This window comes from Brachypodium distachyon, chromosome 1 (assembly GCF_000005505.3).
Source record: "Brachypodium distachyon strain Bd21 chromosome 1, Brachypodium_distachyon_v3.0, whole genome shotgun sequence".
Taxonomy (NCBI): Eukaryota; Viridiplantae; Streptophyta; class Magnoliopsida; order Poales; family Poaceae; genus Brachypodium; species Brachypodium distachyon.
This window is the reverse complement of record NC_016131.3, coordinates 23,654,309-23,724,613: the sequence shown is the minus strand read 5'-3', so window position 1 is coordinate 23,724,613 and position 70,305 is coordinate 23,654,309. Positions and strand designations below refer to the sequence as shown.

Here is a 70,305-nt window from a genome sequence, read left to right as displayed (position 1 = left end):
CACCTGAGGGACCCGCACTCTCACCTACACAACTACCTCAGTACAATCCCTCGGATCTGGGTAAACATTTCTTACTCTATCCAGGCAGAGCCCATATTACCATGTGGTTGTACGGGAAGCTACTAAATAGGAAACTAGTCCAGTCTCTGGTTATCCCAAGTGGCATCCCACATTGTGACGAAGGCGCTCCCCGAATCCACAGGAGAGACGTCCATGGACGATCCATTCCTGAATCCACAAGAACTCGACTCAGATGGACCCATAGAAATGGACCTAACGTCACGACATCCGAAAACTCAAAGCAGCCCACCCAGGACGGTTCATTGAATTACTTGTTTTGCCATACACTAGGAAAACTATATTTGTAATTCAATAGTATCACATTGTAATAATAGCACCCTCGTTTATTATCATAGCATAGCAATTTACTACTACGATGGCAATTGGTGGTTACGAAATGGCAAGGGTATCCTATACTACTAGGAGAGATCATAGCTAGCATAAATACAATAATAACCCTAACAATGCAACTAATAAAATCTAGTGCATAATAAAATAATGGGTAAATGATCAAAGTGAACTTGCCTTGATAGTAGTTGGAGTTCAAACACTCGTCACAATTGCAAGGTTCGCTCTCCGAGAATACTATACAATCAACAAACATACACATACATAAACACACCATACAAGCAAAAGAATATGTATGTCATGATGCAATGCAAAACATGTGACACGAGTTTGGTTTATTTTATTTGGGTGATCTACTAACCCAAGGCATTGATAATTAAGCACATGCAATTAGGGTTTTTAAATAAATTGCAATGGCTAGGGTTTAAACCCTAAAATGAGGTTTTATTGGCATCAGCCAAATAGATTAATTTAAAATATTTATTTCTCTCTACCATTGGACAGAGGACAATAAAAAAAAATTTTGGGCACTGGTTTCATTCAAAAAGGACTTCTAAATAATTAGTTATGATTTAAATGGCATAAAACCCTAATCTGTAATTTGAATGTGATTCAAATAATCAAATTTGAAATTGGACAGTGCCAAAAGATTCTAAACTTCCTAAGGATTCCAAAAAGGTGTGGATCACTAAATTTGGCTAAACAGATTTAAAGTTATGATCATTTGAAGTTGCAGGGGCTTTTCTGCAAAAGTGCCTTTTATTAGTTTCGGGGGACTAAAAAATTACATTTTCACTTTATAATTCTAGGTGCCACGTGTCAGCATCTAATTGGTGCGTACCGGTTCGGTTAAAAATTAAAACGGGATCTAATTTTAGCCCTCGGATCCGGATCGGACGGACGAGGGGAGTTCTAGGGTTTACCGCGGCGGCGGCAGTCACCGGAGACGGAGGGGATCGCGGCGCGGGCACAGGCGCGGCGGTGTGGGGTCCTGCGGCGAAGCTGACATCACGGGGGTGGCCAGGGACGGCGCGGCGCGGCACGGCGGAGACGGGGGCGCGGTCGGTGTGGGCTCGGGCGGCGCGGGTCGTCGCCTAGGTCGAAGAAGACGCGGCGGCGCGGGTGCGGCTCCGGCGAAGCTTCGGGAGGTGGTGCGGGCGGCGCTGCAGGGCATAAAGATGGAGAAGAAGCGCGTCAAACGAACCGCGAGGAGGAGAGAAAGAAGATGGGGGAGGTCCGGTCGTGCTTGGCGTACCGTGCAGGTGGCAGCGAGCTCAGGACGGCGGCGGGCGCGGAGCTTCTCCGGCGAGCGATTCCGGCGGCCTGGCGGCGTGATAGCGAGGGCGAGCAGAGGGGAAGAGGAGAGGGGCGCGCTGGCTTTAAAAGGACGCGAGCGGCTCGGTTCGGGAAGCTCGGGAGGGGCGGATCCCGGTGATGGCGCGCGGCACGGGATTTCCGGCCGCCTTCCTTGCGGGGAAGAAGACCCCAACAGCTGGGGCCCACCTGTCGGTGGCTCACGCGGCACGGGCGAGCGGCTGGGCCGGCTGGGCTACGGCGCGCGCGAGGGAGTTGGGCCGGTTCGGCCAAATTCGGCCGGGCCGGTCCGTTTGCTCCCCTTTTTTTTTCTTTTACCCTTTTCTTTTTCTGTTTTTCTTATTCCTTTGATATCTTTTGATTTTGAATTCCAAATTGGTCCAAACAAGTCCCAGAAAATTTGTAAAATCATGTTCTACCATGATACAACTTTTGGAAGTAGTTTCTCTTCAAACTAAAATATGTAAAAATACATTTGCCCTATAAATGCCTTTAGGGCCATATATCTATTTAAATAAAATACTTTTTCAACTTCAAATAATTATCCAAAAATTATGGGATAGCTTATATATGCACTAAACCCCTTTTTTACATAAAACCTATTGGTTTGAAAATCCAAAACTCAAATGGGTGTATACCCTAAGGTTCAAGTTGAAATTAAAACTTTTAAAGCCTTTTTGAGATTCAAATTTGAATTCAAATATGCAATTGTGGCATGATGCTCATGGGTGCAATGCACATGTAAAAGTTTGAAATTTTGGGATGTTACAATACGATACCTTCGGCGGAATTGCTTGTCCGTGTAAACTGGGTTGTCGTCGAAGTAGTCAGCCATCAAGCGGAAGTGTCCAGCTTCACGGTTTCTTTCTATGTGCCGTTGAGATTGGGCTGCAGCTTCATTTTGTTGTGCCTCAGCCTGAGCTAAAATCTCAGCCTCTATCTCAGCCTCAACTAGGTCATTGATGAAGTCCCAAACAATCTCATCGACATATGCTGCAATGGTGCTATCTTCTGAGTTCTGAGACTCAGAATCTGTATGTGTAGTATCTGAATGTGTAGACATTTTTTGTGTGAAAGCTAAGTACAAATATGTATGAAAGGACTATAGGTCTTGAATGAGGAGAAGAGAGGAGTGGACTTCTGGATGAAACAGGAGCAGAGTTGTGAATGAAGGAGGAGAAGAGAGGAGTGGAGTTCTGAATGAAGGAGGAGAAGAGAGTAGTAGAGTTCTGAATGAAAGAGTTGTGCATATATACATGCAAGTTTCAACAGCTAGTTTCTTTTTTTATTGTTCTTTTTCAACGGCTAGTTTCTTTTCTTATTGCAAAACTCCAACGGCTAGTTTCTTTACTGAATTGTGCTTAATATTTCTGAACATTATATCCAACAAGTTCAGCAGCTGCCATTATATCTAACAAGTATTTATTTTCTTAAATAACAGGAAAGATGACATAACGATTCATTGACGGATTGAAGATACATGATGAAGGATTACATCAGTAGGTAAGAACTCAACTAGTTGCTACATGATGAAGGATTACATAGTGAGCTAAAATAACACAATATTGCTAAATCTGAATCTATCCTTGGAAATCAATCTAACTTGTTGCACAAATTCTCAACCATCTTTTCATGTCGCTGCATTTGCGCATCGTTGAATCCTGAAGTGTCAACTTTCAGCAGCTCCATATATGTGTTGAATATATCAACCTTTGTTCTTTCTTTTCTTGCTTTAGCCATTTCTTTTTCTACTTCAGCCATTTCTTTGTCTGCCCCTGCCTTCGCCGTTGTTGCTTCAGCCCATTTTTCTAGTGCAGCTGCTTTACAACCATGCCCTTCACGCAATAACTCAGAGCTCTCTTCTGATATATGAAATGGCACAAAATCTGAAATGTCTTTTGCTTTTGCTTTAACTTTTCCTTTCAATTTTCTCGCCTCCTTTGCAGCTTTTGTTCCTTGAGGACGTGGTTCACGGACTCTGTCTGTTCCTTCACTGTCAGCCGCTGAGGATGACGTGTAAGCACCACTTGCATCCAATTTGTGTCTCTTCCCTCCCAGATCCTCTTCCATGTAAAGATTACGCCATTTGGCCTCTTCCTTCACTACCCTCTACCAATACTCTAAAGCAAAGGGTCTCTTCACTTTTGCTGCATTTAAATACATGGCACGTGTTTTCTCCATTAGTCCCTCCTTTGATTGACCACTAGCATACACATTTTTGGTCTTGATGTAGCATGCATGGAAGAGAGAAACCAAAGGGGTAGTCTTGCTCCAATGGCCCTTGCATTGGGAAACAGATCTTATTTCATTTGCAGGACTATTCTTGTTGTACTCCTCTGCTACTTGCTTTCAATAATAATCTCCTCTTTTTCCATTGCCTTCAATTGAGTCAACCGAATTTTTAATCCAAGAGCTAATCAATCCCTCATTCTCCTTTTTTTGTCCAATTAGTGCGACCCTTTCTTATTTCTTCATCTGGACTGCTATCTTTGCTTTCTTCATGCTCAACTTCATGCATATTCCTTTGTGCTGCAGACATTGGAGATGCGGAGTCGACCGGCGACGATGAAAAGCCTGCTCCGTAGGCCCCAACGAAGGTGCCGGATTCGACCAGCGATGCTGAAACGCCTACTCCGTAAGCTCCAAAGAAGCCGCTGGACTCGATCGGCGACGATGAATGCCCAGCTTGACTTCCGTAGGTAGGTGTGGGTGGCCTGGAACTGGATTGGTATGGAACTTGCATGTTTCTTAGGGTGTATGGAGGAGGCTGGTGGTGCTGACCAAATGGATTTATGCTTGGATGGTGTGGATGCAGATTGGAGGGATATTGAGAGTATGCAAGCAGGTTCCTGGCAGCAGCTTGAAGGTGTTGTTGGTATAGGCTATTTTGATTTTTTGGATCTGCACTTGTCATTGCAGAGCTTAACATGGCTGTGAAATTTGGTGGGAGATTGGGCTCCATTTTTTCTTTGTGTTGTTTGTGATCTCTGTTTGTGTGTATATATATCTCAAAGTTTGCCAACGGCTAGCAGCTGAAGCAGCAACGAAGCAATGGGTGTTTGAAAGCGGGAAGAAGGAAAGGAGCAGGCGAAGGAAACCGTTGGCTAGGTGCTGGCCAGCTTTGGTTGGGGCCCACCAAAGTCAACTATAGTTTTATATGGTCTTGGAGCCGTGGCAAGTGGTTGCGTCAGGTCCAAAGGATTTTTCTTAGCTTAGCTTGCTGCAATGGTTAGACCCAGTGCTAAGACTTCTTAGCACCAGGTTTTGACCAACGTTGGGGTTGCTCTTAAGAGCCTTCGCTCCAACAAAAAACCTAAAAACCGTCAATGTAGGTATTTTGCCAAAAAAAATGCCTCCAAAAGCATACCCATAATTGTTGGATAGCTACCCATAACCATATATGGGTATTCTAAGCTAGAGTACCCAAAAGACCCAAATCTGTGGACCCCCCCCCCACACACACACACACCCCATTGCCCCAGCCGGCCCTGTGACGGTATGGCTCTGCCGCCGGCCGGCACGGCCCCTCTTCCACGCCTCCAGCACCCTTGGACAGAGACCACTGCCCCCCTCGTCGACGAGCATGACCTCCCGCCGGCCGGCTCCCAACCCGCCACCCCGACGAAGCCTCCTGCCGCCACCCATCCCCAAGTCCCTCCCCCCATCTCTCTTCGCAGCCCGAGCTCCGCCTCGACCTACCAAATCCGGCCACCGGCGCCGCCATCCGGGCCTCCCAAGCCCGACGTGGTGGCCTGCCAACCCTCGCGCCGCCTCCTACACTGCTGCCACGCGCCGCCGATGGGGGTCGAGGAGGGCCGCCGTCGATGGCGATTGGAGATGCGGTAGGGGAGAAAACGAGAATATTCTCTTTTGGGTATTTTGGGTATCTAGTATTAGGTATGCTGGAAAAGTGGAACATATTTTGGATACCCAGATTTTCTCTCTCCTCTACCCATAATAGATTTGGGTATCCAAAATATGATATGCTGTTGGAGATGCCGTAAGCAGCTAGGCCCTGGCCCTTTGGCCGGTACGTGGGCTAGGTGCGCTAGTCCCGTGACTTTCCCCAGGGTGGCTTCCCCTTCTCAACGCGGTCCGCTGGCGTTGTGCCATGTGTCCTCGAGGCCTGAGTGTCAGCGAGCTGGCCTTTGGTGCTTTGGGTATCATGAGCCTCTCCCTGGGCATTCCTATCCCTGGTTCTCTTTGGTCTCCCATCTTTTCCTGCTTGCGGAGGACTACTCCATTAGCCACCTTTTCTCCGCCCTCCAGCACTTTGTTCGTTGCTTCCTCCGTCGACTCTCCACCGGAATCAGCGATGGCAAACTTTGTTTTTGATCCTTCTAGCTGAGTGCCAGCAGGCCTGCAGTGGTTGGATGGAGGCGAAGAGAAGAATCCCAAGGACTGCCTCTTCATCGGCGGTGCGCCTCCTCATCGCCATGAAGACCATGTGCCATGGCCATTGTGGAACCGCCTCCACCGACCACGGAGGGGGAGTTCGTCCTGCAGCAGATCTACAACATCATCACGGCGCCTCCGTTCAACCTGCTTGTCCGCTCAGCTTGTGTCCATCCTTTTGGAGCAGGCTGTGCTTTCTCGGGATCAGCTGGTCGGCCCGCCGATGATCGACATGGGCGGCGGACGCGAGCTCTACTTCATCCAACATGACGAGACTTCCAACGCCCGGCGCACGGAGGAGTCCAAGGTCTACTACATCATGTACCTGGGCTGGCCTCTTGACTACATCGACGACGTCTACTTCCGCCGCGCGGTCTCCAGGTTCGGTGTCCCTTTGAACTGGGTGGATAGGCGCAACAAAAAGTCCTATAATCTACTAGGTGCCTCGTGAAGGATAATCTTATGGTGCCGCGTCGTACAATTCTTGAGCAGCTCAATGAGTTGGGTGATAGACGACGTTCATGGACCATGCCTACTCTTGTTCTCGTTGGTGATTTTGATGGCATGTTGCCATTTGAAGAGGATCTGCCGCTCACTCACAATCGTCATGCTCCCCTTCCGCCGCCTTCCCCTGAAAATCTTGGTTGGGACATCTGGGGACAGCCGCAAGAAGAAGAGCAGCAGAACAATGCGGGCTGGCCAAGTCAGCAAGAGATTCCCGTTGCGTCGATCTTGCCCGGTTCACCAAGGGATCGTCGCGCACCTCGTCGTCCCATTGGCCGTGATATCATTCGAGGTCCCGCTCGGTCTGATAGCTTCAATTATGCTTCCTCCTTGACCCAACCTTCAGTTGGTAATGGCGCAAGGGCCAGGCTCCCTTCACGTGGAATCTGCATTCGAGAGGGTCAGAGCACTCAGGTTGCTGATTCGGAGGATGACACCGTGCCGAGGCTTGGTATGGCGCAGGGTCAGTATGAATCTCAGTTTGGAGATGACATTCAGTTGCAGATGGCTCTTTTGGAACAACATGAGCTTGATCATCAGCTTCAGCTTTCACTGGCACCACCTGACTTAGATGATCGTAAGGGGAAGAAGCTCAAGTTTCTGCGTCCTTTTGGGGAATGTTCTTCTGCTATGGGGGCCGCCATGGGTCCAACGGTGGCATGATGCTCTTCAACTCGCTAATCCACACATCCCTGGTCTTTCTCCCACTCCGGTTGTCTCCTCCGATGTCGGCTTTCATCCTGTGATCTCTCAACAGCGGGCTGCTCCGACGCTGGCCTTGGATGCCAGACCTGCTGGAGGTTGTAGCAATGCTGGAGCTGCTGTTGTTGATCTCATCCTTCAAGGCAAGGAGACAGTACAGAACATTACCATCACAAGTGCTAAGAAGAGGCTCTATCAGCGCTATCTGACTGAACTGTTGGAGAACACTAATCCTGAAATGGCTCAGCCACAAGCACCTGCACATTTGATCCAGGAACATTCCCCAATTCGCAAGTGCAACCTTCTAGCTCTCTGTGAAGAAGCAACACAGTAGTCCTCGGTTCTAGCCTGCACTAGCATTCAATCTCCTCCAATTAGGCGGACAACGAGTGTTAGTATTACTTATTCATGCAGGCATGCAAAGCAGAACTCTCCAGTTGCGTCTCAGGAGGATGTTTCATCCCGCGCTCCAGGATTTTAATATGTGGGCCGCCCTTCTTCTGGGCGCAGATCAAGGCCCACGCCTAGAGTGGTCTCGAAGGTGCGCTGCAGCCCAAGGCTTCAGGAGTTGGCTAAGGGCTTCAATCGTGATTATGCTGCCATGGCTAAGGGGCGCTCACCTTCTCCCAAGGTGCCTTTCAACGTTATAGCTTCAAGTTTGCATATGTCTGATTTCCATGATGATCTTCAGTCTCACCTACAGCAACAGTCAGTGCCGGCGCCAATTCCACTGGATCTTGCTACTGTTGTTGCTACTGAATTCTGTGGCCTTGCTCCTGAGGTTGCGAAGGCTCTTGATCGTTCATCGCCCAATGGTTCAAATGATGATGCTGCCAAGGACAACTGAAGAGGAGCCTCTCAGGTGTTGGAGAGGAATATTTTGGCTTTTGTGGGGACATACTTTGGTTATGCTGGACCTTATTTTGTCGCATGTACGCACTTTGTTGTGCCGGTGTTGAGGCTGGACCTCCACCTTTGTCGCTCCTTTTACTTTCTAGTTGTTATGGATAGATTTGCCACTTCTAAATCTCGGTTGTGGGACTTTCTTTGTTGGAATATTAGGGGGGTTATTGCCACTAACAAACGTGATGTTGTTAAGGCGCGTGCTGAGCAGATTAGGGCGTCTGTTACTTGCTTACAGGAGACCAAGCGTGTTGTGATTGATTCCTTTTTTCTCTGTTCAATTGCTCCTCGTAATATCATGGAGTTTGCTTTCGTTCCGGCTTTGGGATCGATGGGTAACTTCGGCAGCTTGCTTACTGCCTGGGATGGGCTTCTTTTTCACGGGACTGTGATGGAGCACCATCCCTTTGGGCTTTATGTGAAGCTCGATTCAAAATTGTCGCCGGATTGCTTTCATGTTGTCAATGTTTATGGGCCGTGTGTCGAGCCCACCAGATCCGAGTTTCTGGATTGGCTTGTTGGCTTGGAAATCGAGGATTCTGATAATTGAATCTTCCTGGGCGATTTCAACTTCTATAGATCTCTTTGCAATCGAAACAAGCCGAGAGGTAATATTCAGGATATTTTCAGATTCAACAATGTGATTTCTCCCCAGGACCTGGCCGAATTACCTATCTCTGGTCAGGCTTTTACTTGGAGTAACATGCAATGTGCCCCTCTTCTGGAACAAGTGGACTGGGTTTGTACTTCTAATCTTGGACTGTTAACTTGCCTGGTTCCAAGGCTTGGCCGCTCGTTCGCTCAGTTTCGGATCATGTGCCGTATGTGGTTTCTATTTCCTCTTATGTTCCAATGGCTACCATTTTCAGATTTGAAAACTCTGGGTCAATCTCCCGGGCTTTCTTCAAACTGTGGAGTACTATTGGAACCTACCGGTCAGGCGTTCCTCTTCTGCTGGTATTATTAGTTCTAGATTGAAGGCGGTGAGACGTGGCCTCAAAATTTGGAGCAAAAGAAATTCCCAATTTGATGTCTGGATTCGGAACAGTGAAGCTATGATTGTTATTTTGGATCTCATTGAGGAATTAAGATCATTGTCCTTGGTGGAATAGAATCTCCGGCGACTCCTAAAGGATCACATCCCACGGCTCCGATCAAATCAGAGAATCTACTGGAAGAACAGATGCACTATTCAATGTACTAAATTTGGTGATGAAAACTCCAAGTTTTTTCATTCCATAGCAACTAAAGCGCTAAGGTGCAATGCTATTCCTCAACTTCGTCGCCCGAATGGCTCCATTGCTAATCTTCATCATGAGAAAGCTGAGGTTCTTTGGTCCACATTCAGTGACAGAATGGGCCAGGCTTCTAACTGCCACATGCATTTCAATTTATCTGAGCTTATTCATGTGGAGGGAGTTGATCTTCAACAGCTTTCAAGCCCTTTTTCTCTCGAGGAAATTGAGCTTGTGATCAAGATCATGCATGTGGATCGATCTCCTAGTCCGGATGGCTTTAATGGATTGTTCTTCAAGCGGTGTTGGAACATCATCAAGCTGTGTCTCAACTCCTCATTCATTTCTCTTATCCCGAAGGTGCATTCGTCGGAGTCTGTCAATGCCTTTCGACTGATCTCGCTCCTTAATTCGTGCCTTAAATTGATTACCAAGATCTTGGCTACCCGTCTCCAGTGCGTTATCCTGAAGTTAATTCACAAGAACTAATACGGTTTCCTCAAGTCTCGCTCTATCCAGGATTGTCTTGCTTGGACCCTTGAGTACATTCATCAATGCAAGCAATCCCGATGAGAGGTGGTGGTCATCAAGTTGGATTTTGAGAAAGCCTTTAACATGGTTGATCACTCAGCTATCCTTCAGGTTCTTCACCACTTAGGCTTTGACGATCGGTGGATTGGTTGGATCAGAAACATACTTTCCTCTGGTACCTCTGTTGTTCTCCTCAATGGCATCCTAGGCAAATTCTTCCATTGTCGAAGGGGAGTTAGGCAAGGCGATCCCCTGTCCCCACTTCTCTTCGTTCTCGCAGCTGACCTCATTCAAGCAATTATTAACAGAGCTTTCCGGATGAACCTTTTTTGGTTACCCATACCTAATGGTGATGAAGACTTTCCAATTGTCCAATATGCAGATGACACATTGTTCCTCATGCAAGCCTCAAGTCAGCAACTCCAGCCTTTGCCTTAAGGCTCTCTTGGAATCCTTTGCACAAACCACGGGTCTTAGAGTGAATTTCACCGAATCTTGTATTAGTCCCATCAACGTGCCTCCTCACAGAACAGAGCTCTTGGCTGGTATCTTGGGATGTAAAATTGGTTCCTTTCCCTTTACTTACTTGGGTCTTCCGGTGGGGACAACTAGGTCAAAAATACAGGACCTCATGCCTGTGATTGACCGCATTGATCGCCGCCTTACAGTTTGCTCGTCCTTTCTCTCTTTTGGGGGTCGGTTGCAGGTGGTTAAATATGTGTTGTCCACTTTGCCTTCTTATACCCTAAGCATACTTAAAGTTCAGGAGGGATTCATTGAGGCTATTGATAAAAGACGGAGGGTGGCACTTTGGAATAAGTCTGAAAAGGCTTTGGTCACTTGGGAACATGTCTGCAAGCTCAGGAGGCAAGGTGGGCTGGGCATTTTGAATCTTCACCTCTATAACAAGGCTCAGTTGATGAAGTTTCTCTTCAAGTTCTTTAATAAAGATGATGCTCCTTGGGTCAGCCTCATTTGGAACTCTCACTATGTCTCTTCGCTGCCTCGACCATCTCATACCAAATTAAGGATCCTTCTGGTGGAGGGACTTACTCAATCTTCTTCCTGACTTCAAAGACATCTCTCGCTGCCTCCCAGGATGTGGCACTACAAAAATTTCCCTTTGGAATGATGATTGGGAAGGAGGATGCCTGAGCACAAGATTTCCTAGAATTTTTTCTTTTGCCACAGATATGAATGCACGTCTTCAGAGACTTTTCGAGGTGGCGGATCCTATGGAAATGTTCTCCCTCCCTTTAACCACTTAAGCTTTGGAGGAATTTCATTTCATTTGGGAGCTCTTCAATTCTGTGGCAATTGATCCTAAGGACAAAGACACTTGGTTAAGCATCTGGGGGAATGGCTCCTTTAAACCCAGTCACTACTATAAACATTGCCTGTCCACCAGCCGAAATTCTGGGCTCTTCGGTAGAATCTGGAAAAATAAATGTGTCCCCAAGCTGAAAGGTTTCTGCTGACTTCTCTCGCAGGACCGTCTGAATACTAGAGATCTCTTAGACCGCAAGAACTGCAATAAGGATGGTGTGGTCTCCAACGTGCTTTGTTCCTTGGGCTCTAGAGAAACCAGTGACCACTTGTTTTTCAGATGCAATTTTAGCATCTCTTGCTGGGCCTCCATTGGTTTTGATCCCTTGCCGCAAGGGTCTTTCTCGAACATCATTAAAGGAGCACGATCCTCGGTTCCTGCTACCTTTTTCAAGGAAGTCTTTATCACGGCATGCTGGCACATTTGGAAGCAAAGGAATGGGCTTATCTTCAATCAAATAGGTCTCTCTAGAGCCTCATGGTTTCATGTAACATCCAAAAATTCAAAACCTTTCATATGCATTGCATCCATGAGCATCATGCCACAATTGCATATTTGAATTTAAATTTGAATCTCAAAAGGCTTTAAAAGACTTTGTTTCAATTTAAACCCTAGGGTTTACACCCGTTTGAACTTTGGATCTTCAAACCAATAGGGTTTATATATAAAAGGGGTTTATTGCATATATATATAAGCTATCCCATAATTTTTGGATAATTATTTGGAGTTGAAAAACTATTTTCTTTAAATAGTTATATAGCCCTAAAGGCATTTATAGGGCAAATGTATTTTTATATATTTTATTTTGAGGGGAAATTTCTCCTAAAAGTTGTATCATGATAGAACATGATTTTACAAATTTTCTAGAATTTATTTGGACCAATTTGGAGTTCAAAATCAAAAGATATCAAAGAAATAAGAAAAACAGAAAAAGAAAAGGCTAAAGAAAAAAAAAGGGGAAAACAGACCGGCCCGGCCGAATTGGGCTGAACCGGCCCAACTTCCCGCGCGCGCCTGAGCCAGCCCAGCCAGCCCAACAAGCGCCCGCACCCGTGAGTCACTGACAGGTGGGGCCCACCTGCCAGTCTTCGTCTTCCCCGGAATCACGCCCGCGACGCGCGCGCGCTTTCCTTCTTCGCCGCCGCGCGCTCACCGCCAGATTTCCCTCGCTCCGTCCTTTAATCCTCGAGCCCGTCCGCGTCCTTATAAAGCCCTCTTCCTCCTCTTCTTTTCCCCTCTGTTTGCCCGCACCCGCACGCGCCCACGCTGCCGGAATCCCTCGCCGGAGTAGCTCGTCGTCGCCGTCGTTCCCGAGCTCGAAGCCAAGCCACCGGTGAGCCAAGCTCCATCCCCCTTGCCGTTTCCTTACCCCCGAAGCCTCGCGCATCCCGTGACGCGCCCGATTTTTCCTTTAGGTCACCGGAGAAGCCGCGTCGCCGCTCGCCCGAAGCTCCGCCGCTCGCCGTCGTCTTCGCGTCGTCCTAGGAAAGGCGTCCGACCGCCCCGAGGAGCGCCAACCCCATCATCGTCTTCGCCGTGCCACGCCGCCTCATCTCCACGCTTCCCCGACCCAAATCCCCACCGGAACCGCCCGCCGCCGCGTCCCCGCGCTCGCCGGAGCTCCGCCGGAACCCTAGCGCCGCCGGTAATCTCCCATGTTCCATCTCAACCGTCCATTTCATCCCAACGGTCCAGATTAGATCCTGGATTTTAATTTAATCGAACCGGTACGCACCTATTAGAACGTGACACGTGGCCCTGCGTAATAAAAATAAAAATGTAATTTAAATCCCCGGAATAATTAAATGGCACTTTTGCAGAAAAGCCCATGTAACTTGAAATGATCATAACTTTTAAACCCTTTGGCCAAATTTGACAAACTTTACCTTTTTGGAAAGCTCTCAACCTGTAGAATCTTTTGGCACTGTTTAAATTTGAATTTCAATAATTTAATTACATTCAAATTACAGAATGGATTTTAATGCCTTTTAATTCATAAATAATTATTTAGAAGTCCTTTTTTAATGAAACCAGTGCCCAAAAATTTGTTTTATTGTCCTCTGTCCAATGGGACAGAGAAATAAATATTTTAAATTAATTTATTTGGCTGATGCCAATAAAACCTTATTTTAGGGTTTAAACCCTAGCCTTTGCTATTTGTTTAAAACTCTAATTACATGTGCTTAATTATTAATGCCTTGGACCAGTAGATCACCCGAATAAAATCAACCCACTCATGTCACATGTTTTGCATTACATCATGGCATACATATATTCTTTTGTTTGTATGGTGTGTTTATGTATGCAATGTTTATATTGTTTAGTTTTCTCGGAGAGCGAACTGTGTGATTGTGAAGAGTGCTTGAATACCAACTGCTATCAAGGCAAGTCCACTTTGACCATCAACCTATTATTTTATTATGCACTAGATTTTATTAGTTGCATTGTTAGGATTATTATTGTATCTATGCTATGCTATGATTCTCCTAGTAGTATAGGATACCCTTGCCATGACCTCACCACCAATTGCCATCGCAGTAGTAAAATGCTATGCTATGATAATATATGAGGGTGGTATTATTACAATGTGATACTATTGAATTACAATATGGTTTTCCTAGTGTATGGCAAAACAAGTAATTCAATGAACCGTCCTGGGTGGGCTGCTTTGAGGAAGTGGAGATGTATGCGACGTCAGATCCATTTCTATGAGTCGTCTCGCCATTTCTATGGGAGCGCCTACGTTGCAACTGAGGAATGCCACCCGGGGTAACCAGAGACTGGACTAGCTTCCTGTTTAGTAGCTTCCAGTACAACCACATGGTATTATGGGCTCTGCCACGATGGATGTAAAAAATATGAACCCGGATCCGAGGTGACATCGGTATGTAGCAGTGTAGGTGGGGGCACGTCCCTCAGGTGGTCTGGGGGATTATGTTCTGAAAATTCCTGTAATCGATGCCGTTGCTACTCCACCTGGAGGACAGTAAGGGATTAACACGTCGATTTCTTGTGGGTAAAGTGTACCACCTCTCGACAGTGTCAAACTAAGTACTTAGCCGTGTCCCCGATTATGGACAATTATGAGCAATTAGATATTGGGGCTGTAAGGAAGGTCTCACTCATTCCAATTTCATAATAAAACGAATGGATTGAACCGGGTATGAGCATTGATGTTTCTACTCAATGTGCCTAGGTTAATAGGAGCATGGGTGTTTCTACCCCGTGTCCAACAGAATTCAAAACTATTTGTTTAAAAATGATAGGATTGAACAATGATGCTTTTATGCAAACAGCCAAACTCCACATAGCCAAATTATGCATGTACTTGGTAGGTCCTTTATAACTCTGCTGAACTTGCCAATACATTCAAATGCATTGACCATGTAGTGGCTGCAATTAACAATGCAGGTGGATCCGACGATGAGTGAGGTTCGTCGTTATGTTGCGGGTCATTTGCCTACATATTAACATGCTCTCACCTTGGAGTAGTTGAGGCCCTTATGTTCTACTCTTTTCCACTGCAGTATTTTGAAACATCGTTTTATGATGATGAAACAGTATTTGTTTTATGCTGGCAAGGGGTCATGCGAGGTTGTAAGTACTATTTAAATTCTGGATGATGCAATGTAATAAAGTACGTTTGACATTTGTTTCTGTATATTTCATCATGAAACTGTGTGTGCTAGTGAGTCGATCTAGGGGACAGGACTAGCGGGCGGCCGTTGGCTGGTTAAGCCCAACCAGCCAACGGCCCTAATATAGAAACTTACCGTTTCCTTAATCCAGTCAATCCTAATTAGGAAATCCTGATCTGAATCACGCGCTCACCAAACCATCATGCGTCGCGCGCACTAAAAACCCATGACCCCTGCACGACCCCACCGCTGTCCGGAGAACAAGCGCGCACCGAGTAGTGCAATTAGGTAGTTCCTGATTAGCTTGGCTTAATTAGGCATGAGGAAAAGTCATGAACGTCCAATTCACATGCTACTAGACGTCTCACGTGCATGCATGTTCATTTAATTCGGTTTAACTTTTCAAAACGTCATAACTTCCAAAACAAGCATCAGAATTATGATCTGTTTTCACTACTGGCTCTATCACGGCGAGATCTTCAATGCTAGATCCCATTTTGGTATATTTTGACAAATATTTTTGAAAAGCAACTGTTGTGCTAAATTATGCAACTTTTCATCCTTGTTTTGCAACTTTATCTGCAGTGCCACATTGAAGCAAAAGTTGATATAACGAACACAACATTGCAAACAAAATGAGTCAAAGTTGCTTGCAATACACTCAAAAATTGACAACAGAAATCAACATTGGAACGATAGTTACTTGTTAAGGAGTCAACATTGTGAACACCATGGCAAAGTCGTTTATAAAGAATCCAAAGTTGTTACGCTTTCATAGTAGCAACTTCTATTAATCCGTCGCCAACTTTATCATTTACGCTAGCACTTTGTCTTCTGTGTTGACAACTTTTCACATACTAGCAACCTTGGGTGCTATACTATCAACTTTGATCACATAGTTCTGATTTTGGTTTGTATATCGGCAACTTTGACGATCATACTAGCAATTTTGTCTACTCTATCTGCAATTTTGACTAACAAACTATCAACTTTTCCTTTTATACTGACAACTTTGACTCGGATACTAGTAACTTTGACCACTATATCAACAACTTTCCCTCAGATAGTAGCAATTTTGGTTACCAGTTACAATTTTGACTATCATACTAGCAAATTTGGCTGCTATACCAGCAACTGTCTTTTATACTGACAAATTTGGCTTCTATACCGGCAACTTTGACTCACATCGTAGCAACTTTGGTTAACAGTGACAACTTTGACTCACACACTAGCAACTTTGGGTCCTTTACCAGCAACGTTCACACACATATTAGCAACTTTGGTTCACTATCAAAGTATCAACTTTGACTGCGATACCGGCAACTTTCACACACATATTAGTAACTTTGGTTCACTACAAATTATCAGTTTTGGCTACTATATTGGTAAGTTTTAATCACATAGTAGCAATTTTGGTTGACTATCATATTAGCAACTTTTCTGCTATACCGACAACTTTGACTACCAGATTATAACCTTTGACTACTTTGACTCACATATTAGCAATTTTGACTTACATATTAGCCACTTTGACATATATACTAGCAACTTTTGTTTCTATATCAGCAACTTTGAATATCAGGTTATCAACTTTGGTTTTTATACTGACAACTTTAATTCACATACTAACAACTATGGTGGACTATCATACTATGAAATTTGGCTACTATACTAGCAATTTTTCACATACTAGCAACTTTGTCGCTATATTCGCAACTTTTTAGTATTAGCAATTTTGGCTACTATACCGGAAATTTTAACTCAAATATTAGCAATTTGGGTTTCTATATCGGCAACTTTGACTCACATACTAGCAACTTTGGCTTTTATATCGGCAACTTTGACTCACATACTAGCAACTTTGGCTTCTATATCGGCAACTTTGACTCACATACTAGCAACTTCGTCTTCTGTATCGACAACTTTGACAATCATACTAGCAACTTTGTCTTCTATACTAACAATTTTGACTCACATACTAGCAACTTTGGCTGCTATAACGACAATTTTCATTCACATACTAGCAACTCTGTTGTTGAATGTAGCAACTCTATGATTCTTCTAAGAAACTATTTCTCAACTGTTTAGCATCTAAAACAGGCAAACCTAGTGCCAACAGTGTATCATAGGCATGGCACACTATATGGTTGATTTCTCAACATCGGATCATAGGACAATACCAACAGGCCCACGGGGAGAGCGACTGATGCATGAACTTTGATGTTTATTACCTTGTTTTTCCATGAAATTTGTGTCACTTTAGATGTTAGAAACGATCTCATACTGGAAACTTAGTTCTCATACTAGCATATTTTGCTCATATACCGGTGGTATTTTTTGTTTCTCTCTTAAACATTGGCTCCTACACTAACAATTTTTTTGTGTGTGCGATAGCAACTTTCACTAATGTGTTGGCAACTTTGGCTTGTGTGCTGGCATTTTTGCACGCACATTGACAACTTTAACCTCTATACTAGCAATTTTCGTTCACATAATAGAAAACTCTAACTCTTATACCGGCAACTTTAGTCCTCATGTAAGCAACTTTGGCTCGTATACTGACAACTTTGAATCTCATACTAGTAATGTGTGACAATTTTGTCTTTTATGCTCGCAACTTTCCTAATAAAACGGTCAACTTTGTCTTTTGTTCTCGCAATCTTCGATGGGTACAAAAATTGGGCAAAAAATATGGCTAAAAGCAACTATTTTGGGTATTTTAGCAAGTAATTTTTTGAGCGAATTTTAGCAACTAATTATTCAGATTTAGCAACTAACTACATGTCTTCGGCAACTTTACATTCAAAAATCAGCTTGTGTCGTCCTGCTGTCACTTTTTTCCATGGGCCACAGCCCACCTTTCTCTTCCTTCTTCATTTTCCTTCTTGGGCCGCACCTACTCCTCTTGGCCCATGTTGTGGCCGACCGCATCTACTGGCCCATTTGATCTACGGAGTCGTCTTCCTCCTGGCGTTCAACCTCGAGAAGCAATTCCAGTGGATGCTCTTGAATTGGTCCTACAATTCTCTCTCCCCATAACGATTTCTCCTCAAACTAATACATGGGAATTATTTGCCTTCACCCCACGAATCCATTATGCCCTTTAGCTCCCTGTTTCATCTCCTTTATCTTCTCCAATTTGAAGATTGTTTTTCTGTTGCTATTGAGCAGTCATAGGCACCGGCACCACCAAATCACTAACCTAACAGGCGAATCACATCCGGTCAGCACGAAGACACATGCCAGCCCCTTCCCATCCCGCCGGAATCCATCACTGTGCCGTGGCGGCACCGCACGGCCAGCCCCGTCCCCGCCGCGCCGGATGTAGGGAGGAGGGGAAGAGGAGGGAGGAGAAGGAGAGGGAGGGAGCAGGCGGGAGGTGGGGGCAACAGGAAGCAGCAGAGGGAGATGGGGGTGTCGGGAGGCATGAGGGAGACTGGAGGATGGGGAAGGGCCAAGGGATGGTCAGAACTCAAAACGGATTGCGTGCACATGTGCTCGTTGCGTGCAGAAACTGCCAGAAAGTAGAAACCCACCTGGTCGGGGCGTGACCTGGCGGTTCGATCGTGCCGGCTCGATCGAACGACACGCGCGTGCGTGCGCTCGGACGCCAAAAAAAAAGTGCACCTGCACGTTCTAGCCATTGGGTTAATATATATAATGTCAGAATCTTTCCTACAATTTCCAGTAAAAAAAAGAACCGACTGACCATCCGGGGTAGGAATAGCATTAGCTCACCTACTTGTATCAATTAATAACTGTATGGTCCTGTTAACTAATACATGAAAGCTTTTTGTTGAGAATCCTGAATGGTATGACATGTTTACTCATGCAAATTTTAAAAATTTACCTTGGAGACTTTCAGGAAACTGTTATTCAAGCCTGGAGAAATTCTCATAATCGTTTCTCAACCGAGCTACAAAATGAGCTCATACTCAGCCCGTTTTGATCTCGAGTCGAGCTAAAATACGATTCTATCTCGGGCAACCCACAGTCTGTGGCCATAGACTAAACATGTTTGTTTCATCATTTGGAAGAAGTGGCATAGTAAATAGAGGTGCATTTTCAAAATTTAGAAACTAACTTGGCACCTTTAAAATAGAATTAGGACCGCAGGTGCATTTTATTCTTTAGTCAAACATCTTTGTAAAGCCAGAGATAACGACTTGAAAGAATTTTGTATCTCTTTACATTTCATCACGAGTTCATGAAGTCACGTACTCCCTCCGTTCCAAAATAAGTGTCGTGGATTTTATGTATAAAAAGAAAGTCATCTACCTTTCAACCTTTCGTCTCATATCAAGTGCCAAATATTACATTTACGTAGACGCTTTGTATGTATAAATAAAATTATATTTGGATAAATTTGACTGACTTGATTTGGAACCGAGGGAGTATTAAGTTGTTTGAAGTTAAGAAAGAAAGGAGGAGTTCCTGAAACTGAAATCATCGGTCGTCTTCCTCGGCAGTGTCCAACTGTGCAGCAACCTGACGGTAGTACCAATTCCATCCCCCTTCACGTCCTCAACTCAACCACCGCGCGAGAGCCCGTAGAGGCAACCGAACGAAATATGGCGCCGCCGCAGCCGGAGGAGCTGCGGAAGCCTTCACCGGCAGAGTCCCGGGAGTGGACGCTGCGGTTCCTCCAAGCCCTGGGCGTGGACGAGTCCCTCCCGGCCTCGGCGGAGCGCCCCGACGCCTACTCCGCCCTCATCCGTGCGCTCCTGTCCTCCGCCACCGTCTCCTCCTCCCCCGCGCCGCGCGTCTCCTGCACTCTCCTCGTCTCCTCCGCCGTGACGGTGAGCACCGGGCGCGCGTCTGTCGGCTTCCCCGTTTAGGAAACCGTGTGCCTAGTGACGCTGCTGCTCTGACCGGTGGCGTTGATCGGTTTCGGCTATATGTGCAGAACTCTTACAACACGCTCCACGGCGGCGCGGTGGCGGCCGTCGCGGAGGCCGTCGGGATGGCGTGCGCGCGCGCCGCCGCAGGGGATAAGGAGATGTTCCTCGGCGAGCTCAGCACCGCGTACCTCGCCGCCGCCCGCCTTGATGTGAGATCTACCGTCTACTTCCCCTCCTCAATTTTGCCAAACCGTAGTTTGTTTGTGTTTGTTGTCTCTTCGAACTTTTTAAACAATTTCTGACCCTAATTCAATACTTTCTGCGTGGGAATTGGGGGCAAGTTACTGCAGTGAGCTATTTGTGATTGAGAATTATAGTATGAGGTTCTATCTAATTCTATCGTTATGGTGAAGATTCTATCTAATACTGGTTCTGAGATTATATCAGGATTGCAAGACCCTATTTGCTAGACCTAGAAACAGTACATATGAACTTAGGCTATATAAATTCCAGGTGTTTTTTATTTTTATTGTACGTTTGCGACAACTAGGAAAGTGAGGGATCAAACATATGGAAGCTGTTTGGTCGGAACCACTGGGAAATCACAGTGGTACCTAGTAAGCTGTGAAGTGCATACACCACACACCCTGACGCCCTGATTGTGGCATCAGACGAGAACACCCTTTTCAAAGAAAAATGGGGACGGTTTGGTTTAGAGATTTCCCTCACACATAGCTACAATTTCATGTCAAGAATCCAAAGTTGCTACAACTGTGCAAGTCTAGCATGAATGACAACATAAATAACAAATGGAAGTATGGGAGTTTAATATTTGTATGCTTATATACTAGTACTATGTCATGGCCCTTGGTCATGGCATGGCTAAAAACTAGCATGGTAGATTTATAATTGGGGCCATGACAAGGTTTGTTCTGAAATATATAGTAGGACTTATGCTGCAGTTAGTTAATCTGCATCGGAGATGAAAAAAATGATTTAATTGCTGAGAACTGATACCAAATATTCACGAAATGCACATCATATAGTGATGTTTCATCATCTTATTAAAGATGTTTGAAGGACAATTAGTAGCATATTTCTTTAACCAGTCATGCATGTCTAAGAAATATTTTCAACCACGTTTGCCACTTCCTCATGTAACAGCTCACTAGATATTTCGTATCTGCATAAGCTCCCATCAAGTGTATGTTTCCCAGCAGAAGCTTTGTATCTTCCTTCCCAAAGGTTGAGTCCTTTTGTTCTTTACCTACATCAGAATTTGTTCTGCCATCCACTTTTTTCTTTTTGAATGTTAAAACATAAGCACTATTTATATTTGGGTCATCTTTATTGTTTAGTAGGAAATTATTTTTCATGTATTGCTGAGTGGCAACCAATGGTTTACTGAAAATTGAGAAGTGTTTTTTTTTCCGAAAGGAAAATTTAGAAGTGTTGCTAAAGAATAATAACTGTCAAGAATTATGGTTATGCATTATGATAGTGCTCGACAGGCTTTCATCCGCAAACAAGAGAATGGATTTCTGATTTCAAATATGATTCATTCAGATTTTGACTGCTGGAACATTTATATATAATCTGAGAAAAAGGCAGTGTGGGAGCTCGAGATATCTTGCAGACCAGTTTTTAGTAGTAATAAATTCACCCCTGGATATTGTGATGTGCAACTGAAGGGAGTTTTTGCCACCCCGTATTGGTTGTGGTTATGGAAAAGCTGGAAAGGGAGGTGACACACTTATTTTTACAAAGTTGGCAACAATCAGCACGCCATGTTAACACATGGTTTTTAAGTGGGCTTAGCTTGGACATGCGCTTTAGTGACCCAAATGTGTACTCCCTCCGTTCCAAAATATAGGGGGTATAACTTTTCTTGACGGTCAAACTTTATAAACTTTGACCAACCATAAAACAAAAAATCTAGTGTCAAATGTGTATCATTAGATACATTGTGAAATATATCTTCATATTATCTTGGTTTGACGTTGTAGATGTTGATATATTTAATTATATCGTTGGTCAAAGTATAGAAAATTTGACAGTGAACAAAAGTTATACACCATACATTTTGTAACGGAGGGAGTACTTGGTATGTACCATGAACCAAACAAACTGCCTGCACTGCACAAGTTAATTTGCTTGCTCTGTATTCACACATAACAAGCTAAGAGCGGAAATTTCCCATTTTCAAAACATTTCAATCCTGTAGGAGTAGAAGTACATTTGTATGTACCTTGATCCTTATCTGTTGATGCAGTCTGAAGTTGAAGTGGAAGGCCAGATACTGAGGAAGGGTAGGTCTGTCGTGGTTACTACAGTTGAATTTAGGCTCAAGGACACCAAGAAGCTCTGCTACACATCTCGAGCCACCTTCTACATCATGCCGGTGGCGAGCCTATGAATGAGTACACGAACAGTGTATTTACACGAACAGAGCTGTACATGAGCATATGTACTTCACTGAAAAATAAAGCAAACACCAAATTGCAATTTATCACTGTCAACTTTGTGAATTCTCCTCCACTTCAGTCGTTCTGGACCTATGTTGCGAAGTACTCGTCTGTTCCTTAATACTCCTCCGTGCCGAATTAACTGATGTGGATTTTACAGATTTTTATACAAATCAACGTCCATTAATTCAGAAATGGAAGGAGTATAACAAGTCTTAACTTTGTTTTAAGTCAACTTAAGTTCGACCAAGTTTTTAAGTCAACTTCTTAAGTTCGACCAAGTTTATAGTGACTTGAACAAAGTCAGGACTTCCTCAGAACAGAAAGGAATTAGTATTTGTTTATTGGCGTTTTATCGGTTGGTTGCTTTCCATCGATTTGTAGATTTGTAGATTGGGCGGTTCTCTGATTGCACTGCTTATGTTTTGGTAAAGAAGGATGTCTCAATTTTGACTAAATTTGAATGCATGTATACGCTAAGTTATGTCTAGATACATCCAAATTTTGACAAACTTGAGACATCTTTTGTTAGACGGTGAGAGTACTACTTTTGTTTTGACAGGCAATCATTCTCTCGTGTTAGCCTACATCGTCAAATAGACAGCGGAAGGAAAGAAAGAAAGATATGTTCTGGACTTCTGGTTTTCATTCAGAAGACATGAATTGCATCTCTCTAATAAGTACTCCCTTCAATTCTAAATTCTTGTTGTGGTTTTAGTTCAAATTTGAATCATGGTAACCTAATATTAAGGTTTGGTTTCTTTTTGGGAGGTTCCCTTTTGTTTCTACAGTTCTCTTAACCTGCTCCTGCTCAATGTCATTAGATTTTACCTGAGATTACTTGGGATTTAGATTTGAGTATTACTATAAGTTTTGTCCCATCGGAAAGGCTTTGCGAACGATCAAACGTGTACGAACTGCAATGTGCATCAAGATCATACAACAAATGCCATCGATGGTGCACATGCACTGTCGTACAAAAAGATCGCACGTTGTCTATAGCAGCTCTCGTGTCCCATTTGTTTCGGATTTCGAAGTGCTCTGTGTACGATTGTTTTGGTACGACAAGATTACGGTGCTTTTTCTTCACTCTATATTCCCAGCCCAAAACCCAGGCCCCACATTACGTTGTTGCGTAATGTTTACTTTCATGTGTTACATACGGTCAGATCTTCCTAAAGAAAATTAAACAAAAACAGCTAATCTATTTCTTGTCTCAAATTTGTCCAAATATGGATGTATCTACTCTTAAAAGACGTCTAGATACATGTAATATTTCGACAACAATTTAGGATCAGACGGAGTATCTAACTAATAGGATGAGAGCATGACACAGCCAGCAGAATGACATTTGTGAGCATTTCCAGCAGCCCAACAAAGTGATTGTATCCCGAAAACAAGATCCTGTTTTTGTATGTACATGTCACTACTCCCCAGTTCATCAAACATTGCACAAATGACTGTTTCAACACTATCTACAGAACGCAAATGAGAAACCTCAATAGTAACTGATTAAGCTGAGAAAAGAATGTACAACACACATTTTTCCTTACTAGTACGGATGCAAGAACTCCCAAAAGCATTTCACTAGAGATACCATCTGTGCAACACCTATACCCTTTAATTTCACCAGCCATACGTAATCAAAACTCCCTCGGTATGCAGTACAAACTGACAAATGAAACTGGAAGGTTTCAAGAGGCCTTGCTCTGTCGTGCTGCCTACACCTCTTCACTCCCAAGGTTGCCCTTGACGATGTTGAACTTGCACAGTGGACATGTCGCATTTATGTGAAGCCACTTGTCTATGCAGGTGCAGTGGAAATGATGATTGCAGGGGAGTTCTCGCAGCTCTGTACCATCTTCATACGGGCATAGGCATATGCAGCACTCCTGTATTCAGACAAGCATTATAGTTGATTAGAACCTAAAATAATTTCATATTTGATCGCCTTTGATTTTTCTTCTTTGCAGTTCCTCCCTTTTTATTTAAAGTTTTTGTGGTATCCCAGTATTTGATGAAAAATATCGCTCAATGCAATTCGCAGTTTTTATTTCTTAAGCTCATTTGCAATGTTGATAAGTAATTACACAATGTTGCTACAGTATCTACCCCAGATTTCAACAGCAGCAAAGTTAAGCAATCGGTGTGCAATACATCTTCAGAGTTCTACATAGATTCAATTCCACAAGCTAGCAAAGCTTGAAATCTTTGAGTCCACAAGATAGCATAGATACCAAAATTAGTAATGTCTCCCTATACAATAGTCTACACAGAAGGACCTGTGGCTTGATGGTGGGAGTGAAGTTGTCCATTCCAACCCACCCAGGTTCAACACACCTGTGCATGAAGTGGGACAGGGTGTGCCCCTGTTAAGTAGCACCGTGGAACCACCAATATTTTCCTAGTGTCTATAGGAGACAGGCACACACAACACGTGTGTGCGTGTGCGCGCTGGTGGAGTGTGCGGGCTCTGTCTGTTCACCTTATACAGTTGTACTCATACCGCCTCAAAAAGCCTATAGTCTATCATGTACCGTACTACTGGAAAAACTAGCTATAGTGTCAGCATAGCCTCAGGGTGATTAGTTCCATTGGATGGACATTCAGCTGAACTATATATGAAGACTACAAATTTGATATCTTTCAAGCCAATAGTTCAGCATAGGTTCGCTCCTAAACATTGTTAGCTCCTAAACAGAGTACAAAAGGGGTTACAGGTGAAATAGTTCTATCTCCCCATGGCCTGTTGCTAGGTTCGCCCATAACTCCATATATGGGCATACTCAGTAGTGGATGCAGGAAGAAAGTTTCGGTGTGGTGGAGTTTATACAAGGAGAAAACTATGTACAGTCTAACCTCACTAGATACAAGATACATGTTGCTTTGGGTTCTACATACAGTAAAAATTCAAAAGTTAAAGTATTGGGATAAATTATATGGATCATATACTACATATATTAACTTTTAGCAGATTTTTAGGTGTGGCACACTAAGCGCTATTAAAGACTATTCTGAAAAGACTAAACTGAATCAGCCTGAACTCATTTGGAGGATAAGAATATTCCTAGACTTCTATAATTTGGGAGAAATCGCGTAATGTGATAAAAAAAAAAGTGGGCTTTCGACGTGGATGTTATAAACGGCAATAACAGAATTTCTAATCCAAAAACTATGCACCTTCTAAAACATGTCATAGTCGCACGAATAGCCTCTAGCGTGAGATTAGCATCTAATTAAGGTTACCTTGAGATGATAAAACTAAAACTCACTCCAGAAACCCACATAAAAGGACACATATGTAGGAGTTCTTAAGTATCTAACAGTTGTAGACTAACAGTACAAGAGTATATGACAGAATAATAAAGGTTCCGGTGAACACATCTATTTTCTGAAGATAACTGCGAACTGAGCTGGACCAAAATAGGCTCTGATGAGGAGTGGTCTAAGTGTGCCAGTGAAAAGCATGCATACAGTAGTGCCAACTAGGCTGGGATAATGCTCTACCAACGGCGTTAGCCAGTGCAGCATTTGCTCTATGCCACCAACCAATAATAAAAATAAAACTATACAAACCACCTAACTTGGTAGGATTTTGGTATTTTGTAACAAAATATGTTTACCAAGGATGCCAGGTTATCTGTGTCAGCTAGATTGGTAAACTGGACTTTGGACTTCTTATGATTTCTCGATCCATTCTACTCCCTCCGTCCCAAAATAAGTGACTTGTATTTGTATAGATTCTTATACAAATTCACGTCACTTATTTTGGGACGGAGGGAGTATTATATATAGTGAGGTTATCTGCATCAACTGATTCCAAGGATGCGAATTAATATACATTCCACTTTAAAGTTTAACACCATATCATATGCCTCAAAAGATATAAATAAGCCACAAATAGAAATTGAATTACTATATAAGAAAGAATGAACCAATTTCTAAAATAAATCTTGCAAGGCAAGTCCTAATCATTTGCAAACGATAATTTGGAACCAAAGTCCGTCAGTCAAAAGACAGTGAACTCTAGGAGGCTAGGATAGTAGGACGCATACAGTCAAACAATAACTTGGAACCAAAGATGTCTATCAAAAACTATTTCCACAATAGCAACAATTTTAAAGCTTCTTCTGGATATGTAGTGATAAAATTTAGTGAAAAATTAGCAATTGTTGACTCCTGATTTGTTTTAGTCGCTTTTTAGTGACGTGGGAATACATAATTAGTTGACTGAAAATATCACAAAATCTTTAACCAATTTAATTCTAGAAGACAATTTCTGATGCATTCTGAAGATGCAATCATGAATACCTTGGGACGAGATAATAATAGAATTATAACATTAAAATTCTGATCTATTAACAAACTTACTGCATCCTCAGCTGAAAGAATGTGTTCAACAGGAGGGTTGGTGCCACACTCAGTCATTACTCCACCCACAGGTGCTGCAATTCCAGCAACAAGCTTGTCTGCCTCACCCATTGTCCGAAATTTATATTTGGATAGGTTATTAATGTCCTCCTCAGATGCTCCTTCCTGATTAAAGCAAAACAAGTCACAGTTTCAGTACGAGAGAGCTAGTTCACTTTCCTTGCCCCTTAATAAGAATGGGATCCCTAGTAAAATACCTCGCCCCATCTCCTTTAACATCAACCATTCATCAACAATGGGTAACAACTAGAGAATTAAAGCTACTAGAAAGAGTTGAAAACAACAGTAGCTGATGGAGAACATATCATTTAACAATTACTCTTACAGGAAAGATGTTGTTTCCTTATGAAATATGACATGGGTTAACTCAATTGGAGTCTAAGGAAAAGAATTAAGACAGTCAAGATATTGTACTATTGTATGTTTGTATTATCGACACATGACATTAGTCATAGCATTCGGGAGAAACTAAAAGTCTAGAATGCATCTATTAGACAAAGCACTCTAAACCACCAAACACTCTCTGAAATCTTGTTTGCAACACTTTCTCGATAATATATTCCTCGAGCCACGAGAACTGGCATACCTGATCAGTTACAGCATATAAGATGGCAATAATGCAAGGTAGGCAGCAACAGACAGCAATGCCAATCACACAAGCCAGTGCAACACAAAAGACCACAAAGAAAACATCAAATGCCAGAAAAACAATGGAGAGCCTGCAAGAACAAAGCTATTTTAGACAAAAAGCACTAATGTTACGCATAGCATCATTCACACGCCAATGTACTTGGGACATACCAGTAAAGTTGAGGAGCATCTTGTGATAAAGTTTGACCACCTGCAGATACCCAATAGAACCCAATAATCCACCATATGAAGGAAAACATCGTGTTTCCAGACTCCAAGTGCTTGACAATACTGAAAAAACCCACATAAAACTATAGCTAAAATGGTAAAACCAAGTAACTTTTAAGGATTTAAGAGACTGGCTCTTAGTGAAGAATTAGGGGAAATGAATAAATGACCATGTGAAGAACGTGGAAAAAAAATAAAGATGACAGTAAAATGAATTCAGACATGATGAATTCAGTAATGCTCAAAATGGAAATGATACACATTTTAGCATCTACCCTTTACTGATTTACTCTTATAAAGATATCATCTGGTGGTGGTGGTCCATTCACCATCTGATCAAACCATCTGTTAGATCTGGCACATATGATTGGGATAAAAGAAACTATGGATGATCTGATCTGGCATAGAAAGTAATGTAACCTTCTTAAATATACTTCATTTTAATCTGAAGCAACACACAGACATCATGCCAGTAATTGCATTTAAAAACTTTGTTGGAATAGTGAATAGCCACCCATTTAGATCACAGCCCTAATGGACAAAAAGCAATAATACCTACAGGTCTATTCAGTTGAAAATTCGTTGTCTAGTTTGGGAAAATGCAGTGGCATCAATGCACACGCTCAAAGCTTGCACTAGGAACACTACTAAAACCTACGATTGAATTTATGACGAATTTAATCGTTTAGTAGAACTGTTGTCACAATTCTGAAAAGAGGATAAGCAAGTACCATTTCGCAAAAAATGGTATTCCCAATGTGCTTATTGAAAAAACATAAAGCACTAAGAGCACATAATGATTAAAAGAAACAAAACCAGAGCTGGTGATAATTGATGTGGCAATATGACCACTGTAACAATAAATTAAGTCCACCCCTAAAATTAGCAACCGGAACTCCAGAAGTACACAAACAGAATGTAAAATCGTTTCGACCAAAGGTGCAGTACAAGATAGTTATATTAACTTATATACTAAATTCACTAAGTATTTGGATTGACCTGAGAAAAAAACCTCACCTGATCTTCAAATCCCCATCTCCCGCATCATCCTGATCCACCCCAGCCCCACCAGAGCGGGCCTCCCTGCAGCGGCGCTTGTACTCGACGGCGACGCAGAGTACATGGAGGAGGCACTGGAGCACGTACCCAGCGAGCCAGAAGCGGAGCGGAACAGCTGGGCGCTCGGTGAGCGATGCGGCCAGAACGGCGGCGGCGACGGCGACGAAGGCAAGGTTCCAGAGCACGTCGAGCACGACAACGGGCTTGGAGTAGGCCCAGTCGGTCTGGCGCTCCTCTAGGTGCTCTGCCGCCGTCTCCCGCACCGCCACCGACGGCTCGCGCATCATGCGGCGGCTGCCCGTGCGGCGGAGGAAGCGCGCCGCGCCGCGGAGGCTAGGCAGCCTCCCGCCGCCGTTGGCCGCGCCCCGGGAGGTCGGGGAGGTGGGTGAGGGGAGGAGGGGCGAGGACGGCGAGGAGTCGCCGGAGCGACGCGGGGAGTTGGACGCCATGGCGGATGCGGAACCCTAGTCTGGTCCTCTCTATCTACCTGTGTTTCAGACTTTCAGTTTGTTTGGTTTTCCTCCTCTCCTGGTAGAAAGTTCTGGGAGTCGGAATGCGGCTCCTGGCCGATCCTAGCGCCGCTATTGTTTTTTCGTTTTAGGCCTATCGTGCATTTATTTATTTTTTGAGGAATATCGTGCATTTATTTAGGACTTATTTAAGCTGCCAAATTGCCAATCCTTAATTTTGTATAGCTACCAGTCCTTAACGTTGTACCAGGAAATGATCAAATTAGAAGACCAGAAACAGCATGTTTGGATGCTGGCCTGAGGTCATCACGCCTGGCCGGAGACTTCCCTGGGAGCAGCTTGAAGGATGTTTAGTTGGTGCATGTGAAAGAAAATGCTAGCCTGGCCTGGCCATCTCCATGACGTGATTAGCCTGCCGGGCACCATCCAGGCCTCCGATTTTGAGCGCCTAGACATGCCACAGCACTTGCCTGGCAATAATTGCAGCTATATTGTATATATTTTAGAATAAAAACAACAACGCATGTGCTACTATTACTGCTTAACACTTTACCAGGCCAGGGTGCCAACCAAACAACTCTAACCCAGGGCAGCCTGACCAAGCAAGAAAAATCAACTTCTAAAGTTCCATTCAGGCTCAATTTTTTCTCAGGCATGATGCTCACGCCCCCAACCAAACAGTCAAGTGTATGTTTTGCTTGGAGCCTAAGTTAGCCTTACGAAAAAATTGACACGCAAGTTTGGCTGCTGGATCGGGCTCCCCCTTTGGATGGGCACCAACATATTGGCAAGCCCAGCCCCATCTATGTGCGACCATTCTTTTTTGCGTCAATAGGGGCACTGGAATCCTCTCCAGCGTGCCAAATCTGCGAGTCAAAGCACAGAAGAAAAAAGTAGCGTCTTTAACTAAATGCATGCCATCTAATTTTGATCTAATCTAACCACTTGAAATTGATGTGGCCACGAGGCGATCGACCATCAGGTGAGTCCAACCAACCATCAGCGGTCGTGACCACCACGCATACCATGCATGTCCTAGACGGTTTATAATTAATCTACATGGACAACTTGACAAACACAAGCTCCCCAATCAAATGATTTCACGGGTTACGCGACAGCTCACGTCTGAAAGTCGACTAAAAGCTATTGCAAGTCACCGGTGTGATTTGACACGGCTGCATTGCTGGTTCGGTTTTGACCAAACCTTGGCACACAACATACACTCGTATCGTGACAAATATGCAGGGATATAGTATGATCTTAATCTCAGACTCCAGAACTCCACGTCGATATATTTCAGAGTTTACATGTTTTTGGAAGGAATATGGCAGATTTTATTCAAGAGAAAGTATTGTTTGTTGTCCCTTGGCGGCTTTGAAACTCTAGTTTTTTGACAACTCTGAAACGAGGAAACTTTTAGTCCCTCAATTTTCAATATCGATAGTCTTCATTTATTTTCCTCCAAACTTAATTATGCGATTTTGGCCAAACTCGCTACTGTGCAAAAATGTTGACCATTGACCAATGCCACGTCATCTTCCCAGTAAGTCTCAGACTTATAATCCTACACTCTTTCACTTGCTTGTGCACTGTAATGATCAAATTAGATCAAAACAAACAAAATCATATTTCCTATTTTTATTGGGATTTTGAAGTCTTAAGTTGACAAGATAGATGATGTGGCATTTGTCAATGTTCAACATGTTGCCATGGCGGCAACTTTTTTTTCAAATTTTTATATTGGCAAAACTATATAATAATTCATAATATTTATATGGTGAAATTATCCTTATCTTGAATTCATCAAAGTTTATAGTTGGGGTTATTTTATCCCCATATACCCAAATATCAATTTCATAAGTTCCTAAAGTATATTTCACCTTTCTACAGTTCAAGCCCCCAAAATTGGGGCATAATTGAATTTGGATATATAAAACGGCCGAATACACATTAAATTAAAGAAAACACATGTTTGTAATAAAAAAGTATATAATCCCAACACATGTTTGTAATAAAAAAGTATATAATCCCTCTGTGAAATTTTCTTGAGGGAAAACAATACTCCCTCCATTTCACAAGGAATGGCACGCATGCATTTCAAGATTTTGGTTTGATCAATAATTAGATTAATAATTTAAGACTTATGTGTTACAAAAATTATATCATTGGATTCATATTTCCAAAACCTTTCCAGCGATATAAAATTTGTAACATATAATCTATATACAATTGGTCTAATCGTTGGTCAAAATTCGATCTCGAAAAGCGTGGGCGCCATTCTTTGTGAAATGGAGAGAGTAGATCATAGATTTACTGCAAATTATATATATAAATAAAAAGGTTAATTACGAAGATAACAAAATGTTATCAGTAACTATCTAAAAGAAATAATCTTAGCTTAGCTTTGTAATTTTAACACTGTACATATTTTTGATTAATGAAAACGACTTACTGTCGGGGCCTCCCCTACAGTTTTCGGTCAAAAAAAATCTAAAAGAAATAATCCAGTCCTCAGGTTAGCATAAGTTTTCTCTTAGTAACTATCATAGCCTGTGTGAAATTTTCATCAAACTTTTAGAGACGGAGTTTCATGCACAACACAAAACAACAACGGTAAAGTTTTTTTTCAAAAAGAAAGATAACCTCCGGCCTCTGCATCGACTGATGCACACATCCAACGACTCTTCTTATCCTCCTCTTTTTCTCTCCATGTCAGCGATGGCCACCTGAAAGCTACTCCCAGTTTATTTCCTTTTCCTTTCCTTCCTAGCTCCTAGAGGGCATCCTGAAGAATTGTGTGTTAACTTATGAGTTACAATGTCCGTGTCATCAACCATATATATGTTTGCTCTCTCATCCTGCTTTGGGCTTGTATATGGGTTACTCGTTTAATATGTTAATCTACCTACAACATTGTTTTATCTCTTCATTTAATATTGTTCACATTGTCAAAAACTTCTGCATGGAAAAATTACTAACAAGTAATATCTTATAATTATGTGTGTATGGATATATCTCAGTCCCTGATTTTTAAGATAAAGTCTGAAATTACCGCTCATATTGTATCTAAGCGTCATACCCACTCCTCTCTCTCCATCATTCGTTGGAACCGTAAAGCACAAACAAGATCCGACGGCTAAACAATCGACTTATTTCTAACTAAAATCTGACGATTTAAATATAGCAAAACCATATAACTATCAGACATGCCCTCAAGCAAGCACTCTCTCGATCTCTAAAACCCTATCGCTACCTCCTTTTTACATGGAGATTCAAAATTTAAAAACCCTGACCAGATGCGTATTCAAGAGACATGTTTTCGACGTGGAGATGACACGTAGGTCTGACATATAGGACCACTATGATTGAAACTTTAAAACATAATGATCTAATTTTTTTTATATGAAGCAAAATGAAGAATTTGCTAAATGAGTTAAAGTGTGTCGTAAAGTTTGTTAGTGTGTGGATGAAACGTGAAATTCACCTCGACTTTCTGGAGGGATACCACCGACGATTTATGCCGATTCCCCTATCCGCGATGCTACCCGGTAGCGTGCGTGCTCCTCTGCTGTACTGTAGGTGATTAGCTCATCGTCCGTGACGTCACTCTTGCAATCTTAGACGTTAATGTCATGGAACAAATAAAAACCCTCTGTTGGCCAAAGTGGTTGGCTCATCAAGCTCTCGTGGCCATGTACGTATCCCCACTACCATGAAACAGAACACCAAAGAAGAGAACCAGCAAAACCCCGCCTCCATCCTGCTCCAAACACTGTGTCTTGACACGCAAAATCGTATCCCCGCAGGCGGAGCACGCTCTGCCAATGGCGGCCGCGGGGTGGTTCCTAGTCTTCATGGCCGCCGCTGTCGCTCTGTTCACAGCGCCAACCGCCGCAGCCGCCGGCAGGCCCAGGCCCACGACTCCAGCGTCAGCAGCGTCGCTGGACTGCGGCACGGTGACGTCGGTGCTAACGGGCTGCGGGGCGTTCGTGAGGCGCGGCCCGAACGCGGCGGCGGGCCTGTGGCCGGGGCCCGGGACGGCGTGCTGCGAGGGGGTGGCGGGGCTGTACGCCGTGGCCGCGGACTCGGCCGACAACTGGCGGTCCGTGTGCCGGTGCATGGCGGAGCTCGTGAGGGAGTACTGGTCCAACGCCTCCGCCATCGCGCTGCTGCCGGGCCTCTGCGCCGTCTCGCCCGCCGCCCACCACGCCTTCACCTACTGCACAAGGTACATACATATACGTGCAACGAAAAAAAGGCCTCATTTTCGTTTCACAAGTCAGGGTTTCGATCTTCTTTTAGGCTCACTGTATCGCTTTGGTTCTCTTGCAGCGTCCCTTGACATCCGCGCGGTTTCGGCCGGTTACCCAAGATTCCAAGAATCTTCGGAGCATGGAAGTTGCTTCAGTTTGGAGTTCTCAGTTTTGTTCTTGGAGGATTAGCTCAGGTTGCTAGCTTAGGTGCTGGTTTTTGTCCATTTTTTATTCCTGATCGATCTGATTAGTTGCATGCGGGGGAATTGATGAGAAACCTAATTACAGACACTACGAATCCAAGATGACACACAAACTAGCTTCTGACAGTACCGCAGTAGCAAAGATTGGGCAAACTGGGATTTTGAAACCATCTTCCCACCAAAATGAACGCTAGCGCGGCATAATGGCATTGCCCTGACGGTGCCACCACCCCTGCTTGTACCATCTCCAGTGCATCAAATCCTTGTCTACACTCTCGTGTTAACAACTTAAGATAACGGCTGTGCCGTCAAATCACGTAGCATATGACTGTGTGCATCAATCGATGTAGAGAAAAAAAAATCACGTAGCATCAACCTAAGAGTCTACTCTTCCAGTGCAAAGAACAGACGCCCGACGTTTCGTGGACACCCTTTCTCTCCGGCACATACGAGTCAAGTGTCCAAAACCAGAAACCGCCCCATACCCTCGCATCCCTCACTTTGTTGACTGCCACACCCACTCTCACGGGCCTATTTTTTTCATCATATAAAAAGATCAACAACTTATTTTGCTCCACCTCTCGATCGGCCTTGTTCGGTTCCACCCATCCCTAGAAAGATTGGAAATGATTTGAACTAAAATCCCAACAATCTCTGTCAATCCCCACCAGTATCTCCTAACCGAATGAGGCCTTAGTTGGAATTGGAGCAAGAAACGGGAGTTGAAGGGGCGTGTGCTATTAAATCATCTATTTGGTGGATGGAAGTGAGAGTTTAGGACGGCTTGAGGATGAAAATTGAGGGATCGACTCCTGCCATTGTAATAACAGGAAGGGAGATGTGAGGATTTAAAGGGAAATTGTTTGCTAAAAGTTTATCCAAACCGGTCATCATAACTTATGTTATCCTCCCCAAGCTAATTTCCGGTGAACTCCCACCAACCAAACATGCTTATAGACTTTTCTCTTGTTAATTCTCACATATATTTCTCTTCACATGCCTAACAAGATGGTTGAGGCTAAATTCAATTTTCCATGTCTTATCTCCTATTAACTCCTATCTTTGAACTCCCATTTCCATTATCCGATATTGCCAAACACACACTCCAAGAGGAAATGTTTCCATAGCACAAAAAAACATGCACATCGCCTTGTAAAGAAAAAGTGCTCCTTTTCATCATGAACAATGTAGATTTATTTGTTGAAAACAAATAAGAATCTAGAGAAATTATTTATGATAAAATTTCTTTTTTTCCTCGAACCCGCATCCAAGTACGTGCTATTATTTTCGTAAAATGGAAATCCCATGTTTGTTTTGGTAAAAACAAGTGTACTTTCGTGTTGTTGCTAGAGTTTTTAAACTTCCTAAATGTAAATAACATACTCCCTCCGATACATATTAATTGTCTCAAATTTGTCTAAATATGGATGTATCTATGTCTAAAAACGTCTAGATACATGTAATATTTCGACAACTAATATGGATTGGAGAGAGTACGTGGTACTTGTGTTGCAAAAAAAATGCTCATCTATACATGGTTCCATGTGATGAGAGCGGACGACCAATGGACAGAAATATTGAGGGTCTTTGACTCACGTGAGTCTAAAATGGTACGTATATGATTTTTTTGCGGGGGACTGCCCTGTTTCGGAAAAAATGGACATGAACCTATGTTTCTCTTATTCAGAAAATCTAAACTTTCTAATTAAAAGTATTCTTCGATATTTCCTTGAGAGAGAAAAAAAGTGGTACTCTCGAGCTCGAACTATCCGTTATCTGCAGTGCTCTGCTCTCCGCCCCACCCTTTGCTGTCCCCGCCTCCCATGTCCCATCTTCCACATCACGCCCCAAAACGAGCAGAACTCCACTGGGAAAGGGCAAACGGGGGGAAGCCATGGCGATCTCCAGTTGGAGCACGCGCCTCCTTCTCAGCCCCTCCCGCCCCATCCTATACCCTAGCCGCAGCCGCATCCTCTCCCTCTCCACCGCGTCCTACTCCCCCGTCTCCGGTCGCCGCCGCTGCCTCCTCCTTGGCCGCCCGCCCCACGCGTACATCTCGGCGCCGGCCCCCGGCCCCGACGCCTACCAGTCCCCCTCCCTCGATGCCGCAGAGGCGGCGGCGGATGTGGCCGCCGCGATCTCCTCCACTGATGCAGTCACATGGGCTGGCGTCTGGGCTCTCCTGTCGCCGCACAAGGCCCGCTTGCTGGTATGCCTCGCCGCGCTCCTCGCGTGCACAACCTGCACCCTCTCCATGCCGCTCTTCTCAGGTATGCATGCGTACGCCTTCATGTCCCGGGCGACAATTGGTTCTTGCCTGCCTGTTTCTGAAATGTGGTGGTTGGCTGTTCTGTCAGGGAGGTTCTTCGAAACCCTGATAGGGAGGGGGTCCGAGCCCCTAACAGGGCTCCTGTCCAAAATTGCGGTGTTGTATACGCTGGAGCCTATATGTACCATCATATTCGTGATCAACATGACCGTGATCTGGGAGAAAGTGATGGCGAGACTGCGCAGCCAGATATTTCGAAGAATTCTGATCCAAAAGGTAATTGCTGAAACATAACGCTGTAGTTGCTGCTGCAAAGGTTGCACGTGTATGTATTTCACGTGACAGTCTTGATTGGCTGGTGTTGGTGTATATTTATTGTCTTGCTCCCGAACTTGGATAAGCATGTCCGGTATGTGCTTTAGTTCTTTTCAGTTATTGCAGAAGATTTGTTACTTTGTTAGGCTGCTGTTGTTATTTCTTCTGTGGTCTGTGCAAAATCGGAAGCATTAAAGTCCATTATATCGTAATGTCTCAATAATGAGAAAAATCTGACAACTGCAACTAATGGTTGCAGTTCATATGCAAATATGCAGATTGCCCGCCCACCAATGCTTCCAACAGTTGATGAAGATTGCTTTGTTACTTTAAACACTTTAATACACACTAAATATAAAATTAGTCTTAGCATTATGATAAATGGTTCGAGCACGCTATTCCATCCGTAGGTTGAACCAGCTCTACGCTAGAAAGTTAGTACAGCTCTACTGCAACCTATTATGCACTTTACATGTGGCAACAAGTTAGTTGCAAGTATTTTCGTGGAGTCAAACTTTGGGCATTGTACACGATGAAATTCTAAGGACTAGAAACCTGTCATGTGCTAATTAACACAGGTGCATGCTGATGTAAAGTGATATGGTTTTGTTTCTCTAGAGCTAGGTAACCTCAAGGGTAGCTAACTAATTACTCCACAGGGAAGTGATATTTTAGTGCCTAACCTGCTAAAACTTTTTTTATATGCCAATTTCATAGTCCCTTTTCTTTCTGGTAACAGCTACATTTTTTGTGCAAGTTTTGCTGGTACCGTTGCCAATTTGACAACGTAAACAAATTTATATTAGTTCTCATATTCATGTTTTGTTATTTTAGTTGGTAATAAATCTTTTCTTTTGGCTTTTTGCAGATGGTATTTTTTGATCGCCACAAGGTATACCAATTGCCATACAATGTTGATAGTTATTACTTGAAGATAAAGATGTCAATCATAACATACATGTTTCCCATGTAATTCAAAATCTGTGTCCTGTTAAATACTTTAGTTTGTTAAATGTCACTTGTTCATGTAACTTCAGGTAACATATTAATTTTGACCTGTGATTGTTATTCCATTATGAAAGGTATACTTCTCGGAGAATCATGTAAATCAAAAGATCTCTTGATGAATATGCAAGTTCTGAGTTCTGACAAACTGGCAGATGCCAAGAAGCTATTACATCATACCATCACTATCAAGTATTCTAGGCAGACTTAGACCATGATGTTTTCTCGAATGTGTGTTACTTAACTCTAGTGTCAGTCATATACATTTAGTTCTATGTATCTTCCATGAGACCACGACTGCGTAGGAGAGCAGTGTTGTACTCCCTCCGTTCCATAATTCTTGTCGAAATATTACATGTATCTAGACACTTTTTAAGAATAGATACATCCATTTTTTGTCAAATTTGAGACAAGAATTATGGAACGGAGGGAGTATTTTTTATTGTCTCAACCAATTGGCAATAATTGGTCTGCTTCATGTCTTGACTCTTGATCGGTTGATCCAAATGTCTTTTTATCATTTGATGGCAGGTTGGCGAGTTGACTGGTCTGTTGACATCTGATCTGGGTACTTTGAAGGGTGTAGTAAGTGACAACGTATCAAGAGATCGTGGGCTAAGGGCACTCTCTGAGGCAAGAAACTTTACATTATGAGAATGTAAGCTTGATGCTGCTAATTGTGAAGAGTTCGATAAGTATAATTACATAATCTCTCAGGGATATTCTTAATAATCCTTAAATACTAACTTCAATTTTAAGTTTTTAACTATTGATCTGTGACCTGATATTCCATGCATGTCATATTTTGATTATTTAGTACTCACATTTACTTGCACCCTATTTCATGCCTGATGGTCTTATAAAGTATTTTTTGTATTTTTTCAGATCACCGGTACACTGTGTATACTTTTCGCATTATCCACTGAGCTCGCTCCTGTTCTAGGACTCCTCATTGTCTCTGTCTCCGTTATAGTTGGTAATTTCTAAGACTCTTCAAACTTTTTAAATTTGAGAGCTTTTGTTGGAATCATGTATTATCGAGCACAAACTGATTATGCACTGAATTATATGGTTTTTTTAAGACAGCTTTGCAATAAGAAACCATCCTTTTCCTTTTGATATTTTATTTACAATTATCTCCTTTTCCTGATATTTTTATTGTTTCACAGATCATCAGCACCTTTTTATATAAACTACCAAGATTTTGCTTCATAGGTCTTGAACAAGCAAATTTAGTTTTCTAGGCAATTTTATTAAAAAAATAATATCTCCAGACATGTTTTCCTTCGGTCTTGAAAGTAGGAGATAGTGTTGTGGACTTTGACCAACAACAGGATAATTACCCTGCTGAAGGTAGCTAGACAGCTTGGCTGCAAGGAATTGGATAGACATGGGCTACATGAGCGAATATTTGGGGGAATAGATTTGTTCTTTCTTGCTTGATTCATCAAAAGTTACATAGCTGAATATTATATAATAGTCCTACGCGCTAACTCGATCTATCGTATTCTGATTAGGAAACCTCCTAATATAATTATCCAGACAGACGCCATACTTTCCTAATCTCTAATATTCCGAATCCAGCCTCCCTAATTCTATCTCTAACTCGGCTTTCCTTCCTTCCTGGACTCTTCTCTAACCGACTCCTTCCCTGAATCTTATTGGACGCCTTTTCCCTGTATAGAATCCACACACCAATCGTGCATCTTACGGTCTGTCCAGCGACAATGCATCGGATACTGCTTTGATGCATTATCCTAATATACCCGCAACACTACATCCGTCCCAGACATACATCTTGTCCTCAAGCTGCAGGATCACAACCATCGTTTCCTGGCCCCCGCAGCTTCCTGCCTCAGTGCGTTCACTGCTGCTGCAGCAGCATCACAAATCGCCTCCACTGGGCATTAGCACGTTGCATCAAAGCTGCATCAGATGCATTGCAGCCGACCTACCAGTAAGACATAGAAGAAAAAGACGTGCTGGTGTCTAATTCCTGTGCAGAGAAGAGAAGCCTAAGGAGAGTTAATGAAGGAGTTGGCTAGAACATAGAGAAGAGTATAGGAAGATGACAACTTCAATCAGGATTGTGAGTTCTTCTTTTGAGAAAACTCTTGTATCTCGATGCATTCATAGAAGAAAAAGTTATGTACAAGCGCAAGAAAGGGTGAACACCCCGAGAGTTACAACGCTACACGCCCAAGTGATAAGCACCGCTTGGAGTAGTGATCCAGGACCCAACACAGATCAGGATCATGAGATACAGATAGAATTAGGAAAGATCCCTTAAGAGATAAATTTAGGAAATAGCAAGTATGGATTCAGATACTTGTATCAGAAGGATTCCTAATTAGAGTACAACACCTTGAGTGTCAAGTTAGGAAGTATTATATATGTGTAGATCATGTAAGTTTTTAGACAGGCAAGAAAGAACTAATCTATTCTGAAACGCCCAACGCCTATGTCTACCCAATCCTTCACAGACATGCCATTTGGCTGTCTTCAGCATGTAGTTATCCTGTTATGGATCAATGTCCTCCACACCATTTCATTTTTATTTCACAAGGTTTGATAAATAAATATGTTGTGTCCTTCAAAAGAAATGCTTTGCTGAAGTGGCATTTTGTTGTCTATGGTATTATATATGTGGGTATTTACTTATCCTTTTTTACAGTTGTTTTTTCTTAACCAGCTATATTCAAGAGGTCAACTGTCCCTACCTTTAAATCTTACGGGATTGTCCAAGCACAGATATCAGACTGCGCATCAGAAACATTTTCAGCCATCCGTACCGTGAGTACCAATTTTTTGTCAGATTGCTCATTTGCACCTTCCTTTAACTACAAGTTTTTCGTCATTTATGTCATCGAACATAATCTTGTCTCTTCTGCTATACACATGTTCAACTGCTCGGGACTATATTTATGTAACTACAAAAACTACGTTTGCAGGTTAGGTCATTTGGTGGTGAAAAACGACAAATTTCTATGTTTGACAACTTGGTACGTCTTGTCACCTGCGCACTTATTTTTCATGGAAACAGTGGTGAAGGAGGGCATTAGTGAGGATGATACATATTACTGCTTATAAAAGAAAGAACCTAAACGGAAACTACAACCATTATTCTAACTTTCTCAGTACTCAGTTCTTTGTGTGTAGCAAACAATGTGTCTTTCTATTGATAGTTCTATATAATAGATAAAGTAACAGATTTACAAAGAGGATACAAATGGAAACTACAACCATTATACATGACTTTCTCAATGTCCATTCCACAAATGTGTAACAAACATTGTGGCATTCTATTGATGGTTCTTAACTTCTGATGACTAGTGCGTATCAAAGATTTGAAGTAGAATGTATCCAATTTTTGTATATGAAATTATGAACAAATAATCGGATTTTGTAAACCCAGGTAAGTTGCCACCCTATGTTCGCTCTCCTCTAAAATCACCTAAAATAGTTTTGTGAAACAAAAAAAAATCAGGGATGTCACTTACAAAATTTGATGCAAAAAATATGATCATGTGTGCCCTCTACAAAAATAACAAATTGGTACAGTCCGAGTAGTAGAGAGGGGGATTTGGGGTAGGGATATTTTATAGGGGATTCGGTTGAGGAATCTTTGATAGGGGGATTTGGTGGAGGAATCTTTTGGGGAAGGCATGTCTGGGGGAAATTTGGGGAAGCTGTTGGAGATACTCTAACTATGCAATTAATAGACAAGACTGAACTGATCCAACTTGAAATCTGACCAAACTTTCCTTAAAAAGCGTGAACCAAACTCAAGAAGCAAAACAAATAGATTTCCTGGTGGAGGACTGGTAATTGTTACTTTGTTCTGTTTCTTTTCCCGAGTTTTTCTGATCTCTAATATCCTTTCGAGTATGATTTCTTTTACCGAAATTATATTGGTCCAATGGACTTCCTTACCTTGTTAACACATTTTCTTTGTCCTGATAGGCGCTTGCTTTTCAAAATAGCGGCACAAAGCTAGGAGTGCTGAAATCTGCCAACGAGTCATTGACTCGAGTTGTTGTTTATGTTTCCCTAATGGCACTTTACATTCTTGGTGGAAGCAAAGTCAGTGCGGTAAGCCTCTGAATGGATTGTGTATTAAGATATTAATTACAATGTTCTGACATGCAATGTCCTTTCCTAAGACTGCAACTGGTGCTGTTTAGTTCTGTGTACAGTAAGTCCGATGTCATCATGTGAAGCAGAAGCAGTAGCGAGCTGTTTAATTAATCATAGAATAAGTTCCATTCCATTTCTGAAACATTTGGTTGTATAACACTTAAGGACGAAGCTTTGGCAGAGGGCACAGAGGGATCCCGCACATGGAAAAGGTGATACCTGCATGGTCAGTTTTTTTAAGCGCTACAGGATGTAATCTGATGCATGGTCAACCCTAAGGATATCTGACTATCTAGTGTTGGATGTATACATAGCTCTCTAAAGGAGCAAAGCCAGGAAAATATACCGTTGGGGTCGCTCTTCGTAATTTACCGGTGGCATTGCGTATTTTTTAAGGATATTTTTCTATTTCCAAAGGGGATTAACAAAATACCATCATTGTCATGTGACACCAATGACTACATGCTAGCTTCGCCCCGCCTCTCTTCACCTCTTGTTGGCTCCAGCCACTTACCGTAGATCTTAGGATATCTCTAACTTCTCCCGGTGTACAGCACTAGATCATGTACAACATTGAAGCTTATGACATAGCTCAGTAATTTGCTGTTTTTGTTATTGAGTGGTTTACAACTCACTAATAGTTTGTTATAAAAGAACAACAAGGGTGGTTTATGTCATGTATTTCATTTATGCCATGAGGTTTGTACTGTGGCTGGAATCAGAGCATGGTTAATTTATTATTTCAGGGCAAGTTGTCTATTGGAACCATGGCATCTTTTATTGGTTACACATTCACGCTGACCTTTGCTGTAAGTAGCAAATCTTGCCCATTTGGTATTTTATTGTAGCTTCATGTGTTGTTTACTGTATATATGTGTATAGTATATTTTCTTGATAAAACATACATTTTAGGTTCAAGGAGCTGTTAATACTCTAGGTGATCTGCGTGGGACATTTGCTTCTGTAGAGAGAATAAATTCTATTTTATCAGCAAAGGACTTTGATGATTCACTTGCATATGGTTTAGCCAAAGAGCTTGACAACAAAGAACCTGAAGATTCCAACAATGGAGTGCATGGAAAGGGCACTGTTAACAAACATTACATGTCAGCACTGAAATCATCCAGCAGCTGTAGTAATCTAGCCTGGTCTGGTGACATTCACCTGGAAGGTTTGTTTGCCAATTACTATTTAGCTGGAAGGTTTGTTCACATTATATGTTACCGTCTGCCATATTTCATTATTTTCCTGTATTATGAATATAGAGCTAAATCTTCCAAGATTATGTTTCAGGTTTCAAATTTATCAGTATTTTTAGTTTCTGGTCTGTAGTAAGCTCGTCATAATGTCCTCAAGTTTCACTTGTTTAAATACAGTACAATGAAGTGCATGGTTATGAACTGTGGCTCTTTGATTTTAATGAGAGCAGCTCAGTAATCTTTCTGAGTTCTGAGTTTCTTTTATTGAAATTCCAAATTTTGTCTTACCGCTAGCACAAAATCCACAATTCACCAATACACGGCATTCTTTGACTGCTGGCATACAACTTATGTTCTTATATTTCTGGCAGATGTTCATTTCTCTTACCCACTGAGATCTGATGTGGGGGTCTTAAATGGGCTTGATCTTACAATTGAGTGTGGAAAAGTCACAGCACTAGTAGGTTCTAGTGGTGCTGGGAAAAGCACAGTGGTCCAACTTCTAGCGCGGTACTATGAGGTACGGTTGTAAATCCATAGTATTACTGCTGCTGTGTTTCATAGATATAGCAACATTTCAGATTTGTTCCAATCTTGCAGCCTACTCAAGGTCGTATCACTGTGGCCGGGGAAGACATTCGTGTATTTGATAAGAGAGAGTGGTCTCGAGTTGTATCCCTAGTGAATCAGGTATGTGGTAATACCGATGCAAAGTACCTATCTTTTCATACCAATACCAAATCATAACGCATTGATTTTGTTGGTATTCCATAATCGTAACGCATAAGGGATACAAATCTTCTATATCTAAACAGGAGATCCCCACTACCTATATCTCTCAATATGCAAGCATGCCACCTCACTAGGCCAACTACATTGCATGTCATGCAAACCATGCCACCTCATGTAAATCATGCATGCCTTTTTTCTCAAGGCATGCATCTATTCATGTACTTGCCCGAGCTCTTCTGAAAGGCTTGCAACCAAGGCATGCCTTTTTTCTCAAGGCATCCCGCACAAGGAGCTACATGGAGGCCAAACTGGGCCACAACCCCCCCTTCCGAAAATGCAAAAAATAAATAGAGAGGCTTCTTCAGGCTCAGCCCATGAACGGGCACAGCCCAGCACCACGCAGCGCACGGACGAACTCCTCGTCGTCTCCTCGCAGTCTCCTGTCTCCCTCCTCTTTCTGAGTTCTCTCCTCAATTCCGGTGTTCCTTTTCAATTCCGTCCACGCAGCATCTCCTCGCAGTCTCCTGTCTCCCTCCTCTTCCTGAGTTCTCTCCACGCAGCGCACGGACGAACTCCTATATCCCGGTGTTCTTTTCCAGCCGACCTGATTCCTCCTCTTTCTGAGTTCTCTCCTCAATTCCGTCTTCGCCGTGCGGTTATTCCCCTTCTTGGCTTCTCACCTTCTTCGGCCATGCCGCAATGCAAACTGCTGAACACTGCAAAACACGTCTCACCGCCCGGCGGCCGGCTGACCCACGAGCATGCCTGCAGCGCACTGCCTGCTGGAGTGCTGGACGTGACCCTGGAGCCTGCTATGCCCTATTGTCTTGATTCTTTTTGTTTTGTGAATTCTGAATATTTGAGATGTCCTCATAAAATAGTGTCGTCTCTTTTGCTTTCTCTTCAGCAAAAATAGAAAGAAAAGAGGTGGTTATGATGTCTTCACAATGCAAGGTTTTGATAGATTAAAAAAGGTTCATGATGGAAAGAAGTGTGTATTCTGAACTCATATGGAATCAAATCATTTCTTGCTCTGGACAAAACAATGCAGTGAGACATTGCCAAAGCTTTATTAAATCAACCAAATCATCTAGCAAATATTTTAGAGGTCAAGAGCAAGGAAGAGAAAGAAAATGGTCGTTCAAGGCTGGAAACCACAATTGGCCTCTAATTATCTTCATCTTTTATATCTATCGATAACTGGCATCTTTTCAGTGCATATGTTGTACTTTGATATAAAATCGCCCCCTCTTGTTTTTGCTCACGCTCCGCCACTGTTTCCCACTACATATTTTCTCTCAACATGCAAACATGCCAACCCAGCAGACCCACTACATTGTCATGCAAACTATGCCACCTCATCAAGTCATGTATGTATTCATCTACAATTTTGCATTAGTCTACCAATTCAAACCATGCCACCTCATCAATTCAATCATCTCATCTTCTATTTTTACACATCCTTTCGTCACATATTTTTAAATGTAAAGCAAGAACACATTTTATTTTTTTTCCCATTAGTTTTTACTATTTAACATCTATTTATGCATTTGTTTTAACATGATTCTGCGGCAACGCGCGGGGCATTATCTAGTTATATTAAAGTTTTGCATGAAAAATTTAGGATCCTGTCCTATTCTCGGCATCTGTCGGAGAAAACATTGCTTATGGTCTTCCGGATGATGTTGTCTCCAAGGATGAGATAATAAAAGCTGCGAAAGCTGCTAATGCTCATGAATTCATCATCTCTCTTCCACAGGTTGGGCAGACTATCATTCATTCGCCTATAGTCTCTGGTGCCTAATGATATGCCCATAATTTGTTTCCTCATTTATGTGCAATTTAGGGCTATGACACTCTTGTTGGGGAACGAGGCAGCCTTCTAAGCGGTGGACAGAGACAAGTAATTTGCTATCTTAATATGTGATATATACATTGATGAATGAATGATATTGTTATTACTTGATAAAGGAATTACATCGATGTTGCTTTATCCTAACTACTGTATGCTTACTCTGTTTCTTTGCAGAGAATTGCAATTGCCCGAGCTCTTCTGAAAAATGCTCCTATTCTAATACTTGATGAGGTATCTCTTTCATACAAAAATTCATCTTTTGTACTCCCTCCAATGCAAGGTGTGCATTTTTTTTTCCCACATCGAATTGTTCTTATCAATTCTTTCACAGCAAATTATTTTTGTCAAAAATTCTTGAGAAAATGCAAAGCTTGCATCTTGATGCACTGATAGAAAACAAATTATTTGCAAGTCTAAGACTAGGGCAAGGCCATGACAACCTAACACCCAAGACAAGGCATTGCATGGACAATTTGACATCACGACGGGACACCGGCCTTGATGAAATCCATGCAGCATGCCCTCTAGGTACTCCTGGCAAAGAAGGGCAGAATTGGTCTGTTCTGCTTTGGAGAAGATGACAAGTCGATAGCAGCCACGATTCGCCAGCCTCGCACGACCTTCAAAGTTCTGGCATGGTCCAATCAGCAAGGGGAGATGGCGCGAGAGGGTGCACAAGACATCCAGCCGATGTTGTAGAGAAAATGTCATCAAACATATGGCCAAAAAGAGTGCCAGAAGTTTCTCGTCGCGTGTCCACATGCATATTATCCAAGGTTGCAGTGCTAACGCCCAGCTAAAGCCAGGATGTATGCCCACCAAATCCAGCGAACCGCCAGCCGCAACTCAGATGAGTGCAGCAGCACACTTGCTGCTGCCTGGCCCCGGCTTAAACTTGTGGTAACCGGGCTGACACACAGCAGCTCATTCTTGCTACCACTTATAGTTGTGCCAGCCCATCAACCTTGCTGATCCACCACTCTGCAAACAGAGGCTACCATGTGTGAGCCCTCACACCAAGGGGCACAGCTCATGCCGCCTGAGGCAGCAACCTCATTGCATGAGCCCACCATGACGCTTACCCAAGAAGAGGCTATACAACATGGTTGGTGCATCGGCCGACCAAGACCTGTGGCAAGGATGCCCAGGTCCACAGCACACCACCAGTACACACGGAAGCACCGGCAGCAATCCACGCTAAAACCTCGCGGCCACGAGGGAGCCAAGGCAGGTCCCGCCGGATCTGTGATGCAGTGTCGGTAATAGCATCACGGCACACACCAGGCCATCAAGGTGTGGCTGGCAAGTCAGCCATCACACATGCCTCCGGGACCACCTGCCAACACCGGTCTCCCTGTTCTGACTCTGAGTGACCTTGCACAGCCGGCAATGCCGTTGCTCCGATGGACAGAAGCCACCTTGAATGCCTGGGTAGGGTTGTTAATATTTTCCACCTCTGGCCTGCTCTTGTCAATAGGTTCCATAGAAACAAACTTAGTGTTGTTGGTTACCTAACTTACTAGCAATTCACTGAAACGGCACACATCAAATTTTCGCATACAAAAGTCAAGTCTTCATATATTCTTCTATTTGGCTGGTGTGTCAGTCCGCAATTGGTTATCCTCATGCTGACCCCGGATTTGGAGCTGACGGGAGTAGCAAGAAAAGAACCCAAAAAGAAAACTGCAACAGGGAACATATGAGGGGTAAATAAAGGGTGATTGGGGAGTAACTTAAAGAGAGCCAGCAAACAAAAAAAAACCAATCCTTTAGTTTTTTATACGTCCCAAAAAAGGTGAAAAATTGTAATCTAAGACGTTCAAGGAATTTGTACTATTTACAGGCTACCAGTGCACTGGACACAACTAGTGAGCGGCTTGTGCAGGAAGCCCTGGATCTCTTGATGAAAGGAAGGACTTCCCTGGTGATCGCGCACAGGTTGAGCACGGTTCAAAATGCGCATCGAATTGCTGTCTGTGCAGATGGCAAGATCATGGAACTTGGCACGCATGCTGAACTGGTTGCCAAGGGAGGCAGTTATGCATCACTTGTAGGCACGCAGAGGCTCGCATTTGAATAACACTTTGCTAACATTCTTTGTTGCACACGAGACACTCAGACGTCTATAATCACCACAGGTAGGTTGTAACCTATTTTCCGAAATTATGCAAGAATTGCTAAATACATGCAACACAGATGAGACTCAAAAAGGATGAACAAAATGTTTTACGTCACTTTCTATCATCCCCATTCTTTTCGCTCTGTGACTACTCCATCTGCTACGTGTGGTAGCCGTACGAAATTCAGGCAGAAAATGTTATTGTTGTAAACGATTTGCTAAATTATGTCAAATACATGCAAGTGAGCCTCAAATAAAGGATGAATACAATGCTTTGTATTCTCTATTCCTGTCGAGTGCAGTGTTTACAGCGAAGAAAAACATAAGTTTCGTAATCGGTGTTGCAATCTTTGGCCAGTTTGACGTGTTTGTGTCTGTTAATGATAATAATCCGTTCGAACAATAGTGTCCATTAATGAAAACTATTTTACTGATCATTTTAGGACAAAAGAATACAACAAACTATTTCATGAATGTCAGTTGGGCTAAAATGGAACACAAGGAAAATGCGAAAGTAAAAAAAAGAGACATGGTCTAAATATTGTATCCATTAATGAAAACTATTTTACTGATCATTTTAGGACAAAAATACTCCCTCCGTCCCATATTAAGTGCCGAAATATTACATATATCTAAACGTATTTTAGTATATAGATACATTCATTTTTAGACAAATTTGAGTCACTTAATATGTGACGGAGGGAGTACAACAAACTATTTCATGAATGACAGTTGGGCTAAAATAGAGCAAGGAAAATGCGAAAGTAAAAAAAGAGACATGGTCTACATAAATATGGAGAAAAGAATAGAACAATGAGTCCAAATTAGAGAATAAGGAGAAGTGAAGAACCACCTCTTTAGTAGGATGATGCAGTTGTAGGGCATGACTCCATCCAATAGGGCTGGAAAGTGTTTATTTAACTAGGGTTCAAATGTTAGTTCAAATCTTAGTGTTCATGATTACACACATGCGGGATCGATCAAGTAGGCCTTGATGATTGTGTTTAGACATTGGCGTGCTCTCGATCATACCTTTTTGCTAGTAGTTTTGAACTAAGCCTAGTACAATTTTGTACTAAATCAGCGACACTTATTATGGTGGATCAGAGCGAGTATATGCTAGTATTTCTTTATTCAAATAATATGTTGCGCAAATTTTATTCAGATAACAATACTATCTACAGCTGATCAATCCAAATTATAGTCAAAATTTGAAAGTTTGACCATACCCTTTTGAGAAGATCATATATTTATAACATATGTAGTACAAAACGGAGAGCTATATAGCTATGAAATTGTTATGGAAATGTATCATGATATCATCATGTGAGGGTTCAATAATACTAGGTGATAAATTGGAACATAGTTCCTTTAAAGGGACTCTTCGATTCCACAAGAATTGTGGATGATTCTATTTCTTGCGCTTTTTTCTCTGAAAGCTTATTTGATCCATAGAATTGAGAACTATGTGAGTTTTTTTTGTAGACTATTTCTATAAAATTCAGAGAAAAATTTCATTGAGTCCAACCTCATCGTTCGGATCTTTTTTTAACCGCAGCAAACACAGTCCTTAAAAGAAAATTCTTGCGTTTTCTTCCCAGTAGTGCAAGCAGATAACTTTAATTACACATTATCTCTTAAATATCACACTATCCATTTGAACATGCACAGAACTGACTTTTTTTTTTGTAACATGGTGATTTCTCGCTTCATTCTGGTCTTAGCATCAACAAGGTTGCTGCAACATGGAACTTTATTACATCTCACAAAAACGTTATAAGGAGTTAAGGACTACGGTATACAATAGTATCTGACTCAACAGAAAGTGGGGAAAAATAACTCATATTCTACTTCTTAACAAGCAAGGGCCCCACGTTATCACCGGTGGCTTTGTTGTGTTTCACATGGCTTCCATCGCAAAGTGGAAATGTGCCCGATCTCCAGCACCTTGTGTCAAAGAAGTTAATCAGGATAAGCACATTTTTTCAAGAAATAATCAAGATCAGTAATAGTTGGAACTTCAACATGGCATGCAAATGAAGAGTTCCAAACGAAAATAAACTTTGTGATCGGTTTTGCTTCAAACCTTCAACCATGCAGAATTAGGATTTTGCAATGCAGGCATGCACAGCATAAACACAATAGGCCATGGCCCACCGCAGTTCAGGTGAATAAACAGTGTTAAAAAAAATCTGTGAAGTGTCTATGAACTTTGTTCATCTTGAAAATTATAATACACCCTCCGTCCCAAAATAAGTGATTTGGCCTTGTATAGATTCTTATACAAATCCACGTCTGGGACGGAGGGAGTATGATTCAACAGAAATAATGATATGCCTGCAATGGCTTTCAATGCAGATGAGAACTCCAGGGGAATCCAGTTCTCAGAAATCGAGCTGATGGAATTCATATCCTGAATCCAGTTCTCAGAAATCGAGTAACAGCTTCCAGCAATTTAAGCTTCTCTCCATACATCCATCGAGAAGCAAATAATGCTGCACATCTTTGTGCAAAAGAGGCTTAGCTTAAATTATGTATTCCCGGGTTTCTGAGAGGAACTGTCCAATCAGAATGTAATCCTATTCTGGCTAAAAAAGAGACTGTCATTGCTATCCTACGTTAAATAGTATCTTTCGTGAGAACACAGAAAATTCTTAAGAAGATCGACACAACTGTGCATAAAACACATCACCAAGATATTTTGTATTTGCATTAGTTAGTTTCCTTTCCTTTGACCATTTCCGAGGGTTAAACTTCAGTGATCATAAGAGCAGTTCATTCAAAAAGAAAAACTCAGTATAGCACTACAATTTCCCCGGCACAACAACTTAGGATACCATAAATGATTAACAATGACTTACGTATGCAAGTTATTTTTCTCTCAGACTTCACTCAAACATCAACTAAATAGAATTTAGAGATAATCAGACAGTTAGAGTATTGTAAGCGATTAATGTAGGTGTAACCATGTAAGATTTTCATTACAAACTCCAGGCTCTTGGTTGCAGCAAAGAGTCTTCTCTCTGACAATTAAGCAAAACAAACTAACCTTGTCTGTCTATGTTCAGCTTCACTTCACACTTTTCCTAACTTGATTGTTTTCCTAATCAACTAAACTAAAACTAGAGATGAAAAGTTGACATGTAAATGTCCAAGTAAGCAGAGCATACTTGGTACAACTAGGAGTCTAGGATCAAAAACAATATCTCGGGGCTCGGATTGCATCATGAAATTATCCACTTCTATAATCATCAGAATAGCTTGTTTGTCGAGTTCAAACATTGTCTAGAGAACAATTTACTTGCACAATTGCTCTAAATAGTGACTGTTACGGAGTACATTTTAACGACAACAGAACTTGGAGACTATAAACCCCTAGTGATAAGTGAACTGTGCATGCCCTGCGAAATTAGCCGTCCAATACGAGCGACGCCTAATTAACTTATGAAGCCGAGTAAAATCACCACACAAACATGTCAATCCTTGCTCAAGCAATCACAAGTAAATTACACGATGAGATGATAAGCTGTACCGGCAGTAGGGCGTGAGCGGCTTGGAGAGCTCCCCGGCCAGGACGGTGTCGACCACCTTGGCCTCCTCCTTCCGGATGGCCGGGTTTATCCCGCTGCCTCCAGCGGCGGCTTCCGCCTCCGCACGAACCGCGACGACGCCGCGGCAGGCCCGGCTGCGCCGAAGGCCGGAGGGCCCCGCGGAGGACGGGACGGAGAGGCGGCATGCGAGGGTGGAGGTGGCGGCTGCGCAGAACGGGGTCGCCATGGCTATATGCCTCTTGGTGGGGATTGTGTTCTGCCGGTGCGGGGTTCCTTGGTTTGTTTGGTGCGACTCGTGGACGGCTGGCTGTATACGGTAATACGGGTGGGGAGGATTTGGGTCGTGTGGCGAGCACAAGCAGCGGTAAGCCGGTAACGGTACGCCAGACGGATGGAGGTGGTTTGCAGGTTTGGCGCTAAGGGCAGTTATGTGGTAAAAAAATCAGCGTACGATGACATGAAAGGACTAGCAAACAGTAAAGTCAGTAACTAGCAAACAGCAAAAGTCACAGGCCACATGTAAAAGTGTCAACGTCATTAAGTTTATTTCCACTGAGTTCAACGTGAAAAGTTACATGCCATCAAATTGATTTCCACTAAGATTCAATTAATAATGTTTACAAGATGAACATGCAAAGTGTCCACATCATTGAGTTGATTCCAAAACTCTACATACAGAATGTCCACGTCAACAAGTTGATTCCCACTAAGTTTCATTTTGTTTGCAAACTCAACATGCAGATTTCCTCGGTGTGCGACAAAACATTTTTTTATCCCAAGACACTCTCATCATAACATTTTACTTCAAACGTCAGCCAATTCACCAAACCATGTCTTTTCTACTCTCATCATTCATGCATGGGAAGCTCATAAAAAATGTACCTATGTAATTCAAAAGATGAGGGATACTAAATCACAATCGGTGTGTCCAACTTTTAAAACCATGTCTTCTCATGCTCACATCTAAAACAAAATACCATGTGATCATCCATTTGTCAACATTGATTACATGAAAAATTCGATGACACATCTCCAAGTATTCTTATGAAACTCGGAGCAACAACAACATGTAGTTCAACTTAATATTTTTGTCTTTTCAGTCACACGGGAAATTAGTCCCAATACACAAATTTGTGTACCATACAAACACATTTACTTTATCTCTTAAGTAAATGATATCATGAGTTCCAATACTCCTATATTGTTTATTTTGCTTCATTGTAATCCATTTTTCTTTCACGTAGGGCAAATGCATTGCTTTTGAGGCCTGCCGCAACGCGTGGGGTATCCACTAGTTTGGGAGATGACATTACTCTTATGTTGTTGCATTTCCGTCACATCTCTAGTGAAAGGGCATTTCTCTCCTAAGTGGTTTTGGTGGTGATGACAACATGTTGTTTATCTAATTGTGTGTTAAGTATTTCATATTTCATAAAGAAATTGGCACAAGACGTTGATGTGGACCCTCAAGATGCTATGAAGCGTAGCGGTGTTAGCGGCTTTTTCGTTTTGATTTGACTCGTAGGACATCCGTACTATTAAGAGGGAATCCACAAGGGAAGGTAATGGGTGAATCAATTTCACGTACACAACTACACAATTTGCACCCACTAAAAAGCCTACCCCAAAAAGTGAGAGAGAAGAACTAAACTCAGCATGTTGTGTTTTGCCTGCAGTCCAGGTGGCGGAAGTTTCGGCTGGAACTTCCGCCCCAACCTCCGGTCGCTCTCTGTTAGGATCGGCGGAAAATGCGGAACTTCCTGTAATATGCGGAACTTCCGTTTGACCGGAAGTTCCGGCTATGACCGGAAGTTTCGGCTTGTCTCTGCGCAGTGCATAACGGCTCGATTTTAGGGACCCCATTTATATACCCCTTCGTCCCCAACGAGCTAGCTGACCGTTTTCACAGCCAAGAACAGCCCCACTCACCCCAAGAACACAAAAAGCTCAAATCTCCAAGATCTCCCTCCCTAGCTACTTCCAACTCTTGATTCTTTGAGGATTGGAGGAGAAGATCTTGCTCTAGGGTTTCACCAAGTCAAAAAGTTGATTCCCCTTGTTTTCTTTGTGGATTTCGTTTCTCTTGGGTTGTTGGGAACCCTAGACGGAAGCGGTCACCTCAAGCTCTCCCTTGGTATATGAGGATCTTGAGGCTTGGATTGGGAGCCTCCTATTGAATTGTGGAGTTTGCCCCGGTCAAGTTTGTAAGGGTTCGGTGTTCGCCCTCAAGGAAGCCATTAGTGGAACTCACCTCACCTTTGTGGTGTTGTGAGAGCTCATCCCACCTTTGTGGTGTGGTAAGTTGGAGAATAGAGTGAGCCTTCGTGGCGTCTCTACCTTTGTGGTAGAGCACTCCTCCAAACGAAGACGTACACCGATCCCAATAGGTGGAACTCCGGTGAAATCTTCGTCTCCACGTGTGGTATCATTTCCCCTTTATATTCTTGCTATATGGTGTTGCTTCGGTTATTGCATTTCATTCTAGGGTTGCATTCACTTTAGAGAATTTAGAAAACCCTAAGATTAAGTGTTTGTATCTCTCAAGAAAAGAAAAAGAAAAGCCATAATTTGTTAGTCTCCTATTCACCCCATCCCCTCTCTAGACCATACCGATCTTTCAATTGGTATCAGATCCTAGTTTCTTAATTAGGGCTTTATCTCTCTTAAGAGTATGGCCGGCGATGATAGGGAACCCACCGTGAAACCCCAAGAAACCAAGGTGTTAGATGATAATGCTCCACTAACTTTTAAATCCATCAAATTGCTTTTGGATATCATGCAAAAAGTTATTCTAGATAGTGTGGACAAAAAGATTAGTGAGCACCTACCTAACAAAGCCTCTTCGTCTTCTACCGAACCTTTCTATGCCAAGCTACCAAGTGCGGTGGATTTGACTAAGGAAGATTCGGATGCCGAAGCCCGTAACAAGGCCAAGGCTATCGAAGAGAGTGCTACCAAATCCCAAGGTAGGGGTGGCTATGGGTTGTATAGTGAGGTGGCTCCACCACCTCAATATAATCATCGCCACCATAATTTGCCACCTATGTATAATCAAGATGAACGCCCCATGCTAACCTCTACTAATTACGTTGGTTGGTTTCATTCCATGAGGACTCACTTCAAGAGCACATCAACAGAGTTGTGGAGAATTGTTGAAAAAGGTTACTTTGTTCATGATCCAAAGAACTTGTCACCAAGAGAGTATGTGGACAATCAACTCAATGAGCATGCCATTGGAATACTCCTAAAGGCTCTACCCTTGGAGTATAGAACATTTGTCCGTGGTGTTGATTCCATAGAGATGCTTCGAAGCTCATTGGTGACCACTTTGACAACAATGAAAGTGTTAGGAAGTCAAAGTTTGAAGTGGTCATCAACGAATGCAGAGGTTCCGGATGGAGAGGTTCCGGATGAGCTATATAGGAGAGACATCACCCTTGGAGCCAAGATGAAGGACCATGGAAGTCATGACATCAATGATGAATGGCTCAAGCGTCTATTCATAGAAGCCATCTCCCCATACCGTGAGGTTCATGCCGCAATGATTAGGCAAAGAACGGACTACTATAGCTTGACTCCAAGTCAAGTGATGGGTGAGTTTGTAGTTATGGATATTCTCAAGAAGACCTCCGAGGACAACCTCATTCGAGCCAAGTTTCTCTCACAAAGCTCAAACCTTGCATTGAAGGCCAACGTGACTCCCACCTCAACTCCATGTGAAGCACCCCAACAAGAAGAGGTTGAGATCACGGAAGAAAATTGCAACTATGAGTTTAGTGACCACATGGCTCTTGCGGCTCAAGCCTTTTGGAAGAACAAGAGGTTTGTCAAGACCAACACCTTCAACCCAACAACTTCTACAACAACAAGGAAGCTTCAAGCTCCAAGCCCAAAGGTCAAAGATCTCGTAAATGTTATAATTGTGGTAACAATGACCATTTTGTTGCAGAGTGTATTTATGAGAAGAGGGAGGAGAATGGTGGACGCCTTATACTTAAGGGGAAGACCAAACCCTCCTTCCACAAGAAACCAACGAAGAAGAGGCAGCCAAGGATGCTTCTTGTTTAAGAAGAATATACTTCGGGTGACGAAGATGATGATGATGAAGAGTCCACGGAGAAGGTGAACATTGCCATTGCTCCTTCACTTCCATCTCTCTTCGACTCCCCCAATGAGAACAAGAAACGCTCACCCAAGTGCCTCATGGCCAGACCTCTTTGGTAATCCCTCCTCCCACCAAACATGTCATTCCTAAGAGTTTATCTCTATTTGATTGTGTGGAGGAGAGTAGTGTTGTTAAGCATAGCATGAATGAGTTCGAGATCTTCATGGCAAGCTTGGAAGGTGAGACTAAAAAGAGGTTTGAGGACCTCTTGGAAAAACTAGGTGAAACTCAAGCTATTATTGAAGAACATGATGAGCTCATGGATGAAAAGGTAAGACCTGAGTGCGTTGCCGCTCATGAGATTGCAAAGTTTAATGAAGCTCTTGAGAAAGAACAAGCAAATAGGGAAGCAATTGAGAAGTTCCTTTCTAAGGAACTTGCTAAAGTTAAAGATTCCTATGATAATGCTATTTCCCTTGCTAATGAGTACTTGGGTAGAATATGTGAAGTTGAAAATGGTCATAGGAACCTACTTGAGGATTTTGACAAACTTGGAAAGGATCACAAGTTCTTGACAAGTGAGTACAAGTCTCTCAAAGAGTCTTGTGATCATCTTCTCTATTCTCTTGTTAAGGAATTAATTTCTAATGATAAAGATGCTTCAACTAACCCTTGTTGTAAGCATACATTTATGACTGAGGAGAATGCTAGGTTGAAGGCTCAACTTGAAAAGGGCCTAGCCACTTGCTTCCAAGGCGAGAAGAACCTCCATGATCTTTTGAATGATCATAGAAAAGTTTTTGGATTGGAGGGAATTGGGTACAACCCCAATGAGAAGAGCAACAATAAGAAGGCCAAGGCACCTCCTCACACTAATGCTTATTTTGTGAAGGAAGGGGAGGCGGCCAAGGAGAAGCCAAAGAACAAGAAGGGTGGCAAGGCCACCTATGATAAAAGTGCCGGGGATTTCAATCTCTCATATGTTCTTTGTCGTACTAATGATGGGCATGTTTATGCCAAATTTGTTGGTTCTCTTTATGAATATGTTCATTGGTCTATTTGGGTTCCTAAGACCCTTGTTGCTAACACTAAAGGACCCATTCAAAGATGGGTACCTAAAACCAAAGTTTAAACTTGTAGGAGGTTGCTTCCGGTGGATCTTCATGGATAGTGGATAGTGGATGCACTAATCATATGATCGGGAGCAAAGAATTGCTTGTGGACGCCAAAATGAGTACATCAAGGTCCAAGCAAGTTACATTTGGAGATTCTTCACAATCAACGGTATTGGAATTAGGCAAGGTTGTCATCTCTCCGGATACATCCATTGAGAATGTCATGCTTGTTGAGTCCCTTTCATACAATTTACTTTCGGTACTTCAACTTGCACATATGGGTTTTTATTCCTTCTTTGGCACAACTAGTGTGACCCTTTTGTGGAGCAAGACTCTTAAAGTAGCCTTTGTTGGATATGTGGAAAATGGTCTTTATGTGGTAGATTTCGGTAAGAAACCCACTAGAGAAGAAACATGTATAATGGCTAAAGTTGATGTGGGTTGGCTATGGCATCGCCGTCTAGCCCATGTCAATATGAGATCTTTGCAAAGCCTCCTCAAAGGTGAGCATGTGTTAGGACTAACCAATGTTTCATTTAATAAAGACCGTGTGTGTAGTGCTTGTATTGAAAGGAAGTTACATGAGAACGCACATCACCACAAGACAATTATCACTTCAACGAGGCCTTTGGAGCTTCTTCATATGGATCTCTTCGGTCCTCCCACATATGATAATTTTGGTGGTAAGAAATATTGTTTGGTTATTGTTGATGACTATTCTAGGTACACTTGGGTATATTTCTTCAAGCACAAGAGTGAGACCCAACAAACCGTCATCGACTTTGCCAATGAAGCCCAACACCAATACAATTCAAAGATTATGGCTATTAGGAGTGACAATGGCTCCGAGTTCAAGAATTACACCTTGATTGAGTTTTTGAGTGATGATGGTATCAAAACACAATATTCCGCTACGTATACCCTCAACAAAATGGTGCAGCGGAGAGGAAGAATAGAACTCTCATGGATGCGGCAAGGGCAATGTTGGCGGAGTTCAAGTCTCCATACAACTTTTGGGTCGAAGCAATCAACACCGCATGGTATGCTACTAATCGCCTCTATCTCCGCAAGATATTGAACAAGACACCTTATGAAATTCTCACGAGACGCAAGCCCAACCTCAAGTACTTTCGGGTATTCGGTTGTAAGTGTTTCGTGCTTAAGAAAGATGTTCATTCATTTAAATTTGAGCCTAAAACTTATGAGGGCATATTTATTGGCTATGCATCAAACTCCCACACTTATATAATCTACAACAAATCCACCGGATGTGTTGAAGAATCTTGTAATGTGGAGTTTGATGAGAATAATGGCTCTCATGTGGGGCAAGTTGATGTTGTGGATGTAGATGATGAAATTACTCCCCAAGCCATACGAAGAATGGGCATAGGTCAAATTATGCCCATTGAGGATCCCCGTATGGAAGAAGGAGAAGGACAATGCTATACTCAAGTGGAGCCCTCATCTCCACAAGATCCACAAGCCAACCAAGAACAAGAATAAGTCCCTCATGTAGATGAACAAGTTGATCAAGGAAAAGTTCAAGCAAATGTTGATGTTGGTGATTCTTCACCAAATGATGTCCAAGATCAAGATCTTCAAGATGTTCAAGCTTCCATTGAGTCTCAAGATTTATCTCAAGAAGCTATGGAACGTCGGGCCATGAAGATTGCCTCACGACTTCAACGTCAAGAACATACCTTGGACAATGTTCTAGGAAGTGTGAGAAAAGGGGTAACTACTCGTAGACAATTAGCTAATTTTTGTGAACATCATGCTTTTGTCTCTTGTGTTGAGCCCCAAAAGGTACATGAAGCACTCGAGGATCCGGATTGGCTTCATTCCATGCATGAAGAGTTGAATAACTTCGAGCGCAATAGAGTATGGTCATTGGTGGAAAGACCAAAAGATTGCAGGAATGTCATTGGCACTAAATGGATATTTAAGAGCAAGCAAGATGCACTTGGACAAGTGACAAGGAATAAGGCAAGATTGGTGGCTTAAGGTTTCTCCCAAGTCGAGGGTATTGACTACGGTGAAACTTTCGCTCTCGTTGCTCGCCTTAAATCTATTCGTATCTTGCTTGCATATGCATCGCATCATAACATTACTTTGCAACAGATGGATGTGAAAAGTGCATTTCTAAATGGTCCACTAAATGAGTTGGTATATGTCAAACAACCATAGGGGTTTGAGGACCCTCAATTTCCTAACCACGTGTACAAATTTGATAAAGCCCTTTATGGCCTCAAACAAACACCTCGAGCTTGGTATGAGCACCTAAAGGAGCTACTAAGTAGATCGTGGCTTTGAAATTGGGGTTATTGACCCCACTCTTTTTACTAAGATGGTTGGTGGTGATTTGTTTATATGCCAACTATATGTTGATGACATAATATTTGGTTCTACTAATGGTGTGTTCAATGATCAATTTGCTAAGCTAATGACCGAAAAGTTTGAGATGTCTATGATGGGTAAATTGGAGTTCTTCCTTGGATTTGAAATCAAGCAATTGAGAGGAGGAATCTTTATTAATCAAGCCAAATATACCCAAGACATGCTAAAGAGATTCAAGATGCATGATGCCAAGAGTGCCAAGCCCCAATGCCTACATCAAGCTCTCTTGATCTAGATCCCAATGGTAAAGATGTGGATCAAAAGGTATATCGTTCTATGATTGGTTTCTTGCTTTACCTTTGTGCATCTAGACCGGATATTATGTTAAGTGTGGGTATTTGTGCAAGATATCAATCCGCACCAAAAGAAAGCCACTTAGTGGCGGTCAAAAGAATCTTTAGATATTTAGTTCATACCCCAAACTTTGGTTTATGGTATCCTAAAGGATTAAGTTTCAAGCTCATGGGATATTCGGATTCGGATTGGGCGGGAGACAAAGTGGATAGGAAGTCAACTTTCGGGACATGCCAATTTCTTGGTTGGTCTTTGGTGAATTGGTCTTCTAAGAAGCAAAATTGTGTGTCTCTCTCCACGACGTAAGCCGAGTATATAGCCGCCGCAAGTTGTTGTGCACAATTATTATGGATGAGACAAACATTGTTGGACTATGGAATCACTTGTGAAAGTGTGCCTATTTTATGTGACAACGAGAGTACAATCAAGATAGCCCACAACCCCGTGCAACACAGCAAGACGAAGCATATTGAGATTCGTCATCATTTCATTCGAGAGCACATGGCCCGTGGTGATATTGATATCTCTTATGTTGCCACCGGTATGCAACTAGCGGATATTTTCACGAAGCCACTTGATGAAGCAAGATTTCGGAAGTTAAGGCATGAGCTAAATATCCTAGATTCTAGTGTTGTGGTTTGATAAACTTGCACTCTTACCCACGGTTAACATTTGTCTAGTTTGGATGTGCGCATGGATGTAGGGGGAGCATAGCTCAATTCATGGGCAAATGCTACTCTTACTATGCTAACATTAATTTCATACATTGAGCTTCAATGTGAGTTTTGAGTCTTGAGCCCAAGAATCTATATTCGTGGTGTCACGCTCATACATACTCAAATATGGTGGCCTAGGCCACCACCCTCACTTTTGTGAGGTTGGTTCTTTTAATTCTTTGCAAATATTTTTAGTCGATATATGACATTATATGTCTATCTATGGAATTACACTCATAATTGGTATTTTGAATTTGCTTCTTGCAATTTGAGTGTATAATGCCATAACATAATCCCAACTTTGTTTATTCCATCCCAGGCCTATCTTATCTAGAAACAATTCTATTCTAATTGCTCAAAATTTTCTATCCTTTGATTCCCTGGTCTGGTTCTGGGCTCGGCGGAAGTTCCGGTTCCTACCGGAAGTTCCGCCCCATTTTATGCCTGTATAGTTGGGGGCCAAACGGGTGAGGAGTTATTTCCTCACCCTGCCCGACCCCTCTCCTCCCTTTTCCCACGAACCCAAAGTCTTCGCCTCCAAGCTCCAGTTGGATTCTAACCGGAAGATCCGGTCTCCCTGCTCCTGATCTCCTTCGTGCCCTCGCTCTCTTCGATCTCCACCAATGGGAAGAACAAGTAATGCCTCTTTTTCTCTTTTCTAGGGTTTGTTTGAATCCGATGAAATTAGAGGCAATAAGGTTGAAATTTGTGGTGGAGTTCGTTGTCTAGGTAGAATGTGTTGAATAGGTTGCATGGATCTCGAATAGTATTGGCTAATTGCTTCAGATTTGGAAGCTAGGGTTCATCCCGTTCTCAGGTGACCCGAAACTTCCGGCTGGATGGAACTTCCGGTTCCTGTAGCAATTTTCCAATACTGTTTTAGCTCCATGTGATTGATTCTCATACCCTACTTGTCTAGAGCACTTACCCTTTGTCCCCCGTACCTTTTTCTTTCTCAGAAGGCTCTGGTTCTTAGGACAAAGGCAAGGGCAAGGCCGTGGAGCAATTATCGCCAACTCACCTTCCGGGAAAGCGGCGTTCAGAAATCATCCGCTCTGAGCTTGAAGGTCCAACGAACAAAGGTGGAGGGAATTCTAAGAGATTCTCAGGAAAGAAGCAACCTTTTTCTATCAAGCATTATCCTGAGAAAGTTTTTGAAGAAGAGAGGTTCAAGAATCCCTTTCTGAATTCTCCAGAGCAGAACCTCAAGGGTGGTAACCGTGATTTCCATACCAACTTTCAGATCCGTATCTTTGAGGAGATTTATGACTGTTTAGTTATCAAAGTTGTTCCTCAATGCCATATCAATGTTGGAGATATGAAGAAGAAGCTAGATTACTTTGGTGATGCTCTTTCCATTTGCCGCAAGTTCAAACTTTTCCCTATCATGAGGTTGGATCAACCCTATGACGAGTATCTTGTGGGTTAGTTCTTCACCACTGTGCACTTGGAAGAAACAGAAGAAGAAAGGAAGGCTACATGGATGTCAGGAACTCACTTGTGCGAGGCTACTTGGGCAGAGTTTGCTACCTTGCTTGGTTATCCTGGTGCTGAACTTGTCACTCCTTCGGGCTTTCGAGTTCATCATCAGCCTGCTAAGGACAAGGCTGTGCTTGCACCGCTTTACTTGCCAGGGAGGGTTAAGCCAGGTGAGACAAAGTATTTGCAGCCTGTCTATGATATCATGCAGCGCATTTACCGAGAGACCATAGCGTGCAAGACCGGTGAGATGCATGGCTACTTGGTCAATCTTATGCTTGAGACACATCTGAGGAAGGATGGTGATACTCCATTCGATGTGATGGATTTTCTGTGGCATGAGCTATACTATGCTATTCTTGCTAGGCGGGTGCCCCCATTTGCTCCCTTTGTGATGAAGCTCATCCTTGCTAAGGCACCTCACCTGACAGATTTGGATTTGAAGCCACACCCTATGAAGACTCTCAAGAAGAAAAGGCACCAACGCCCACCTCCGACCAATCGTCAAGCACTTGTGGAGAGCGATGAGGAGGAGGAAGAAGATCCTATGGATTTTGATTATGCCCCCGCCTCTAGCTCTTCTCGTGCTCACCATAAGGAAGGTGGTTGGAAAAGCATGCTTAGGAAGCACTTTTGCATGCAATAATCAAATGAGAGGAAGATTTATCGAGTTCACAAGGATAATCAGAAGATCCTCAAGCGCCAAACTGCCATCATGGATGCTCTGAATTTGCCCAGCTCTCCTGTGTCAGATGTTGAGTCTTTTGACGCCTTCAAGAGTACACATGGTGATTGGAACCGTGATGATGGTCACCTCCCCTCTCCGGTTCAATGGGAGGTTGAGGAAGAAGAAGAAGAAGATGAAGGAGGAGAAGATGAAGAAGATGAAGACAGTGTGCCCGCTGCAAGTGGTGACGATGATGAAGACACGGAGTGATTTGTTTGCTCTCCTTTGGGACGATTCTTTCCTTTTTGGTGTCTTGGTGCCAAAGGGGGAGAGTAGTGTTAGTCGTCGGGATTTGCATGGGTTTTATGCTTTATCGAACTGTTTTTATTCGTGTTTGTGAGTTTGTAAGACTTTATGTGTGTGGAATACCCGTCGTGGTATTCTTGTGAGACATGTGAACTTTTCTTATGCATGGTGGTTATTGCGTATATCATGTCTTACTTTTCTTGTGTGGAGATGTTGTTTAGTTGTGCCCTTAGGAAGTTGCTCCTTCACAAGATCTCTTTGCAAATGTATGGTTTCATTTGATTGGACTTATCTAATCCATTATGCTTCTTGGAAGCTTTGTGCGATATCTTGTAGGATAAGTCATCGTAGGGTTCATTCAATCTTTGATATGCCTAGTAGAGGTATGCTCTACATCCTTCTATGAATGATTCCTACATATCTTTGTGAAACTTTTATTGAAACATCATTAGTCCTTTGCAATTGAGTTATTGGTTCACAAAATCTAGGGGGAGTGTTGATCCTAGTGTATGTGCATGTTGCATTTCAAGCAAATCTAATTGGTGCATACACCTAGAGGTAGCCCGTCAATATTTTATACTCCTTTGCATCTAGTTTAATTGTTTACCTTTATGCAAATCTTTGTGTTGTCATCATTCACCGAAAAGGGGAGATTGAAAGGGCATTTCTCTCCTAATTGGTTTTGGTGGTGATGACAACATGTTGTGTATCTTATCGTGCGTCAAGTATTTTAGATTTCATAAAGAAATTGGCACAAGACGTTGATGTGGACCCTCAAGATGCTATGAGGCGTAGCGGTGTTAGCGGTTTTTTCGTTTTGATTTGACTCGTAGGACATCCGTACTATTAAGAGGGAATCCACAAGGGAAGGTAATGGGTGAATCAATTTCACGTACACAACTACACAATTTGCACCCACTAAAAAGCCTACCCCAAAAGGTGAGAGAGAAGAACTAAACTCAGCATGTTGTGTTCTGTCTGCAGTCCAGGTGGCGGAAGTTCCGGCCGGATTAAGTGTTGCTTCGACTATTGCATTTCATTCTAAGGTTGCATTCACTTTAGAGAATTTAGAAAATCTTAGGATTAAGTGTTTGTATCTTTTAAGAAAAGAAAAAGAAAAGTCATAATTTGTTAGTCTCCTATTCAACCCCCCCTCTAGTCGACCATACCGATCTTTCATCTAGTTCAATGAAAAAGTGAAGTTATGAATGTCCAGCTCCATCAAATTCACAGAGCTGGAACTGTCCCAAACGGCTAAGCACACCCTTGCTATTACAAAAGCAAAATGTTGTCACTGCCTTCATGTGAAGTAAGACGAGAGCAAATACACACTACACCGCTACACGGCCTTACCACCATCTATTGTAAAAACCGCTTAGGGCAGAACAACGGTGGCTCTTCATCTTCCACACTATCTTCAATGTGGACGATGCTTCCTTCAAATACAAGACAAATCTTTTGTTGTAGCTTTTTCTGGTTGAAAGTTCAACTATGCCTGCGAGGGAGGGTAAATAGAAAGTTTTCAGATTTTAGCCCCAAGAGATTCATTCTAAGTGAGGAAAACGATAAATCCTAGCGCATAAAAGTTCTAGCAAGAAGGAGCCAAAAGGACATCTAGTTGCAAAAGGTAAATTGCATAATGTAAAAAAGAAGAGACAAGATATTTGTTTTCTGAAGTTCGGATCACGATTCCACATCTCTGTTGGAGAGCTTTGGTCACAAAGTCCTTGCCTTTAACCTCCTTGAGATAAAACACAAAGTCCATGTGCAATCACAAAATGGACTTTCACGAGAAATCCCTTAACCCGCGCAAGCTTCTTGGCTTCTTCACACAATGACGATGAATCACAAGCACTTCTAGCCGGCAGGAGGCCACACACCCTCTAGAGGTAACAAAAGGTGGCTAAGCTAGCTTGATAACGTACTTTTGCACAATTGATCCAAGAAAATCCAATCCAATCTCCAAGAGTTCCTCTCAAAAGACCACAAAGGAGGTATGTAGGAGAGCTCTCAAGGTGATGGAAAATAGCATAAGCAGCACCCCCCTAGCTTATCCCAACGGGTATTGGGGTATCTATAGACAACCAAATTACTAGTCGTAATGCCGATAGGCTCACGGGCGGCAGTGCCGAGTTTAAAATTCAAACCTTGGCTGAAACATTCTGCAATGTTCCATCGGTGGTATTGATGAGGTCTACAGTGACGGCAAGAAGCTAGTTGGCAATACTAACCCTTTACGACTCATATATTCGGTAGTGCCGATAAAAAAAAGGTCTTGGATCATAAAGCCCTTTAAACTGTCTCAGTTATCCTAGACCGCACCGGATCGGTCATACCAACTAGTCACAGAACAATCTGTCATCGGTCGGTAGTGCTGACCCACTCAACATATAGCTTCTCCTCGACATAAGCCCTTCTCAACAGTGCCAACATCACTATGTCACTCGGAGTTGGCATTTTTTTAGGATATGCACCGGTGCTTATTTCTATGTTAGAGGTGTCTAATTAAGCACTTGTCCTGTGAAACACAAGCACTGCAATAGTTCTTAAGCAAAAACCAGTTTATTTTGTGCAAACATCTTCCTAGGCATTTTTGCATTGTGTATGCTCTAAAAGAAATACACAAACCATTCACCGTCTCGGTCTCCCGATGCCAAATCGATAGCCGGCAACGAGGAGAACCTGCTAATATCATAACCCTGACGCCTCTTTTTCTAACGCCGGCATTTTCGGTGGCTAGGGTTCAGCAAAAGCTCGGTCGTCCAAGTCCAGTAGTGCTCGCCTAATGCCTGCCTATTTTTTGAGAGAGAGAGGAGTCTCTGCCTCTAGTTTCTTTTCTTTCTTTTTTTGAGAATCTGGAGCCTGCCCCTATAGTTGCTTACCTGTGATTCTTTCTTCCTCCATGTGTTACTGGCCCAAAACACCTTAGGCCCAACCCAGCAAAGTCGCAGCCACGCCCATGAGGCCGCGGGCCGGTTTTCGTTAAGTGGCAGGTTAACTCCATTTCGAGAAAACCGAGTTAGTTAAAAGCCCAAAACTGAACCGAAAATTAACCAGCAAACCATAGCAGTAGCACCACGGCCGGAGCCAGACGGCCCCCATCTTTTTCCCAAACAGCACGCCCCTCTCCTTCCCTTCCCTTCCCCACCCCCGTCAAAGCGAGAGCTCCGTGTCGCCGGCCTTTCCCTTCCCTTCCCCCCTCTGATCCAATCCCAAAGGTACCTTTTGTTCACTTCTAGAGCGCCGCCCTTTCCCCCCACAACCATGGAGGCGGAGGGGGAGGCCAAGGATACCAATCACGTGGGAGGCAGCGGCGGCGGCGAGAACACCCTGGAGGCGGCGGAGGAAGTGTTGCATGAGGCGGGAGGACATGAATCCAGCCAAGAACCGGAGGGAGAGGGGGAGGAGGAGGAAAACAAAGATCGAGAGGGCAAGTACGACGACGCGGGAAAGGAAGACAACGGGTGTAAAGAAATTGTCCTGGTTGAGGACCCTGTCCTGGTCGAGGATCCAGAAGAAGGTACGCTTGCTTCTCTCCAAGATTCTTGGTCGCATGCAACAACTTATTTGGGTTAATCATGCAAGAAACGTTTCTATGATTTTATTTGGCAGTTTCTGCTGGTAGTGTTCGGCTGTCAGATGCATTAAAACAGTAGTGGTTCTATGACGTTTCTGCATAGGGATAGTTGCAGAAGAAACAGGATAGCAGGTTCCGGGTGTTGTTAACTTCTGCTCCGTACTTAGCAATTTGCCAAAGGATAGGATACTTTGTTCCCTGCAGACCTAAATTACTTGTTTAAGTTTTTCCACACTATATACGTTGTTCGTTTGCTTCAGATTTATGAATATTCTTTTGTTACTAGTTGTTAGGGGATTAGTTTTTTTTTGTTCCTTTCTGGTTTTATGAACAGATTTGTTCTGTTGCTAGAAGACAGTCAAGATATGAGATTGAGATGGTTCTTGTTATTCAGACATGTTTATTTTCTTAGTTATTAGTTTATTTTGGACTTTTGACTAGTTATCCAGTAAAGGCGACGCCTTTACTGTTCGTTATTTTATGGTAATGGGGGGGTGCTTTATTGATTCATCATATGATGCGCATCAAAAATAATGGACTGAACCATATCCGGTACATCAATAACCCACGAAGCACCAGGTATCGCTGATTTGGCGAGAGCATGAGCCACCCCATTACAGGCTCGATTAATATGCATAAAAGTAAACATGAGGGACTTTGACACGAGCTTCTTGGTATCCAAGATGATTGCTCTGGTCCCTGAGCGATCCAGGGAAACAGAATTGACTTTGGTAGTGAAAGATAAGCGATCTGAAGCTAACATCACCCTGCGGAAACCATCTTCACCAGCAAAAGATAAGGCATTCGCATCTCAAGGCCTCCGCGAGCTCAGTTTAGGGAACCCTGTCGATGGAGTGTCTGCTGTCCGTCACGTATCACCACACCTGCACCCTTCTGCTTAGTATCGGAGAAAAATGCAGCATGGATATTGATCAATATCAGGCCCTCCAGTAGTGGAGTCCATTATTTTTTAAGAGAAACAGATGACTCACATGTTGGAATTCCTGGATTCAAACAAAAGCTGCATAATCGTCTCAACATAAGCTTTGATGTTTGCTACTACATGCCTAGGGTGTAATATAGTCTCCCCGTTGCGGACACACTCCTTGCTTCCCATATGTGCCAAATACAGACAGCAAAAACAGTGGCTTTGGTATCAGAAGTGTGAGTCAACCCATCAAGGATCCACTGCCGTATATTCACAAGGTTCTGTAGCTTCAGACATATGTTGAATTCGGTGTTTATATGATCCATCAGTTCCTCTGGGCTACAGAAACAACAGTCTTATTTAGTCAGGATCTATCGTCTCTGTAGCTGAGCCCCTGTTTGAAAGAAATTTTGTGCGATCCTCCACAAAACAATCTTATTATGTTAGTACATTGTATAGTCCAGAGCTTTTTCCATCCTTTTTCAGTTACTCCCTCCGTCCCAAAAATAAGTGACTTGGATTTGTCTAGATTCTTATACAAATCCACGTTAGTTATTTTGGGACGGAGGGAGTAGATACTTAGATACACCACCACCATTTCTGTTGTGGTCACTGGTCAAACCAGAAATGTGCTGCCTGGGTCAAGCTATATGCAGATTGTGCAGTGTAGATACCGGTCTTAGGGTGTGGCCACGAAGTAAAATCAGCACAGCCATCCGCACTCACCAGGATATGTAATACTCCCTCCATCCCATATTAAGTGACGAAATATTACATGTATATAGACGCTTTTTAGGTATAGATACATCCATATTTGGGCGAATTTGAGTCACTTAATATGGGACGGAGGGAGTATGTGTCTAGCATCAGTATCATTGTTCATTTTAAGAAGGTTCTGAGTTCTGACAGCAGGTTCATCCCTGATTGCCCATCATTGATTAGCAAGAAATGAAGCTGATCTTCCGGAAGGCTGCAGATTGGGTAGATTGGCAGGGGATTGTGGTATACAGCTATCATGCTTGAGGGAAATACTTTTACTATCTCCTGTTCTCCACAGAACTCCCTGTCTGTAGTTTCTTACCATGCATGAGACTTTGAAAAGTGTACGAAACTTAGGTTGGACATGATGTAGACCAGAAATCATCGTATGGGAATTAGCAACCTTTCATCACACGTGCAGAGGGAGAATCTGGTTGTTAATAATCATCAGCATTGCGAGCATAACTTGATTGCAGAGCGCCTTTAGTATTTTGTTGTTATGCTAGTTTCTTTAATATTGAGCATGCATTAAACATGGGATTTGGGGTTTATTGCTTACCTTTCATTGTTTTGTCATTATGTACAATTGTAGGTTAAGCTATGCCACTGTTGAGTAGACTTATGTACTGAACCTAGCTCTTATCTGAGCGTCATTGAAAAGTCTCTATTGGTTTGATTGCAGCCGCAGCAACTGCAGCACTTCAGGAAGAAATGAGAGTGCTTGTGGCGTCTGTCCCCGAAGGTGCTGGGGCGTTGTTTACAGCGATACAGCTGCAGGAGCTTGAACAGCAGTCTCGGGTCTACCAGTATATGGCTGCCCGTGTGCCTGTGCCTACCCATCTTGTTTTCCCCATCTGGAAGAGTGTTACTGGTGCATCCTCTGAAGGCGCCCAAAATTACCCTACTTGTATGCCCTTCTTACATGTGCTATCATCAATATGTTCCTTCATGTCAAATGTTTCTGTATATTTGGTAGATTTTACAAAGTATGTGTGTTAGTTGTTTGCAATATCTAGAGCGGGTGCACTCAGGTCCTTAGTATCACCTCAAGCTCATCATTTTATAACCACGAAAAAGTTCTAATGAAACTCAATTTGATCCAACTGTTGATATGAAGGCAATGATTAAAATAAACCTGATAAGCCAGACATCCTTCCATGTGTGTTTTTCAGAGTTATTCGAGGCATTCTAACTGATTTGTATCGCTGAACTGGGCAGTGATGGGATTGGCAACACTCTGCTTGGACTTCGGGAAGAGCCCAGAACTGGAACCAGGGAGGTGCCGGCGAACAGATGGAAAAAAGTGGCGGTGCTGGAGAAAAACTATCCCAAACGAGAAATACTGTGAACGCCATATGCACCGTGGTCGCAAGCGTCCAGTACGGCTTGTTGTCGAGGATGATGAGCCTGATTCTGCATCAACATCGTCATCTGGCAAGGTCGCCGAAGGTGGCAAGAAGACTGACGACAAGAGCTCGAGTAGCAAGAAGCCTGCAGTTGCGGCACCAGCTACTGTGGAGTCTACATAACAGGAGGCGTCATTTAGAAGCTGCAAGAAGAGCATAACTGTCCTGGCAATTAGAGTCCCCATCTTATTGTAATCCTCAGAAGACTGTAGTCTTGTCTAGCTATAACGTCATTAAGCAGGCAAAATGTCTGTGGGAAGAAGCCACAAAAACCCCTGTTTAGCTGTCACTGAAAATTTCAGTTTAGGTGTATAGTTTGAATTACCTTTGTCGCGCCTTGGCCCTTTGGGCAGGCGATGTGGCTGATTGGATAAATCCTCCCTTACTGATAAGTCGCGTTGTGACTGAAAAAACTGAGCTATTTGATGTGTCTTTTTATTGTCCTTCCACAATTGTCTGATTTCTGAGTTGCATAACAAATGGAAGTTCCATAATTCCATTCCCTATGGAGATTCAGTTACCTGTATAGATTCTTAAGTTTCAACATGTGGTTAATGTAAGTTCTAACAATCTGAGTTGCACTGTTGAATGGGTTGAGTCCCTGTCAGGTTTGATGATGTGTAGTGGTCATGTTCTAGGAATGGGGAATATAGCTAGGGATTTTAGGTTTTGGTGCTCCTAGTGTTTGATTTGCCCTTGCTCTTCAAGGGATTTGCAATTTTCGGCGGCATTTCTGATCTCAGCAATGTCTTCGATTTGTAAAGTGCTTTGCTTCTTCAGGTACTATATTGTTTTCTGATATCTGAACGACGCCTGTTGTTTTCTGATATCTGAATAATGCCTTTCAATTATAAGAGCTATTTTGATTGTTTTTGTACTGTACTGATTGAACCTATTTTGTAATACGGGAACGGTCGGAGAGTTGCTCCCGTGTGAGCATTACCTGTTTTTTTTATACGGGTAAAGAGGAATATATTAATCTGAACCAGTACAATTTTGGAGAACCACATGCACCACCTCCTGTGGGCCGAAACCCGGCCGAACTATGGTGCGTCTTCCAACTCTTGCGAAATTTGCAAGAATATGACTCGCACGGTTTTGCGATCTATCCCCATTTACAAAAGATAGCCAGAAGAGCTCTAATGTCCTCTGCTAGAAAAGCATGGCGCGATCTATTCTTAGTAATACTACTCTGACCAGCTTCTAACACAGCCAATCAATCAGATTTGAGGACAACAGGAAGCTGGCTCCATTGAAGAGCAAGGGCAAATACAGGCGCAAAATTCTGCTTCCTCCGGATCCGAACAGCCGGGCAACGACCGGCAGGAGGAGAAGATAATCTGCCCATCAGAATCACGCAAAATCATCCCCGCTCCAGCAGATCGAGGCGAACTCAGAAAGGATACGTCAATATTAAGCAGACGTGACCTGTTCTGACTCGTTTGCAGTGCTGTGAGCCTGTGAGGTCAGGTGGATAAGGTATACATGCATGCAAATACTGAATTCGCTAGGACAAAACACTCGGAAAAGAGGGAACTGTGAAGCGCACACGAGAGAATAAACCTGGGACGATATTAGTGCATGAAAAGCTCATTTTGGAAATTCAATTTGTTCGTTGCTTAAACCGCATATCTGTCTATTCCTGTAGGAAAGAAACTTCTGTTCCATGAATATAGTTCACAGCCCAAGCTCATGACCATTTTGGACTGAATGGATCTACTAATTGTTTTATTGTTTTATGAGTAAAATATACCGGAGATTCTAATTTTATTTTAAAAGTGCCAAGTTAGTTCCTAAATTTTGAAAATGCAAGTTTAAGTATTAATCCTTTTTTGAA

At 42.8% G+C, this 70,305-nt stretch overlaps 5 protein-coding genes, 1 long non-coding RNA gene and 1 pseudogene across 7 annotated transcripts; 4 read left to right on the top strand and 3 right to left on the bottom strand.

Annotated features, from left to right (window-relative positions):
- Positions 1-2,785, bottom strand: part of LOC100844827 — a 4,357-nt pseudogene extending 1,572 nt beyond the window's left edge.
- Positions 2,786-19,377: 16,592 nt separating this feature from the next.
- On the top strand, positions 19,378-22,458 carry LOC100838568. The gene is made up of 3 exons (XM_003563109.4): positions 19,378-19,756; positions 19,864-20,007; positions 22,071-22,458. Exons 1-3 carry the CDS (start codon positions 19,529-19,531, stop codon positions 22,212-22,214), a joined length of 516 nt encoding a protein of 171 aa, XP_003563157.1. The 5' UTR covers positions 19,378-19,528; the 3' UTR covers positions 22,215-22,458.
- Positions 22,459-23,605: 1,147 nt separating this feature from the next.
- Positions 23,606-29,174, bottom strand: LOC100838067 (E3 ubiquitin-protein ligase At1g12760). The gene is made up of 5 exons (XM_003563107.3): positions 28,570-29,174; positions 27,496-27,615; positions 27,281-27,413; positions 26,635-26,799; positions 23,606-24,155 (listed from the first exon to the last, which is right to left on the bottom strand). The coding sequence occupies exons 1-5, from the start codon at positions 29,058-29,060 to the stop codon at positions 23,985-23,987; spliced, it is 1,080 nt and encodes a 359-aa protein (XP_003563155.1). The 5' UTR covers positions 29,061-29,174; the 3' UTR covers positions 23,606-23,984.
- A 3,983-nt stretch (positions 29,175-33,157) lies between these two features.
- On the top strand, positions 33,158-33,616 carry LOC112268675. The gene is made up of 2 exons (XR_002960024.1): positions 33,158-33,309; positions 33,414-33,616. It is a non-coding gene; the product is annotated as an uncharacterized LOC112268675 (long non-coding RNA).
- A 1,721-nt stretch (positions 33,617-35,337) lies between these two features.
- Positions 35,338-47,454, top strand: LOC100837760 (ABC transporter B family member 28). Of its 2 annotated transcripts, none has more exons than XM_003563106.4 (16): positions 35,338-35,807; positions 35,895-36,082; positions 36,990-37,013; positions 37,658-37,759; positions 38,012-38,102; positions 39,819-39,919; positions 40,078-40,128; positions 41,090-41,218; positions 42,010-42,072; positions 42,176-42,434; positions 42,834-42,982; positions 43,063-43,152; positions 44,819-44,953; positions 45,041-45,097; positions 45,224-45,280; positions 46,893-47,454. In XM_003563106.4, the coding sequence occupies exons 1-16, from the start codon at positions 35,432-35,434 to the stop codon at positions 47,127-47,129; spliced, it is 2,109 nt and encodes a 702-aa protein (XP_003563154.1). In that variant the 5' UTR covers positions 35,338-35,431; the 3' UTR covers positions 47,130-47,454. The 2 variants fall into 2 exon arrangements, with proteins under 2 accessions (XP_003563154.1, XP_024310369.1); XM_024454601.1 differs by having other exon boundaries at positions 35,339-35,807; positions 45,224-45,329.
- A 1,328-nt stretch (positions 47,455-48,782) lies between these two features.
- On the bottom strand, positions 48,783-51,030 carry LOC100837457 (CDGSH iron-sulfur domain-containing protein NEET). Its single transcript, XM_003563105.4, has 2 exons — positions 50,701-51,030; positions 48,783-49,115 (listed from the first exon to the last, which is right to left on the bottom strand). The coding sequence occupies exons 1-2, from the start codon at positions 50,943-50,945 to the stop codon at positions 49,016-49,018; spliced, it is 345 nt and encodes a 114-aa protein (XP_003563153.1). The 5' UTR covers positions 50,946-51,030; the 3' UTR covers positions 48,783-49,015.
- A 13,828-nt stretch (positions 51,031-64,858) lies between these two features.
- On the top strand, positions 64,859-68,928 carry LOC100837152 (growth-regulating factor 11). Its single transcript, XM_003563104.4, has 3 exons — positions 64,859-65,318; positions 67,745-67,969; positions 68,281-68,928. The coding sequence occupies exons 1-3, from the start codon at positions 65,063-65,065 to the stop codon at positions 68,589-68,591; spliced, it is 792 nt and encodes a 263-aa protein (XP_003563152.1). The 5' UTR covers positions 64,859-65,062; the 3' UTR covers positions 68,592-68,928.
- The last annotated feature ends 1,377 nt before the right edge of the window (positions 68,929-70,305 follow it).

What these genes read in the sequence shown, in the direction of transcription:
- LOC100838067 (XM_003563107.3), bottom strand. Translation starts at nt 29,060, where the DNA reads ATGGCGTCCAACTCCCCGCGTCGCTCCGGCGACTCCTCGCCGTCCTCG. An exon ending in GATGCTCCTCAACTTTACTG is followed by an intron (nt 27,414 to 27,495) that starts GTATGTCCCAAG and finishes TTGTTCTTGCAG; the next exon opens with GCTCTCCATTGTTTTTCTGG. An exon ending in TATATGCTGTAACTGATCAG is followed by an intron (nt 26,800 to 27,280) that starts GTATGCCAGTTC and finishes TGCTTTAATCAG; the next exon opens with GAAGGAGCATCTGAGGAGGA.
- LOC100837457 (XM_003563105.4), bottom strand. Translation starts at nt 50,945, where the DNA reads ATGGCGACCCCGTTCTGCGCAGCCGCCACCTCCACCCTCGCATGCCGC. An exon ending in CCGCTCACGCCCTACTGCCG is followed by an intron (nt 49,116 to 50,700) that starts GTACAGCTTATC and finishes CTTTGACACAAG; the next exon opens with GTGCTGGAGATCGGGCACAT.
- LOC100838568 (XM_003563109.4), top strand. Translation starts at nt 19,529, where the DNA reads ATGGCGCCGCCGCAGCCGGAGGAGCTGCGGAAGCCTTCACCGGCAGAG. An exon ending in TCGTCTCCTCCGCCGTGACG is followed by an intron (nt 19,757 to 19,863) that starts GTGAGCACCGGG and finishes CTATATGTGCAG; the next exon opens with AACTCTTACAACACGCTCCA. An exon ending in TCGCCGCCGCCCGCCTTGAT is followed by an intron (nt 20,008 to 22,070) that starts GTGAGATCTACC and finishes CTGTTGATGCAG; the next exon opens with TCTGAAGTTGAAGTGGAAGG.
- LOC100837760 (XM_003563106.4), top strand. Translation starts at nt 35,432, where the DNA reads ATGGCGATCTCCAGTTGGAGCACGCGCCTCCTTCTCAGCCCCTCCCGC. An exon ending in CTCTGTCTCCGTTATAGTTG is followed by an intron (nt 38,103 to 39,818) that starts GTAATTTCTAAG and finishes TTTCTTAACCAG; the next exon opens with CTATATTCAAGAGGTCAACT. An exon ending in TAAGCGGTGGACAGAGACAA is followed by an intron (nt 45,098 to 45,223) that starts GTAATTTGCTAT and finishes GTTTCTTTGCAG; the next exon opens with AGAATTGCAATTGCCCGAGC.
- LOC100837152 (XM_003563104.4), top strand. Translation starts at nt 65,063, where the DNA reads ATGGAGGCGGAGGGGGAGGCCAAGGATACCAATCACGTGGGAGGCAGC. An exon ending in GGTCGAGGATCCAGAAGAAG is followed by an intron (nt 65,319 to 67,744) that starts GTACGCTTGCTT and finishes GTTTGATTGCAG; the next exon opens with CCGCAGCAACTGCAGCACTT. An exon ending in CGCCCAAAATTACCCTACTT is followed by an intron (nt 67,970 to 68,280) that starts GTATGCCCTTCT and finishes TGAACTGGGCAG; the next exon opens with TGATGGGATTGGCAACACTC.